This window comes from Carassius auratus, unplaced genomic scaffold (assembly GCF_003368295.1).
Source record: "Carassius auratus strain Wakin unplaced genomic scaffold, ASM336829v1 scaf_tig00007131, whole genome shotgun sequence".
Lineage (NCBI taxonomy): Eukaryota > Metazoa > Chordata > Actinopteri > Cypriniformes > Cyprinidae > Carassius > Carassius auratus.
In genome coordinates, this window is record NW_020523812.1 from 1 (window position 1) to 53,369 (window position 53,369).

Sequence of the window (53,369 nt, forward strand, 5' to 3'; positions counted from 1 at the left end):
AATTGATTAAAGTAAAATCATTTGAATCCAACTTTAATTCACAAATTTCTCAAAGTGAATTGTCAAAATGTATAATATTTGGTACATTGTTTTTGCATGTCACCATGACCTGTGACAGGCACGGAAAATCAACACTGCTCCCAAAAATAGGTGAAATAATAACTTTGATAAATTAACTTTTATTTATTTTCATCCTCTTTTGTCCCTATCCTAATTTGTCTCAGAACTCAAAGATCCTTGGTCATTAAGTCTTTTTAACAATAGTTTTAGGATATTTTGGTGGTAATGATGTTCCAGTTTTGTGACATTAGAATTTGGGCCTTTTAACAAAGCTTACTCTATACATGCATCAAACAAACACAATAAATAGTTCCCATAAGTGTTCCTTTATTGATCTCTTTTGCACAGACTGCATCATGACAGCAATGAGGAGCAAAGCTTAAGTGGCACAACTGTGCCGCTCACAGTCTGCTTGAGTTCTTCCTCTCACTCTTCTTTCAAATCGATGGCACGCAGAAAGAAGAAAATGCTGTTAACATCTACCAAATGCACCAGACGTTCAGCCTGTGCCGGGCTTGCTGGTATCGAAATGAAGGGGTGGAGGTGAGGAAGAGGTGGAGGAGGAAGAGTAGGAGGTGGGGGAGGGAAGAAGGGAGCTGGGCGGGCTGCCATCACTGCTGAACCCGGCGGAGGGACTGCACCTGGAAGGTCTGAGCGTGGGAGCCCCACTCCCTGTAGTGTTTGTACTTGCCACCATGGTGGTCACACTCCATGATGTACTGGTAACCACGGTAACCGGGGTACTGGTAACAAACCCAGCTACATGAAGTTAGAAAAAACATGACAAATGCAAACTGAGACCCGAGTATTCCAAGCATCTCAAATGTTACAACACCTTAATCTAATGGTGTTATTGCAGGGGTGTCCCTAAATTAAAAAAATTAATTAAAAAAAATATTTAGGATATATTAGTAATCTAATAGATTGCATTAGTAACTATAAATGTCATCATGTAATTTGTAATCAGTCCAGACTATAATTTGTAAGTAATCTTCCCAGCACAAGTATGAATATTGGTAAAGTTAATCTTAATATGGTCATGTAAGCTAAAGCTTCAGTTGTGTTGTTTTACTGCCATTGACAAATCCTCTCCTATGGCCTCATGGGATAGCAATGTGTCCATCAAAGGTGCACTTCAGAATCTCTTGGGAAACAGTAGGTCATCCAGGTACTTTTCACCTACTATTTTCTGAATACTGTATAATCAGACATCCTTTTTTTTTTTTTTTTTTGTGCATATTATAGAGTAGAGAAGTATTAGATTTTTTAGTGCAATACTTGTAATGGTTTGTTTGTGTTTAATTAGGGTCGTAGCTTAACTCTGCAGGACAGTGGCTATCCAGGAACAGGATTGGACAAGCCTGGTGTAGAGAGAGAGACAAGTATGGTACTCACGCCCCACTTTGCACCTGCATTGATCCGATCTCGTTGGAGGGCCAGCCCATGGACTGGAGAGAGGGGTAGTCATCGGTTATCTCCCACTGGTGTCCAATAAAGTTCTCCTGCTCAAAGACGGTAATCTTGACTCCTTGTGGTTCTGCACAGATCATAACAACGGGAGAGTTTGTATTTTATTTGGAGTGACTGCTAAACTGTTTCACCACTGATCAGTTGACATGGTTTCAGACTCACAGCAGAGCAGATTGGCCGGAAGGACGTTAGCCTCTCAATGTGGTAGGCATTGCTGCCGCTCCAAGACTCCCAGCGAGGGTAGTCACCTTTTTCCAAGACGAACTGCTGCCCACAGAAACTGGAGTGTTCATAGCCCACCCAGCTGTTTAAATATAGACACATGCACACATACAATTGGCATAATACAACAACAACATGGGTTCTTTTAAATGTGTGTGTCTGTGAGTGCATGACTTACGCGCCACACTCCACCTTCAGAGAGCGGATATTGTCCATGCCACATTCCATGATGTTCTGACAGGCTGAGGTGAACTCCATGCGCTTGCCTTGGAAGTTCTCTTGGTCATAGACAGTGAGCTATACACATATTCATAGACATAACAAAGATGGGATTCAAAGCATTCTATAGCATCATTTATCATGATTTCATAGCCATCAATTGTTTACTTGCCTTCCATGGCCCAAGTGGAATAGGGTTAGTCAGAGCCATCCTTGAAGTTATCTCAATGCTGATAGACCTGAAGAACAGAGATATGCAAAAAAAAAAAAAAAAAAAAATGTGTGGGTTCTATATCATATGTGACATCTGTACAAATAGCCTGGGGATAATGAACAAGAAAGTTATGGCAGCCAAATGCCTTTGTTGCTCCAACAAGTTAGACCTAACAAAATAAATCACACGCTGATTTAGATGATATATTCCAAACATAACAGAATAAAACCACAGTTTACTGAAATAGAAAAGACAGGTTTATGGCCAAAACATGAGGCCTTAAAAAAAGTATACACAAACTTAAAAACTGCATAAATTATATCAGATTTAGCCAAAAGCATTAGTAAAAAAAAAAAAAAAAAGAAATTGTCAAAGCATAGAATGCTTAATCTTTTTTTTATTTTAAATACATTTTAACATTTTCTGAAATGCAAATAAGTCATTTTATTTTTTCTGGAATGCCAATAATAATCATTTTAATGTAATTTAATAATTTAATTGATTTATTTTAATTCTAATTTAATATTTTGTTTTACATAAAATTTTCTGAAATGCCAATATGTCAAAAACATATCCAAAAAATGTGTCCATACATGTTTTGTGAAAACCGCCCACATATATGCTTGCTATGTTTGAGTTTTTTAATTGTGTATGCATGATAGTGCAACCCTCGTTTGAGTTTGCAAATTATGCTAAAAGATGACCACATTGGCTGAAAGGACAACCATGAAGGGCTTACCTGACCTACCCAACAAATAGCTGCAAGCGCTCAGGAGTTCCACACAACGGTCTCCAGACCACCAACTAAGGGCTCTATTTATATGTAGCATGACAGAAAGGGAAGATTGGCCACAGGGCAAGCAGGAGTCAGCACTTTGCCCCATGCCTCATTGTTTTTGACTGAGCCTTTGGCTTTACCCAGCTCACAATGCCATCTGCCGTAGCCAGGGAGACATCGTGCCTACTGGCATCTGGTACAGGAGAGGATGCCAGCCACAATGATTCCATGGCATGTTTTTACATATGACCGGAGCATACAGCACAACACACATGCTTGGATAAATACAAGCAAGCTGTTTCGACTTAAGATTGTTCTACCAAAGACAACAGAAACAGTGACTTCCAGGTTTTCGAAAATAGTTGGTAAAAGCATCACAACCACCAGTAAAGCTTAAAGATAGACAAAGAATGGTGGTTTTTAAGTGTTATCTGTCATTAAAAGTCCATTTTTATCCTGCATTGAGACTCGTCTACTCTCTTTTCACCCCAGTAACAGGCACAGAGTGATTCAGAGACCCAATTCCACCTGCCTTTACATACTCGCACACATATGCATACATACACAATAGGCCCTTACAAGCACATCCATTCAACATCCATGTCCTGCCCACCTCTTTGACTTTATGCCAAAGCAGGCTGCATGGATGGGGCCCAGTGTCGCACTAGGAAGTGCATGACTAAGTAAAATGAAGAGTGTGAATGATGGCATTCAAGTAAATAAGAAGATTAATAATTTCAGTGTCAATGTGGTTCTTCAATGAGACAAAGGTTTTATTGTCAAATGCTTTTGACTGTGTGAGTGATTACATGCATCACTATTTATAATTGTTTAATATTTAATAGTCTGGCATATGTTGTGCATCTGTTTTTTACTCCTAACTTAATTGCCAAATCATTGACATATTAAAATTTAACTGTAACCACCAAATAAAACTGCTGAAACGTCGCACAACCACAACAAGTCCTCTTTATCTCAGTGGAGAGGTCTGTGGCCAGTCTACTGAGGTCAGCACATTGCTTGCTATACTGTAGAGAGTGAATGAGTGCATGTTTGAGAGAGAGAGTTGAAGAGATAGGGGTTGTGGAGAGCCACACTTTCTGCTGATGAAGGTAGACATCAGACATCCAGCCACGGCCTGAAACAAAGCAATGAGCAGAGTCAGCAGGGTCACAGAGATGAGCCTGCACTACAAACCCCTCCAAACACCCATCACTTTTAGCCAATAGCCTGGTCTCATTCTGCTCTAGACGTACTGCTGGCATATATGTATATAAAACCCTTTCGAAGCCTGGATCCCTTTTACATTCGGGCCTTGGCATCCTTTCCTCTGCCAGCACTCCTATTGCATTCCATTGCTCTGTGCCTGACTGCAAAATTTTGGTGAGATTTGATTGGGGAGGTGGACATTTGAGAATGGCCACACTTTAAATAAGCTTGCTGTGACTGGAAAATGTATAGCGATATATGTTTTTGACTGATTTGAGTACAAAGATTACTAGGTATTGGGATAACTTCTGAAGGAACATGTTACACTGAGGACAGCAGTAATAGCTGCTTTGCCATCAAGAATAAAGAGTTTTAAAAATATATTTTTAAATAGAAAATTGTAATAACATTTCAAAAAAGTTGTAATCTATTAAATAAGCTTGTTGTGAATGTATAGAGATAGATTTTTTTTTATTGATTTGACTGATTTGAGTACAAAGATAAGATATTAGAATAAATTCTAATAAATAATACTGTAGACTACTGCAATGACAATTTTGCCATCAGGAATAAATTATAACTGAAAATATATAAAAATCGAAAACTCTTTTTTTACTGTAATACATTTCACAGTATTACAGTTTTTATTTTATTTCCTTAAATCAAATTTAATAAGAAACCAATTTTTGTTATTTCAGAGTGGCTGTCCTTTAAATAAGCTTGTTTGGGGAACATAAAGATATAGATATAGATTTAGATGTTTTTGCCTGATTTGAGTAAAGATTATTTAGATATTAAAATAATATCTGAAGGACCATGTGACACTGCAGTTTGAGGTAATGGCTGTAGTAATTTGTAGTAAATGGAGTAATTTGGAGTAATGCCATCAAAATAATACATTTTTATATATATATATATATATTAAGATAGTAAACAGTTATTTTAAATTTTAATAACATTTCACAGTATAGTTTTGCTGCCCTTTAAATAAACTTCTTGTGATTTCACTGATTTGAGTAAGAAAGATTCAAACTTATTGCTTTATATAAAAGACCATTTTTAAAAAATTACATAACTGATTTCCCAACACTGATGATGATTGTCTATATAGTGTGTGATTACAACAAATTATTAATCTTGAATCAATCTTTTATTTAAGCTTAACTTCAATAACTCTTCTGTTATTAACAGCTTCAGCCATGTCACACACTGCTGTACAAGGAAGTATGGGTAGTCGCTATGCCACAGGAAAGAGCTCCCACAGAGTAAGTCCAATCTGCCCGATAACATGTTCTTACTAGATTCTCACTTTTTCATCTAATATTGCCATTAAATGTGGGATGTCAAAGATGAATTATTTGTCTTAACTGTGTGTTCTCTAAACAGATATATCTGTTTGAGTATGAGAATTTCCAAGGGCGCATGATGGAGCTGAGTGGAGAGTGTCGTAACATCTGTGACAAGGGTTTCAATCGTGTTGGCTCCATCAGAGTGGAGTGTGGGCCGTGAGTACCCATCTGACAATTCATATGCATGACATTAATAATGATAATCATAAGATGAAAGAAAAAGAAAAATATATGGGGGTGGTGATGATGATGGTGATTATTATTATTATTACTATTATTATTATTATTATTACACAAAAAAAATTATGTACACTACCATTCAGATGTTTTGGATACAATTATTTTAAGAAATAAATACTTTTATTTTTAAGAGATTTGTTAAAACTGATCAAAAGTGACTGTAAAGTTTTCTGTAAAGTTGCTTTGCAATGATTGTATCGTAAAAAGCACTATACAAATAAAGTTGAAGTGAATTGAATTTAATATTACAGTTTCCATAAAAACATTAAGCAGTAGAATTGCTTTCAACACTAATAATTATAAGAAGAAATCTTTCTTAAAAACTAATCAGCATATTAGAATGATTCTGAATTAGAAAATAATGCCAAATTAAATGATTAAAAAAAAGTTACATTTTAAAATTTTAAATCCTGGTAATATTAATGGCTATTCATCTTTCATTTATTCATCTGAATTAGAATACTATTTCATACTATTACAGTTGTATTATTTATTTATTTGTTGGTTAATTTATTTTCTTTCGTTTGAATAAATAAGCTGCACTTAGCATAATAGAAAAACATTTTAAAAAACCATAACCCAAAATTTTTAATGGTAATGTTATAAAGGAGAATTCCTTTTTATTTGTTAACTCCACATCTAATCAATCGCACAAAACCAATGTTAACTACTGTTTATCATAAAATCTATTTCATAAAAACACAATTTTCTCCATAGTGTAAATGCATGAGATGTAAACAGAGCATTTACAGTACATGTGCCTTTTACTATCTTGCAGATGGGTAGGTTTTGAACAACAGGATATGACCGGTGAGATGTTCATGCTTGAGAGGGGCGAATACCCACGCTGGGACACTTGGTCCAACAGCTACCGTTGTGATCGTCTCATGTCTGTCCGGCCCGTTAGAATGGTGGGTGACCGTTACATCACTCCATTTCCCACTTCATCCCCAACCAATCAACACAGGAACACAGTAACACACTAATGGCCTTTTTACATGCAGGACCCACAGGACCATAGGATCTGCCTGTATGAATGCATGAACTTTGATGGTCGTAAGATGGAGGTTTCTGATGAGGACATCCCAAGTTTGTGGTGCTACGGCTTCCAGGACAGAGTCGCCAGCATTCAAGTAAATGGTGGAACGTAAGTGATTTAGCATCTCTTATATATTACAAAAAGATGATTACCTACAGTAGCTATTTGATGTCATCTTATCAATTAAAATATGCTATGACCTATGACCTACTTTAGGTGGGTTGGATATCAGTATCCAGGCTACCGTGGATATCAGTACCTGTTTGAATTTGGATCCTACAAACACTGGAATGAATGGGGCGCACATCACCCCCAGATCCAGTCTGTGCGAAGAGTAAGGGACATGCACACGCATCCCAGAGGCTGCTTCGAGATGGCATAAGGAACGACAAACAGCATGGACAGGTGGACACAATAAAACCTGAAGCTAATCAGAATCAATTTCTAATTAAGCTGCTAAACCCTGCAGGGAATAGTCTTTGAACCAGAAATAGGTGTAATTCAGCACTTCAGCATACTCAACCTTCTCCTGCATCATCACAGCACATCTTCTAGAATCTAGAAGCTCAACCAGTATCGTGACCATCAGGGTTCTCAACATGGCAGGCTGGATGGGAAGAGGAGAACTGCTTTTTTTCTTGTTGTTCCCAGTACAGATTTCAGTCATCCTTTATTTATGAAATAGAGGAGATCCTGCAACACTTTATCTTTCTCAGGGATGCTGGCATCTAAAAACACATTTACTTGAAAATAAATAAACAAAAATAAACTATGTTAAAGGTGTCATACAGTATGATGCAATTTCAAGTTTTCCTTTCTCTTAGAAACGTTACAAGCTCTTGGTGCATAGAAGATCTGTAAAGTTGCGAAGACTAAAGTCTCTAATCCAAAGAGATATTCTTTATCAAAGTTGAGTCAACCACGCCCTCCTAAAACGGCTTGATCTAACATGCCCCACATGTGTTGTGGGAAGATTTGCAAAACGCTGCCCAAATGTTCAAGCAAAGAAAGAAGGTGTAACTTTTATTATTACTGTTGCCATATCCTGGAGAAGCTGTGTTTTTCATTGTAAAAGCGAAACTACTTTGTTAACTTTCCGTCACACGCTTGAGGCATTCAGCCAATCACAACACACTGGATAGCTGGCCAATCAGAGCACACCTCGCTTTTCAGACCAATTTGCTATGTAAAAAACGACATGTTTCAGAAAGGTGGGTCATTGAGAAGAAAAAAAGAATGTACAGTATGTGGAAAATAATGTGTTTTTTTTACCTTAGACCGCATAAACACTATAACATTACACCAAATACACAAAATAATGCTATTTTTAGCAACATCATATAACCTCTTTAAAGCACAATTATTGTACAGTGTCCTTAATTCATTTTTCTGCTCTCATACTAACAGTGTTTAGACTTGAGAACGCATTAGATGAATACATTATTTATATCATTCATCATGCATAATAAATGAGGTAACAAGAAAAATGTAAACAACTGATACACACTAGTTTGTAGTGGATGGTTGATATGTGAAAAAAAATCCTTTATGGAAAATTAACTATGGTTTTATTATAGTAAAACTGTAATAGTAACCATGTTTTTTTTTTGTTGTATTGATTACGATTTGTATAACCAGTTTTACTACAAATACCATGGTTAAACTATAGTTCACGAGCTTGCCTGCCTATCCATTCCTGATTGTTAATAATAAACAAACATGGCTTGCCGTACTTAATGGAAGCTCGAACCTGAGGCTCAGCTTCATTTAGTGTTGCAAAACCATGGTTAATTTGTGGTTACCATGGTTTAACTATAGGGCCATGTTGGGGAGGAGCCTGCATGGCCCCAGGGCGTCAATTCTTCCGGCATCCCTCCACCTCCCCATCTCCTCCTCTATTTTTGTTTTTCAGGTAGTACCGCAGTGGGGGTTGAACTTGAGCTGAAGCCTCAGGTTCGAGCCTCCATTAAAGACAGCAAGCCAAGTTTGTTTACCATTAACCATCAAAAGTGGACTGTGTGGGCACACAAACTCATGAATAGTAGTAAAACCAAAATTCATTTTCATAAGGGTTAACTTAGATAGATAGATAGATAGATAGATAGATAGATAGATAGATAGATAGATAGATAGATAGATAGATAGATAGATAGATAGATAATTTCTCTGTGTGTGTGTGTGTTTGATATTTAAAAAAGAAACAGCAAACACTAGGCTACTTTATAACAGAAGTGACTTTCGAACCGTCTACCCACTTCCTTCCGCTAGTTAATTATACTGTTCATCTCTCTCGGGTTTTGCTCGCTTACATGAAGTGGTTGCTTTAATACCTTCAGCAGCAGACAGACAGGCAGATTACAGAGCGAGAGCCACTCGCCCTATAGGAAAGAAGGAGTAAAATATCTCAATATATTTCGAAGACTAACTGGCTGGGGGAGGTGAATGCGCTATTCTTGTATCATTAAAAGCCTGCGTTAAATAACGACAACGAATAACCCAGCAGAGGTGAAGCAAGCAAACAAACGGCCCTTGCCAGAGAGGTTTGCTGCGAAGACTGCAAGTCGTGCACGAACAGCAGCATCGTATCGCAGAGATGAAAGTCAAGCAAGGCTGCGACGCGGGTGTCCCGTGTACGACTGAAGAGGTTTTGTTAAAAACACAGAAATAACGCCGGAGGATGTACTCGGGCTGCAAAAGATCACCGACAGTAAGTTCAGTAACATCAGTATCACTCTCTAACAGGAAGCTTCCGCTCACAAGCTGCTCTGCTAACTTACTGCACATTTACCAGTGCTAAATTTCAGGTTTCGCTCCTGCATGTTTAGTCTCGCGGTTTGTGTTTTATTCAGAATCGCGCTGTGACATTCTAAGTACGGAACGTCATTTAAAATGGGAAGTTTTCATTCAGAATGTGACTTCGATGTAACGATTTCATTTAGCGTCTGCATCTTTGTATGGTCTTCATTTTGGCCGAGCCAACCCAGTGATATGGTTTATTCGGCTCTTCCTTGGCAAATAAACAACACTGTGGACATTTCCATGTAACCTACTGACTGAGAGTGACGACGTATGTTATTACGTTAACTGATGAATGGGCTGAGAATTCAGAAATATATCCATTATGTATGGTCAAAGCGACGGAACACCGTGGTAAAATACTCGCAGAGTGATTCCTTCATCATGACTGTTCATCAGCGTTGCGAATGAATGACTCTTTTGAGCCGGTTCTTTTTAGTGAATCAAAACACGTAATCACTGTGTATTAATCTGACGTAGGCTAGTTAATGAATGGCTGTTCATATGAAAACATCTAGTCAAAGATATCACTTTTGAGTTGTAATCAGTGGCATTTCATAAAGTAGTCTGAAAGAAAAAAGAAAGAAAGAAAAAAGGTATGAAATATAGGCTAGTTATTTTTTGTTTTAATCAACAACACATATGGCAAAATTTAAAAGACCTCTAAAAAGTCTGTAAAAAAAAAAAGTAATTAAATACAAAAGTTACATAGTCCTATCCGTTAACTGAGATAGCCTAACTGTTTTTCATGTGTGATTGTTTTGCAAAAATCAAATTTTCCAGAATCTAAATATAGCCTATCTTATATGATTAGGGGATCATGTGCATCCATTATTTATTTTTAATGAAGGTTTTTATGTCCATGTGAGATTACAGAGTTATTACTCTTGCTGAAGCTCATACTGTCTGGGAAGGTTTCCTTAAAACAGGCTTCAGTATTTACTTGAATTGCTGTTTAAGTACTGTAATCACTGTAGTAAACACTTAAACATGTGGTAGGGTTATTACAGTTAACTCAAATTCCATTACAGTATTACTTGAAATAAATCTATAATAGCTAAAAATATCAAATAAAAACTTTATTTCAGCTAGTTAATCTGATCCTGATTTGATGGTGATTCATAATGCAGAGTGTTTGAATTTGATTTGAGAATTTGATCTGACGAATGATATTCTGATTTACTCATTCAGGGACTGCTTCTTCTTCACTAGTTAGCTTACCGTTAAATTACAATTAAAAAGGACCTTGTTGGTCCTGTATATTATAATTTTTGAATGTATCACTTCACCAGGAACTCAGATGCTAAGCTTTAGTATGGCTGGTTGACTCATTTTTGCTTTGAGCTGTTCTCTGGCTGTTCTTGCTCATTGCTCCAACATGCAAGCAACTCTATCTGGCACTTAAACAAAGATAACTGAGTGAAGACCAGATATGTTAAATGTAAATGCTCAGTTTCTACAGATTTCAGATCATTAACAGTTTTTACAGCACTGGCACCGTCCCAACTTAAGACATTTGCATTACTGTTACCCTTATCTCATGACATCTCACAGCCCATAAAGAATATTTCACGTGGAAATAATAGCTACTCTGTCTTATCTTTGTCATCAATTGTTGTCAGTCATTAGCTCTGAAATGTGAAGGGGTTTGTGGTTGACAAAATAAACAGTGTATTCTTATCCTGAGCTTTGAAACATCTATTTGAATAAATATATGCACAAATGCGTGGAAGAGGAGTGCTGAGAAATCACTCTCTTTTATATAAAAAAAAAAAAAACAATGTCTGGCTAATCACTTGGCTTAGCGCTTTAAAAATAAAAGCTGCTCTTGATTAAGGATACAGGCTGTTCTTAGGAAAGTGGAGATTTCAACTCATGTTACTGTTATAAACAAGAATGCAGAGTATATTTAAGTGATAAAATTGTATAAATGTAAGTTAAGTTTAATAAATGTTGCAATTTCATTAGGGAAATGGGTTGACATTTTAGCAAATGGCTACATCCTTCTATCTTTGGTTTAATTGCTCCGATTGGCACTTTTCTTAGAGTGTTTAGAAACTTAATAAAGGATGCATTATATGGTGTTTAGATACGCACATTATGCCTCATAAATCTAAATGAACCTGTGTGGTCTTGTAAATGAACGCTTGATCGAACATAATTTGTGTTTGTTATATGCAGCCGTTCCTTTTGTTTACCCCAAAATAACAGGTGGTAGTTATCCTGGATTGGATTCAGAAGATATGTTGCTAGGTGACAGCATTAGAAGCAGTGAAGCGAGGCTCCTTGGTGGCTTGGAAAGAAAGATACACTTGACTGCCACATTGCTCTGAATATTTCTATCTTGATAATGATTTGCACACATTTGACGTTTTGTCACAGAATCTAACAATCACACAGATACAGCTTTATATAAATGAATTGACTTGGCTATGTTAGGTTACAGAAGCAAATAAATCTTTAAGGAACGAGCAGAAATAACTAAAGTAACAATAGCACATTTTCACTTTTTTATAGTTCACAAATAAAGCAGATGCTTTATAAACAAACCAGGAGCTTTGCCCACTTGATGTGAGGTTTTTCAGGCAAATGTCCTGATATTGGACCACTGGGCTTTAAAATCAAAAAAATTTACACTAATAATGAGGCCTCCATCATGAAAACTAAGTTATGAAAACTAGATATTTATTCTAAAAATGTATCAGCCAAACATATTTATGATTGACTACACTTATAATCATGCATTCACCATAAAAATATTATATTATTTTGTTGTTATATTAATATTTTACCTTATCAATATTAAAAAATAATTGACTACACTTATGACGCCTGCAGCATGAAAATGTTGTTATAGAACTATATAACTAGATAACAGTATTTTTTTGTTTATTTGTTTGTTTTATCAGCTAATTTAATGTTAAAAATACTGCGTTGTGTCCAGATTATCTTTTTGATTTTAAAGCATACAACTCACTAAATAAAGTTAAAATTATAGAGATTTACACTTAAAAGTATGCACTCTTATTTATGTTGACATGAACTGTGATCATCTGTAGTAACTCTTTAGTTCTTCACTGACTATTTGTATTTTTGCACTCACACACAGCAGTGTTAGCACATGTACAGTAGATTGGTCCCAACGTGTGCCAATTCATGAGGTGAAGTAAACATAGCAAAACATTTCCCTGAACCATTTATTGAGTGCTATAAAATTGTTGATATAACAAGCAAGTTTTGTGGTATAAGCAAGTGCAGTAAAAAAACGGAGAAATATGCAAAGTATCTGTTTCTTGTCTATTCAAGTTTCAGTGATCCGCTCTGAATCGGCTCTTGTGCGAATGTGTCAATCTCATCGGGACATATTTGAAAACGACTAATTCCATCTGCATATTTATTTTCATGCTTGTATGAAATGGTTATTTCATTGATAAACCACAACATAAAGCTGTTTAAAAACAGCCTGAACAGATGTAAGTATTTTGCCTTCACTTTCTCAGCTTGGCAGACTTCTGAAACAGACGAGCTATAAATATCTCAAGTGATTGGTTAAATCCAGTGTTGCCCATCTGTTAACTAACAGGAAGCTTGGGTAAAGGATAGGTGGGACGTCTGCACTGTCCCACGGGAAGGAAGTGATATACTCAGCCTGTAGTGTGGAGCTCATTTCAGTGTCATCCTAGCAGAGATGGACCTCTCAAAAGTTATCCCCTTAGCATCTCCCAATCTGTGCCATGTGATGGTGAACAATGTAAGCTTCTTAAGTATAATCCATCCTAGGGAGAAGAGGGCTGACACAGCTGCTCCTCGCACCTCATGTGCCTCCTCTGGGAGTCTGGCATGAGGAAAGAGGGACTCATGATAAGACTGGACTGACCCTAGTCATTAACTGCAGGCCACAAATAAATCACCACATATAGTATTTGGACAGTTAAGCTGCACTGTCATTGCATTAGATTTTTAAACTGGGGTCCAGGGAGGAATGCTATGCTCATGGGTTGCCATAAAATTTTAATCTAAAGACTCAAAATCAGTTGACATTTATACTATAGACAGGTGTGCTCAGCCCTCCAGTACTAATTCCAAAACATCACTTTAGAACTAGTAACAAAGGAACATTGAGTTGCTTCATTGAAAGCTGTTTTAAAAGCTCACTATGTATGAGTATGATGAGAGATGGACTAAGCAAGTGTGCATCTGATACATCATTCATTCTTCAGCTCAATCTCATATTCACAATAAAACATTAGTTTGAACGTCCACTGAGGAAAGCGGTATCTTTGTTGTACTATCCTTTCATCTTTTAATGATTTCCGATGACAGCATTGCTCCGTGCATTTGTTGGCCGCATCTTAAAATGTGTTGTCGAAAGTAAAAATATTATCTTGTTTCCACCCCTGTTTCAGTTTCTTTAAATATAAATGTCTTTACTGCTGACTCACTCATAAAACAGTCACTTGTCTCCATCTAATGGCAGAATAATGTAACTAAAATCACTGTCACAAACACATACACACTGTTTCCCAATACAAAATAATATCATTAAATAATTACTACTGTTACATAAAATATTACTTAGTATATAATAATAATTAATAAACATGAACAGCCATTATAAAAGTCAAAAGTACAAAGGCAGCCCTCTGATATACATATAAATGAATACACACTACTATATTATTGTCATTATAATACAGCACATTATTACTAAAGCAAACCACAAACCATCTGCCATTTTTTACATAAAACAGCACAATCATACTGTTAAAGACAGCTTCAATTTTGAATCAATAGGCATATGTTTATTAATGTTTGTCTGTCAGTATATCTCTTTTCCTGTTGTTCTGACAGTATTTCCAAACAGTATCAGTCCCTGCAGGCAGGTAATGAATCGAGAAGGTGTATGGTCGTCATCAATGTCATTTCCACACAACATCAGAGAGAACAGAAATAGCTCTTTTTGTCCCTGCAGTGTGTCACTCAAGGGTACGGCTCTCAGCCCTGAGGCATGTCTTTGATGCATGTGACCTATGTCACACACACATAACCAGTGTTAAAAGTGATTGGCTTTATATTTTGAAATGTTACGACAAGTCTGGAGAGACTCACATTGTGTTAATGATCCCTTCCTATTTCATTATCTTACAAATGATGACCTAATGAGAGTCAGAACTAACGGCACATCCTGGTTTGTTTTTGTTCCCACAGATTACCTCTGTGGTCCAGAGCAGAACATACACAAGATCGACTTCACCAGGTTCAAAATCCGAGACATGGAGACAGGCACGGTTCTTTTTGAGATCACCAAACCCCCTACAACAGGTAGGCAAGGAGCCAGCAGACCTCTCAAATTCACTTCCTCACTCCACCTACACAGACTGCACATTTAAATCCTAGGCTCTTTTAGATTTTTTTTTCCTATAAAGCCCTGATTTCCATTTAGATGCAATACGCTGCACAAGAGCCCTTCAAAGGCTTGTTCGGTAATGCCAACCCCTTTCTGATTCACAGATAGTGGGGAGGGCAGGACGGACTTTGACCAGAATGCCGGGCGCTTTGTGCGTTACCAGTTCACCCCCGCTTTTCTCCGACTACGCCAGGTTGGCGCCACGTAAGTGTAATCAGTGTCAGGATTACACTTGATCTTAATTGCAACCTAAAATTAGCCTGAAATCACAGTTGAATCTGTTTGACTTAACCTTTAAAGGGGTCATATTATGATGTATCAACTTTTTCTTGATATGAGATAAATGGGTTATACTTTAAAAAACATACAGGTTACTGTACTGTAACATGTGAACCATCTTCAAAGGCAGTAATGAGAAGAAAATATGATAACATTAGTCCTACACACAAGAATAATCAAAGATAACTAATGATAAGAGTAAAATGTATTAAAAAATTGATTAGTTTAGTAAGGAAATTGTGAGATAAAGATATTAAAATATTAAGCAGCACAACTGTTTTCACCATTGATAATAATAAGAAAAATCTTCATGTCCCCTTAAATGTGTCCTTTCCCACCTCCACAGGGTGGAGTTCACTGTAGGCGATGTTCCCATCAACAACTTCCGAATGATCGAGAGGCACTATTTCCGTGGGCAGCTGCTGAAAAGCTTTGACTTTGAGTTTGGTTTCTGCATCCCGAGCAGTAAGAACACCTGTGAACACATCTATGAGTTCCCACCACTGTCTGAAGATATAAGTAAGCTCTAAATATTTTTATCAACTGTTTGCTGTTAATCAGTTTGTGATCTTTTGGCTGGACCTAATCTGTGGCACTGTGTTTTTGGATCCCTCCATAGTGCGTGAAATGATCCTTCACCCTTATGAGACGCAATCTGACAGCTTTTACTTTGTGGACAACAAGCTTGTGATGCACAGTAAGGCAGATTATTCTTACAACGGCGGACCGTAGGAAGTCATTCTCACCTTTTGCACTGATTTGCAGTGGACCGGCAGAGGAACATCTACTGAAAGTGGCATCTAATCTTATATGTGATGATGCATTCGGTTAAAACAAACAAAAAAACACCCCAATCTCAGGATATGTATGTATGTGTGTGTGTGAGAAAGAAAGAATGTTGCTCAAAATGGGCCAGTACTACTTTGTACTACCAATTTCCTTAGAATCATGTAAATGTGAAAACTGTCTCTTCGAGGATATGAGTGTGCCTGTGCACATGTGCATTCGTTGCAAGCTCTGTTTTTTATGTTTTTCAAAGCCCAAAGCCAAATAATTTTAAACAACTGTTTATACAGTGATTTCGCTCAAGGCTCTAAAGCATAAAAAGAGCATCACGTTGATTTGGTTAAAGATACAGTGGCCAATGCAGTGTATAAAGAAAGGGATTCCTTTTGGTATCTACAAATAGGCCTGGTTTTGCTTTATTTTTCTCACTTTAATTTTTGAATCTTCATAATTTGGGCGATGATGTAAATCTATGTTATTTATATTAATATGCTCTTATTTATATTGATATATATGTTGTCACACATATTTTTAATAGCAAATTTTGTCAAATAATAGTGATAGATATCTGTTTCATGTGATTTAACAAAAAAAAGAGAGAAATAAAAAAAGTTCTTTAAATTATGATAAGTTTGATTTAATTCATTTTTTTTTACACATAAAACTCCTCCATAGTGGTTTCGTTCATATAAAACAATATTTAACTACACTATCATCCGAAGGTTTGAGACTGGTAAGAATATTTAATAATAAATCCCTTATGCTGTCCAAGGCTGCATTTTTTTTCACAATTATAGTAAAAACAGTAATATTGTGAAATATTATTTCTATTTGAATACATTTTAAAATGTAATTTTGCCCAAGAAACATTTATTATTATTTACACTGACAAAACGTTTTTTTTTATAAATTGATAAAGATAAATTGAAAAAAATTATTATTTGAAATACATTTTTCGTAACCATGTAAAAGGTTTTGATCAATAAAATAAAAATTCTTGCTGAATAAAAACTTTGATTTATTAAAAAAAAAAAACTGACTGACTGACTGCAAACTTAAAAAGAGTAATATATGATACAACCAAGGGCAAAAAATAATAATAATTTACAGTAATACACATTGCTATATGCTACATGTTCAAATCCGTTCCAATACAGCAAAATGCATTGATCTGCTGTATAAAGTCTATTATTATAACACAAATGCCTTGATCGTTTATGCATCAGATTAAAGATTATGTTATGGTAGTGCAATAGATCAGATGAGCCCACCTCAGGTGTATTATGAAACTTTTAAAGAATTTTGACAAACAAAAATAACTGTGACCTATGCTTAGTAAAATCCTGCAATTCAGGAGATCTGATTTACTTTGTTATAGTGCTTTCAGTGTGTGTTGCTATGGAAAGTATAAAAGAGGCAACCACATCCCCCAGTGGATGCCATGGCAAATGCAACAATCAATACTAATTATATAAGTCTAGAACACCTTATTAAAATATTACTAATTCAAACACTTTTACACTTAAAAACACACAAAAGCAACTAAATATTAATATATTGTTGAATTTCCACAAACAATATAAGACGATTTTATTTAGGCCACATTCAAGTGATTTTGAGCATTAAATGCTTACAGAACTTTTTGGAATTTCCAAAAATACCAATGGAATTATTTTAGAGCCCACTAAGGGGGACTCCACAAACTTATAAGGGAACCTCAGAATGATTTAAGATTAACACAAGCATTAAAATAAGCTAACACAACAACAAATAAAATATATATTTCTTATTTTAATTCAACGTCCCAAAACACAAAAATTATGTGAATTAATGAAATCTTATAACTTCATGGGAATTCGTTTTTTTTTTTTTTAGTTATGCCAAGGTCTAGAATATTTGATCAGGTAGAAATTGTGAGTAAAAAATACTTATCTTTAACCATTGTCTAGTATATCAGGATAAGCCGTAGCATCTTAAAATATTCTTCTAGATAATGGGGGTCTCTGAGTCAAAAAGGTTGTAACTAAAATAAAGATTACTGGAGTATGTTAGTTTTTCTACTAAATTGTTACCTGCTTTGTCGCTAACTAATTGTGAAATGTCCTAGCAATTTCGAAGTAAAAATAATTTCTAGACTGAATTTTTCAGTGTAGAAAAACTGGTTTAGTGGGATTTGACATTTATACTGCATTTAAGCAATAAAAACATTCAAATTAACATCATTTGTATAACTCAAACACACCATTTAGCACAGAAATCATACTTTTAGGCATTCAAAAATATAAACTTTTTTTCTATTTTGAACAGCAAAGATGACGCCGGGTTTATTTGTTTTTAGTTTTTCTCATAGCAGAGGAATAGGGGTTGTGTAGAGCCCGCTGAGATAAAGCTCAGAAACACTGCCTTGCATCCCAGCATCAGTCTCTGCTAAACCCCCACAGACCCCCACACTATCCCGGTTTTGATTAAGACCGTCCATGACTACCAGTGAATCCGGAGCGAGGCTGTCGTTCCTTAGCTCCTCCCAAAGATTCCCTTTAAACAAAGACAGACAACAAGTCGTGAACAACGAAGCAGCTCGACCTCTGCAAACGTGCCCAATGTTTCAAACCCGATCTTACCATGTATTTGTAGATCTGTGAGGCTGGGATTTAATGCATCGACATCATTACTGGTTTCTCCATCCAGCAGAAGCTCCTGCATGCTTGCTGTAGCGCTGTGACCAGCCTGCAGGGCGGTGCTGTAGCTCGGTGGGGTGTGTGCTGGTAAGGGGGAATCCATGCAGCCTGTCCTGGGACTGGAGGGATGTCCGGCACTGGGCTGATGGGTGACAGGGGGGTAGTATGAGAAAGATAAAGGACCAGGGGATAAGTAGGGGGGAGGTGGGATGACAGTTTGAGAGGGTAAAAGGTTGTAGAGAGACTGCTGATGCGGGAAGCTTGTGTCATGGACAGGTTGGTGGCTGTAAGCTGGATGCATGGCAACTCTTAAAGGTTGAGAATGTGTATGGCTGCTTGGTAGACTAAAGTGAGCTCCAAGAGACTTCAATTTTTCAGGTCTCTCCCCAAGAAGACGTTCCAGTTCCTCTAAAACAATGAGCATAAATAAATATTTTTAATATACATTATATAAATATATATTTTACCATATAAACAAGCAATATTGTGTAATATCTAAAACATCTGGGGTCCGTAAGTTTTTTTTTTTATTTATTAATATTTTTATTCAGCAAGGATGCATTAAATTGATAAAAAATGACATAATGTTACGAAGATTTATGATTCAAATAAATGTTGTTCTATTGAACTGAATATCAAATGTAACTGAATGCATCACAGTTTCCCCAAAAATGTTAAGCTGCACAACATGTTTCAACATTAATCATAAAAAAATATTTCTTGAGCACCAAATCAGCATTTTAGAATGATTTCTGAAGGAGCATGTGACACTGAAGACTGGAGAAATGCCTGCTGAAAATTCACCTTTGCCTTTACAGAAATAAATTCCATTATAAAATATATTGAAATAGTAAACAGTCAATTTAAATTGTTACTTTACATTATCAATGTTTTTACTTTATTTTTCAATCAAATAAATGCAGTCTTTGTGAGCATGTATAATAACACTTTAACATTTAAAAAACATACAACACACACACACACATATATATATATATATATTAGTGCTGTCAAAATTAGCGCGTTAACGCATTCGATTAATTTGAAATACTTAACGCGTAAAAAAAATATAACGCAATTAACGCGGTTGCAGTTTTTTTTATTTCCAGTTGTGGTCTATGTGTGTTCAACGTGCAAAGAAATATGGATAAGACCAAGGAAGGACTTTTAGACGGAAAGTTTCAGTTTAAAATTCTGCCGGATTACTCTTCAGTCTGCCACAAGAAACATTACTCTTCATTTAGTCTGCCACAAGAAACAGCAACATTAAAATCATGAACTCAAATGTCATTGTTTTAAAAAAACCAAAAAACAATGACTGTAACAGTGCGTAAATCAGACCTTTCTGTAACGCTAACGTTAATAAGCTTAAACGAAAATAAAGAAATAATTGTGTAGCGGAGTATTTTTTGTACACAGTGCCGCGAACTGTCAATCAGCTCCTGTACGCGTGCATCACTGTCCTCCTCAGCTGCAGCAACTTGCGCTCTCTCTCTTCATCAAGCTTTAAAACAAAAAGGGAACAAAAAGATCATATTGTCTTTGTGCATAGGCTATAGATTAATTAGATAAATTAATATCTAAATTTGTGCCTTGCCGTCTACAGTATTTGTTTAGAACTTAGAAAAAAGATGCTGCAGCCAATGAACAGCCAGCGGGGGCTGCAGGACGACTCAACCTCCGCAGACAGTTTTTAATGTTTATCAGACAATAAATACTCAAGATTTTGCTTTAGTATAACTCACAACGAGTTTCACACACCTTCTCCGGCCACGTTGAGTTGTTGACACTTAACAGTGGGAAAAGCGACACATGCGCTATTCACTTGTATAACTTAAGGGTGAATGGGTAATGTAGTTTCTGCTCTGGGTGGGATGAATTAGGAAGCTTGCATTGTGAAGGGCGCTCTGAAAATCGGCAGTGCAGGTAAAAGATTAAAACCTCTATTAAAACAGATGTCCAAATGAGCGTACCGGTACGCTAAAAGCACGTTCTGGGCGCATGGAGAGGTGGTGGTACTCAAGAGCTATATTTGGAAGTGGCAGTACTGAGTACAGGTGCGTACTGGCCCACTTAAAGCACTGGCAATGACTATACTTTGGATTTTTTTTGCAGTCCACTTAGAATTCAACATGGAAATCATTTTTGTTTTTTATTGGCATTGATTGTTTTGAAATTCAAATGGTACTTACATGCCTGTGTTTTTATTTCTGTAATAAATATGGCTTTCAAGCCAACAGTTAATTTGGAGGATATTGATGGTTTATTGCAGGAATGTTGTTTACATGAGAAAATCTGTGTTACAAGTTAAACAAAATTTCCAATAAACAATCATATTTTGAATTTAAATAGTTTCTTTGTCTTGAGTTTACATTAATTATTTATATTTTACATTTACATATCCAAAAAGTTTCAGTCTTTTAATTGCGATTAATCGCAATTAATCGTGATTAATTTTTAAAAATTGTGCGATTAATTAGTAAATTTTTTTTAATCGATTGACAGCACTAATATATATATATATATATATATATATATATATATATATATATATATATATATATATATATATATATTATTTAACCATCAGTAAGGATGCATAAGGGAATCGACATACTTCTGTCTATAGAAAACCTACTGATCGAAATACTATTCTATGGAGAAAGTTTCTTAATTAGACAGTTTCAATAAATTGAATGCTCTCTCGTATCCTGGTCTTAATGAAGATATAGATTTTTCTCAATTTCTGTAATTATTAGTTTTGCTTTGATGTGCTTTTTATTTTTATTTGTTCAACAGTGATATTTTTACATAGCTTTTAAAAAATATACCTCTGCATACTTAAAAAAAAAAACAATTATTTTTATATTTTGGATTGTTTGAATAATTCATGAACTCCCAAGAGACATCTAATGGCTTTTTACTTTGCTTACTATGCAAGTACCTGGATGTGGATCTCTTTGTATTTTGCTAAAGGAAATATATTTAATACTTTGTCTTTCTTTGTCTATTCTGAACATTTGTAAACATTTTAGCATTAAAATATATATATTTTTTTTTTTTTATAAAAGGATAGGAGCACACGCATTTAAAATAATCATCATGCATAGGTGAATTTGGGTAATCTGGGAAATTGATTGCACATTTAATGTTCAGACCAACAAATATGACCTTGAATATGACAGTATTTGCCTATTGGCATCTGACCCCTTTGCGCACCTGGTCGGGCCATGCTCCTCCGGACAGTCAGGGGATCTTTACGTCTCCACTTGTGAAGTTCCTCCTGCATCTTTTCTACCTTCGCTGGGTTCAGAGCCCACAGGCAGCCCTTTCGAGAAGAGTTCCCATTCTTGTTCTCTACTTTCTCAAAGCATTTGTTCAAAGAGAGGTTGTGTCTGACAGAATTCTTCCATCCATCAGGTGCTGTCTGAGGAATAACAAATGAAATAGTGGTTCATTATGGCATTGTGAAGAGGTTGTCAAGTTGGTTTCTAGAATATTCTAAGGTGTTCACAGAAACCCCATCATCTTTATAACTTACAGCCCTTCCCTCAGTGAAATTAACATTGGATCTGCATGTTTACCTAATGATGAGCCAAAATAATGTCACACTGTAAATCCCTTTACCAGCACAGCTTCAAGAGGAGGGTGAACCAAACCATCAGGTAAATAAAGATCATGCCACAACAGGCATTTTCCACAAAGCCTGAGGAAATTACTCCTGGTAAATAACTCTGATTGCATTCTGTATTTGTTACATTAATCATGCACAGGCTTCTGTCGGGATCCAAGGTATCACTGTAGATCAAAGTATATTAGATGTAAAAATTATTCTGAGATGCAGTAGTGCAGTTTACCTTAAAGTAGGGGAAATGCTCTGTCATGAAGCTGTAGATCTCACTTACTGGTAGACTGCCTGTTTTGCTATTCCTCAGAGCCAGGAAGATGAGAATACTGAAAAGAAATGTTCAACAATGAACATTACCAATCAAACTGTGATGCATTGGTTTATTTTGATTTGTTTGGATGTGGTGTAAGTTACATTTTTATGCATCTGGCGGGCAATTTTATCCAAAATGACAGTACATTCACATGAATAATGATAGGAATCAAATCGTTTTATTACAGACTGCTGGTTACATAGTTTCGCTGTCTGCAATTTAGTTTTTAAAAAGAATAGTAAAATAATTTTAAATAGAATGGCAGTTAGGTTGTACTGTAAATGTTTTGTTCCTGAATGGAATTTAAATTAAAATTTAAATTAATTCAGTGACTTACTCATTGTACTGTCACTTATCACCACCTACTGTATAACTATATGTAACCTACAGAAAGAATCACTGAAAAATCTCCATTACTAATGCACAGACTAACAGTCTGACTAAAACAAACTTGTATAATATGTTGGGCCCTGAGACTATTTAGAGCTAACAGGTTTCAGATGACAGTGAACAGATGTTTTAGAGAAAGAGCTGCTTTGAAAAGATGCCTGCGTTTACCAGGATAGAAGAGTTGAAGTGCGCAGACGTACCTGTAAGAGTAGACAGGTTTAGGGAAGAGTGTCTGGACAGAATTTTCTTGAGATGTTTTTGATGAGAGGCTTTGGTTATAGTAGTGTGAAACAGTGTCTATTCCTCTTGAAGAGTAAAACTAGAGACAGACATACACATATAAAAAACAATAGTGTGGTTATTAGTAGTAAAAAAAAAAAAAAATTCATACTACACCCATATTGAACAAGAGTGAGTCTTTGTTATTTGTCAGTCTAAAGATGTAGCAGAATTCCCTGCCAATGTTTTGACTGTGAACATGCATCCAAAACCATTTGATCATTTCTACCTTACACATGCCAAGGCTAATACAGCAGTCATACTGACTTCCTTATAATTTATAAATAGTCATACATTACAGTTTAAAAGTGCAGGATGCGTTTTTAAATTGTTTTCATCAAGAATGATGCATTAAAATGATCAAAAGTGACACTAAAGATTTCATAATGTTACCAAGAAATGTATTTCAAATTAAAATTAATTTATTTCTAAAAAAAAAACATGAAATAACACCATGGTTTCCACAAAGATTTAATGCAACAGCTTTCAATATTGTTAATAAGAAATGTTTCTTAAGCATCAATTAAACATTATTTCTAAAGGATCATGTGACACTCATGACTGGAATAATGGGTGCTGAAAATCCAGCTTTGCCATTGCAAGAATAAATTACATTTTAAAATATTTCTAAATAGAAAACACATGATAATATTTCACAATCTTACAGTTTTTACTGTACGGTATTTTTGATTTGGTGAGATATGAGATTTCTCATAAAGATAGAAAATTCTATTAACCCAAAACCTTTGAATGTTAGTTTAAATAACCAGTATATCACACATTCTTTCACTCTGTCACTATCAGGTGTACCTGATGTTGTTGAGGACTGACGGGACTGTATGTCTGATGGTTCACTGACGTGTAGCTGGGAGGTTCTTCAGAGCTCATCTGAGGCTCATTGTAGGGTTGTTGAGTTCCCTGCCCCAAGAAAAGACCAGGATCTACTTAATGCTGACATATCATATATTAATGTGTTTTTAGAAAGTGTAATAAGGACATCTGCTTGCACATCTGCCTGGCTTTTCTCCTTTCCATGTCTTTTGCCCCTGGCAAGAATTTAAAAGAGCTTTCATGCCATGTAGGTTATCTTGACTTTAGTAGGACTGTCAGTTTAAAACATTAACTTAGTTATCAAAAAAATAACGCAATTAAAATACTTAAACACAGTTAATTCACTGGCCCTGCCCCCAAATATGTACGTCATCTTACATTTCACACAGTTGACTTTTGACCAATCTGATGCAGGGTCATAGCAGAATTGTTTCGCATCTCCAAGTACCACAGCGTTGTTTAGTTTCTATATCAATCTGCGTTTTGAACGAATCATGTGAATCAATGAATCAAAGGCCTGAATGAATAAGATGTTCGAATGAATGACTCATAAAGACATTTACCGCCACCTGCTGGCAGATTTAGTTTCTTATTTAGAGCATCATTTAATAAAATAAATAAAAATAATAATAATAATAATAAAAAATTAAAAATCATTTACTCAAACCTGAATGATTTACTTTCTTTTGTGGAACATGAAAGAAGGTATTTTGAAGACTGTTGGTAACAAGGCTGTTTTGTTACCAATGACTTTCATTGTATGAACAAAAAATACTGAGATGTTTCGCAAATCATTTTTATGTTTCATAGTTTATGTTAGGCCATTGTAGCCTAAATGTTAATGTGTAATAACTTTTATGTTGAATCAAATCAAATAATTCTAAAGCTACAATTTACAGTCTACTTAATTTCTCATTTAACATGAAAATGGCTTAAAATAATATTTTGTGGAAAAATCATATTTTTTTCACCTGAACAAGAAATCTTAATTTTTTTGTGTTAAAAAGTCCCTCATTCTCACCATGACACTGGTGGTCTCCACATCAGTGTTCAGTGGAGTCCAAGAGGATTGTTCTTCAATTCCATCAGTTGTGGTGAGTTTTCCAACCAATCCAGCTCTTCTAAAACAACTGAAGGTTTGAACCTCACTGATGGCTCCTTCGCTGCACTGACGCCTGTATGGATGGTAGTGATTGTTCTCCATTAGGCCAGATTCTTGTCCAACAGGGCTTCCATCTACACTGTGTCTACGACAGCGCTCAGCACTCTTCTGCCTGTAGGGAACACTTTCTCTTTGGGAGTACAGTGCAAACCCTTCTCCAACATTGCTCTGGTGACACTATAGATTAAACAACAAAATCATGTAAAAACCTCTATCAAACCTGCATCAATAAGACATTTCATACAACCTAAAATTTTATGGTATCAATATATGTGAAACATATTCTGTGTAAAGCCGCACTGCAGTTTCATTTCTAATTAATGCACTCTAACATCAAGCAGTTTTCCAAGAGGAAATGCAGTAGCACGTAAAGATCTTTCATCTGCTAAAGAGTCCATAAAAGCATTTAATGTGACATACTGCCTTCCCTGGGGGCCATAATTAATTAATATTAAATCAAAAGGATTTGACGAAAAGGCAGGATGAAATACTTCTATTTCTGCCCTGGGGACTTGTGTCCTTGAATAGTGCCTTGTGAAGTGGTTCATGTCCTCATCAAACCATAATAATTATGACACAGTGTCATAATCAGAGCAGCTGGTGAGCAGCAGTTTTTAAAAAGCGGCAACTACAGAACAGTCTGGACTTATCAGACAGTTTCATCTGGATTCACATACAGAAGATAGATTACCTTATATGTCATTTTCTATTTATCTATCTATCTATCTATCTATCTATCTATCTATCTATCTATCTATCTATCTATCTACTTTGTATTACGATGTAAGTAGAAAGATAAAACATCTTATTTATTCATTCATAGTCTGTCTATTGCCTACCTGTTTATTGACTGCTTGATAGTTCTGTAAAAAGAATTAAAAAAAACAAGTCTATAAAATGACATAATTCAAACCAAAGTAATACAAAATTGATTGAAAAATGAAAACAAATCCCAAAATGCAATGATTAATACCTGTGATTCTGGCATCTGAATGCAGGGCAACCCTAGATGGTCGAAGGACTGAGGGTCGCCTGGAGAAGGAATCGGTGAGCTGCTGCTGCTGCTGCTGCTTACATATGGGAAATGCAGGCCCTGGGACTCAGAGGACATCGTCCCTACAACCTGCTTTTCAAAATACCACAAGTATACATTGATAATTAGCCCAAATAGAGAAACTGTAATATGCAAATATGCCCCCCCCCCCAAAAAAAAAAAAAAAAAAACCTGCAGCAATGTAGGCTACCCTCAAACATTTTCACACCCATGTGTCAGGGTCTGTGGTGTTAGACAGAGGAATGCTGTCATGCTTGTTGGCTTGACCCTTGCTTAATTGGGGGCACACATGGTCCTATTTTCAAGCACATTTCACAACATAGGAATATATACCCAGTTACACATTAATGCAAATACATCCAGTTAATGCAAAATCATCTTACTGTGAATATTTGCACATTATTTATTACCGCAACAATCAACCTTAAGTCATTTTTTCCTAAGGCATTTTTCATGTCTCCAAACAATCTGTCTCCCTAGCTATTTGGCCTTTGGGCAAACCTACAGTTTTACGTGCCATACCTGTGTAACTGCTTGTAATGAAAATCCCTTTTCAACTGTCTACAAATGCTTTTTCTACAACAGCGCTGGTCTATGTTCACTTTTGCAGTGAAAGAGGCCCGATTTGCTGTATTTCACTGCCCTGGCTGCTATCTGATCATAAACAGGTAAAACATAAGGCCACATAAGTATCCGGTATTCCGGGAAATTCAGGCCGCTCTCACTTTCTGTCAGCAGACTGTGCTGTTTGAGCCAAAAACTCATTAAAATGATCAACAAACCATGAAAGAGAAGCAGAAGTGTGTTAGTGACATGAAATGGAGATGGGGGAGTTTTGCTCCATCTGAAACATAGAGTGTAATTCGGTATTGGAGAGGAAGTTGAGCTGGCCTTTATGGTCCATCACTGTGACTTTTAAACTGATCATTTGACCTGTGATGGTTGAGATACAAGTTATTTCTTGAGAGAAAACAGCTGAATATGCAAAAAGGTCATGGGGTGCTTGTGTGTGTTTTTAAAAGAGAATTGGGCAAGCAAATAGGGCAGGATAACCATATTTTATGCTATATACATTTTTAAAGTGTGTGTTTTATAAGTCTTTTACTGTAAATAATCAAATAACTGAAATGTATAAATTAAGTATTTAATAAAAGTAAATTTACACAGCTCTATGCTTCTGACTGGACATTTACGGCCATCACCGTCTTGGCTCAAGCAGATAATTTGTATCATTGTCATATTGTTGGGATGCTTGTTTTATCACTGGACTGATGGTTTTGTATGTGGACTATTTTCTTTCTTAGCAGAATCCTAAGATAATATACAAGTAAAAAAAAAAAAAAAAAAGAAACCTGTGCAATAAAATGTACTTTATGTAGGTATATTTTCCTTCCCTTTACCTTATATATAATAAATTACAAATATATTACAAAATTATACAATATATTCTGAATAAAGGATAAAAATAAATAAAATGCTAATGCATAAATGTAAATTCTTAATGGAGTGTGCAAATGACATATATCTGGGTAAAACAGTAATATTGTGGTTTCTAAAAGCTACAACTGATATAGTTTATCATATTTAGTCTAATGTAGGTGTTCAGCCAATAGGAAGTTACTGCATGATTAGATTTAAGTTCAGTTAATCACTGCTTTGAGGTCAGTTTAATCAAGTCTAACTTCAAATGAAACCAAATAAGATTTAGCTCATGTTAATATGTCCACTGGGATTAAGTAAAATTTTTCTTGATTTATTAAAGAAGGATAAATTCAGTTATTCCTTTATGGAACCTGAACTCATAAAGAGCTTTACTACTACTTTTGGCCCAACTCAAGTACAACTCAAAACATGCTACAAAATTAAAAGTGGGTTCTTATTTAATATCAATTGATCGGGTTGTGCTTGAATGAATTTTTTATTGAAATGTATTTGATTTGGCACACTGAGAAGTGTTTTTTTAGATTATTATATTTATATTTTTATTATATTTTTCCATCAGCATCAAGCAAAGGTCAGAAAGCTGAATGAGGTCAGTAAGCCATGCTATATAATCATCTAATATAAGTGTGTGTGTGTGCGCGCGCGCGTGTGTGTGTGTGTGTGAAGATCATCTGGAGTGAGTAAGAATAAAAGTGCTGAAACAGTTATATTCTAAAAGGATTTCATTTTAACACTGCTTCCTCTCTCAATATGATCACATTTATCTCACTTTGATCTGGTCCGTTGCATGTCCATACAGCCCCACCCCTGCACTAAAACTGCTTTCATCACATTTGAGTGGCATTTCAAATGGACTGTGCATCTTCCTTTACACCGTCATCCATCAAGTAATTGCTAGGATTTCTTCCCGTATGTCTACAACAGCACTTTCACTCCACTTCACTGGAAATACAAGGGTTTTTTTTTTTAAACCTTAGATGTAGTACTTCCTACTTCCCCATATGTAGTCAAATTGCAGAATCTTCACTTAAGGGACAGTTCATCCAAAAATGAATAATCTGTCATCATTTACTCACCCTCATGTCGCTCCAATCCTGTATATATATTTTTTCCGGAGAAAATTCAGCGGAGTGTTGATGCTGCTGTTTTACATACAGTGAAAGTAAATGGTGACAAGCAGCTGCTAAATGCTAGTGTTTATTGGTAAAATTAAATTAAGAGATGTTGTTAGTAATGTGCTCATCTTACAGCTCAGGGAGCAAATACTGTAGAAACAACCAAACCCTGCACCTGATAGAAATGTCAGTAGCCTTCCAGCATAATCAAATAAATAAGACAGATATGAAAATGTGTAGAAGATATGTTTACATAATATGTGTGGCTGTACTGTGTATATTTATTATGTATATACAAATAGCACATGCATGTATATATTTAACACACACTATGTGACCATGGACCACAAAACATAAGTCATAAGGGTAAATTTTTTCGAAATTAAGATTTACACATCATCTGAAAGCTGAATAAATAAGCTTTCAATTATTGTATGGTTATTGTATGGTTATTTGTTAGGATAGAACAATATTTGGCTGAGATACAACTATTTGAAAATCTAGAATCTGAGCGTGCAAAAAAAAAATCTAAATATTAAGAAAATCGCCTTTAAATTTGTCCAACTGAAGTTCTTAGCAATGCATAATACTAAATTTAAAAATTACGTTTTAATGTATTTACAGTAGGAAATTTGCAAAATAACTTCATGAAACATGATCTTTATTTAATATCCTATTGATTTTTGGCGTAAAATAAAATCAATAATTTTGACTCATACAATGTATTTGGCTATTGCTATAAATATACCCCAGCGACTTAAGACTGGTTTTGTGGTCCAAAGTCATATATATATATATATATATTTTTTTATATATATATATGCATGCATGTATTTATATATACATAATAAATATACACAGTACACACACATATAGTATGTAAACTCAAACTTTTATTTTGGATGTGATGGCGATGTTTGACAGCTCTATTATTTTGATGGCATCAGTAATAAGAAATGATCAGTTAACACTCTAACAATATGACAAGGTTTTTAGATCTCAGTTGCCATATCTGTGATCACATTTTTGTAACATTACTCATCAAATAATGAATTGCATTAATCTTATAACAAATACCTTATAAAATAAATCTCAGCTCTGAGCTTCTAACTGGGAAATTGTAAAAGGCTCAGTCCATTTGGCCCCTAGCCAACCTGTGGGAGCCACAAACCCACAGGGGATAGACCTGCTGCAACAGGTTTTCCCATACACACATACACATGTGCACACACGTGTGCGCGCAGCTACACACACTTGGGTCACTGGCAGCTGGGAGCCTCTCTCAGAGCTAATGAGAACATATTTTAAATGTTATATCAGACACATCCATAATCATGTCCTGGAGAAAATGGGCACTCTGCCGAACTTCAGCAGCCATAGGAAGACGACCCGATAGAATCTGACTGCACCTGCCTTGCCTTGCCCTCTCTCTCTCTCTCTCTCCCCTGTATACCTCTCTTCTGTTTTCTAGATGAACTTCAGCGGAGATTTCATCCAGGTGGAGACAAGCCTAACAAGAACCCCGAGGGACATTTCTTGATGCCTTATTTATTGGTGCCAAACGGGATATGTTACAATAGTATCTGTGTAAGTGAAAAGTAAATCCCACAGATGTTTACACTGCATACCCCTTTCCTTTGGACTTCTTAGCTTAGATTGATCTCTTCTAGAATGTTATTTGTACCACAGTGTTGATCCTATTATGGACTGAATGGAGAAAAATGATGACTGTAGTGCATACTAAGAGCAAAATTGTTCACTTACCGTTGTGTGTGTGGTGCTTCCAGGCCCAGGTTGTGAATCTAAGACAGTCCGAGTCCACACAGATACCTGCAAACCAGCTGCGGATCTCCTCAAAATTCCCTCTCTGAGTTGTCACTGCTTTTATAATGACTGACTGCTGACAAGAAAAACAACTGAGAGGGATATCTATAGAGAGAGCGAGAGAGAAAGAGCAAGAGGGAGGGAGGGAAAAATAAATGTCTGTACAGGTGAGTTCTTTTCCTACCCTCCTTGTGAACCTGGGAGGCAGAACCTCAGCTGCTGTATTAAAATCATATTTTAATGTGAATGGGAGAGGGTTGGGATGGAGAGAAGCAAAAATATTGATAGTCAAAAGGAATCACTTACTAAAGGGCTTATGCATCGCTGCTGCTCGGGGTTTGTTCATGTAAGGCAATCAAAACTAGAAGGAATTAGACAGAATGACAGAATGTAGAAATTGTCATTATTAGTTTTTCCTAATGTGGTTTTACTTTAACATTTTAAATTAAGTGTTTATTTATTTCTGAGATATGATCTGTTTTAGATTGTTTTACAAAAAATACTATTTCAGTCTTTCTTCTTCAAAACTTCATGCTTAATTCAATGGCACTTACCATTTATTTTAATTATTATAATAACTAATTGAGAAATGTTTTTTTTTTTAAGTGTAAATGGGTGGTTTTGTTTTTTTATATCAATACTATTAACAAAATATTTTTGGCTGAATCTGGCACATTTATATTACATAATATTATATTATAAATTGTCCCAGTAAAAATATTTGAAAAATAAAATAAACAATACCTTTATACAAATACATTCACATGTGCTATATTATATTATATTATATTATATTATATTATATTATATTATATTATATTATATTATATTATATTATATTATATTATATTATATTATATTATATTATATTATATTATATACAGGAATGGATGGATGGATGGATGGATGGATGGATGGATGGATGGATAGATAGATAGATAGATAGATAGATAGATAGATAGATAGATAGATAGATAGATAGATAGATAGATAGATAGATAGATAGATAGATAGATAGATAGATAGATAGATAGATAGATAGATAGATAGATAGATATAAGATAGATGTGAATTGAATTGAATTGATCTGAACTGAATAGATGGCCAACAGAAATAGCAGAAATGTTGAATTCCTTTAACATGTTGCAATAAATCCAAGACATGTTTCAGCAGTTATTCAAAACAATACATTACATTTCTATATTATATTTCAAGTTATCCTTCTTTGATTAGTCTTGATTCTGTATGCTCTGCAAATAAATCCTTGAAAAAACATGCCTTAAGCCCTGTGCTGTGTAACTGATCATGGTGAATAGTTTGGCACCAGGATATGGCACGACAAAGCATACTTGACAGAGACATTTCTGCTAGTCTTTTCCTGCTCCCTGGTTTGGCATCTCAACTCATGCAAAGTCAACAAACAAAAATAATACCTTTTTAAAATAATTCCTCCAGTAGTATGCTGGAAATCAGAAAGTATTTATGTAGATCAAGAAAATGTTTATCTTAAATGACTGTATGACAGTAAATCTGGAAGATTACATTCCTGAATACTGGTTCTCTGCTGCTGTGTTTCTCCGAAAAATGAACAGATGGAATATATGAAATATCAAACGTGCTTAACTATTAGCTCTCATAAATATTAGCTTTCATTTTATCTCTCATGACTGAAATATTCTGCAGTTTTGTTAAGGGTGACAGCAAGATGTTTAATGAGCTCAAAAAAAAAAAAAGAATCTTGCAGCACCTGGATTTATGAAGCTGGGTGTTCACATTTGGCTTAACTTGATGGCCATAAACTTTTGTATGTATTTATGAGCATACCTGAGCTGCAATTTTGCCTGAGACATGCAGATGAGGTCAGGTTTTTCTCTTAAAAGTGCTGCAGTCAATATAATTCTTGTGAAAATACATTTTGCTAACTCAAAGAACAGGAACTGAAAAAAAGATTTATGTTTACACCAAGAATGAAAATGATAACTAGATTAGCTTTAACACCAATAGCTGATGGCTAGCTTTCTGTTTATTATAAGCATCTCTGTTTTTCCTGTTAGTTTAATTCTGATTGGCTGTCAATGTTTTTATTGTTTATCAGACGGGAAAAATCATTCTGAAAGTGATTCCAACTATACTATACATTTTCTCTTTATCGTCAAAATAGCTATGCTGTGAAGTTCATTAATTTCCTAGAATCAGAATGGTAACAGAGTTATTACTTAAATATATAAGTATATAAAGGCAAAAATACCCCCCCCCCCCATCCCCAAAATTAAAATCTTTAAAATAAATAAATAAAATAAAAGCTTCAGAATTCATGGTTTCGAGTTACCTGAGTGCTTATCACAGATTATTTACTAGTGGATCCAGGGGTTAACAGTGCTTATAGTCCACCTCCACCGTGCACAGCTTATCGAATCTCATCCTTGCACTACACTCATCCACTCAAATTCTAATTTAAATATCATTGCATGAAAGGATTTGCCTTCTGTCCTCTCCACTTGGTCCACATCAGACATCAGTAGAGGTCACTGAAGCTGGAAAAGGATGCATGACCAGCAAGAGTGTCCATGTTTGCTCAGTTTTACTGTTAGTCTACCCATCCATCCATCCATCCATCCATCTATCCATCCATCCATCCATCCATCCATCCATCCATCCATCCATCCATCCATCCATCCATCCATCCATCCATCCATCCATCCATCCATCTATCTATCTATCTATCTATCTATCTATCTATCTATCTATCTATCTATCTATCTATCTTTATCTCTCTCAAATGATTATTTTTTATGTGGATTATGTTTTACCTTGTTTTGATAGATTGTTTTGCTGCAGTTTTGATTGATTTTAGTTAAGCAAAACAATGAAACAAAAGCAAAAAAATCCAACAAAAAATCCAACAGCTAAACAAAACTGTTTTTTTATTGATCTCTTTGACAATACCTGCAATATTTATATTAACCTGTGTATGCCATGTTTATAGTTTTTGCTTTAGTTTTTATTTTATTTTTATTTGCTTTTTTAATTGGTTTTTAATTTGTTTGTTTTTTATTGATCTCTTTGACAATAACTCCAAGATTTCTAGTAAGCCGTAGGCCATTTAGAAGATCTGCACCGTTCTGAGTTGGCTGGCGGCCATTACAAAGAAACGTCTGTATGACATCAAACTGAGCTCCATCATATTAGACATAATACTCAGCTTAATAAACTCTGCTGAAATTACAGCCTGTCAAGGTGCTATATACCATATATATTTCTTTATGAACAGAGATGTGAAGACACGTTTGATTCCTAATGTAGTTCTCACTCATCAATCGGGCCCTTGGGGTTTGTGATGGTGAGGGCAGTTGTACCATCAGTGCTGGCAGCATATCACACGTTCAGGCTCATCCCAACAGAAAGCCGCAGGGACTGCAGGTATAGAACCCTTCCTTACCTTCCCATATCACATATGTTCCACACGTAAGTCACCAAACTGAGGTGAGAAATAGTGTGAGAAGGTGTATAACAGGAATGACCAAAGTCACCTTAGGTTAAAAATTCAATGATGTTTCCTGTCAACGGGTGCAAAAATGAGTGACATTGACACAAACAAACACTTTAGACCGGAGGCTATACCATAAACAGTAACAGTTTAACAATATATTAGAAGTAAAACACACAGGGCTTCAAATTTAAAGTGATTGAAAACATACTTAACAAACTACATCTTGCACATGAAGAGGAAATTACTCAAAAATTCAAAATTCAAGTCAAACACCACAAATCTTTTGTTATAACAATGCTTACATTTATAAAGGTAAAAGGATGAAAGACAGCAGCTAAAATGAAAAGGCCTCTGGCAAACCTGCAGTGCTCTTTTCCCACTGTGTGACAAACTGACAGCATGGGTGGAGCAAAGGAATAAATGAGGGAGAGACAAACTATTGATTCCACAGTTTGAGACAAAGACATGAATTAATGGTAAATAAACACTGAGCTATTCAAATTGTGTTTATTTTATTATGAGATCAAGGGCTTTTAGTAAAGGTTATTCAAGTTATTCAGTCAAAGGGACATTCAAAAAAAGAATATCTTCATCTCTACGTTAATGGTGGTTTAGGAACATGATTATCAAATTTTCAAAGATTTGATTAATTTACCCAAATGTTGAAAGATGAACCTGGTACAGCATGTAAGGCAGGTAAATTTACTAGAAATTTTTAATTGAGGTAAATTCTACACCAATGTGTGTGTGTGTGTGTGTGTGTGTATGCTCTTGTTTTTGTGACATATCAGGACACAACTCTGTATAATGACATGCGTATGACACTAACCCATGTCCCCATTTTTCAGTTTTTTTTTGATAAAGTAAAAATGCTCAAAGTTTCCTGTGAGGGTTAGGGTTAGGCGTAGGGGTTGGTGTAAGGGGATAGAATATACAGTTTGTACAGTATAAAAACCATTACACCTATGGGATGTCCCCACTTTTCACAAAAACAAGCGTGTGTGTGTGTTACTGATTGATAAACTGTGTAATATAACAATAAAATATCTTGTCTGAAATACTCATGACAACACAGAATCATGTCATGTTCCTTGAGAACATGAAGAATGTTATTGGAAAACCATTCATAAAGGTCAAGTGTTTGTATCTGTCAGTGTAATCTATCTTTAATGAGGAGCTGTCATTACCTTGGTCTCATCAAATGACAAAGTGCACTTAAAAGAGGTATAGTCATCTCTCTGTCTTTCTCTCTGTCGCTGCAACATGATCTCATAGATATTATCAGAGGAGCTGAAGGTCCCACACAAAAAAAAAAAGGAAAAGGGAAAAAAAAAAACGTTTTTCTCATGGCACTCCCATGTGAGGACAGTGTGACATAAATTTTATTGCTAACATTTTAATGACTCGACACCGCAGGTTATTTTGAAAGCACTTTCTAAGTATAATGTCACTGAGGTACACTAATGTTCAATTTACTAGATTTCACCTCTCTTTATCTTTGATATTCTCAACTTACAAAATTGTTGAAAATAAATTATTTTCATTTTTAGTATAAAGTCAAATTTCCCAAGAATTTCAAACTGTTAGCAGTTGATAAAAAATAAAGCCACTACCATTCCATAAAACATTTCAGAGAATCAAAAACAAATTATTTATTCTATACAGTTAAATACACATATAAATAAATAAATAAGTTATCTTAATCATTATTGTACACAAAGTAAATTACTTATTCATATCAAGTAGTGGATTAGTTTGAAATTGGATTTCACAAAGAGAGTAATTTATCTTGAGCAAGTGAAATCGATATATCGGCCTGCGGAGAAAAAATAAATCCCATTTGATAGGTTAAACCAAGTGCATTCCTTTTCAAAATCCTGTTATTACTTGAATCATGATCTGGCATGAATGTAATTAAATAAATGAATAATATTTCTACTATTTGCTGCTTCACATTGATTACAGAATTGGTTCACTAATCCCAATAGGTTTGTGCTTTATCTGATACGAAATGCTTGTAGAAAATTCAGGTATTTACTGTTATTTGAAATATAATAAACAACAAATACTATAAAAATGATTTACAAAATAAATGGCAAAAGATTTTGTTTAATCTATGGATGTAGGCTATTATTACGCTGTTGTATTTACCAAGAGTCTTTTCCAACGAGTATCAGAAGGGGGCGACAGCAGCACAGCAAACTGCATGGAAACACAGCAGCTTCCGTTCTGTAACAGTCACTGTCAGCAGTTTGCAATAACTGTTTGTTCAGATTGGTTATGTCAACACTGTTTTGTCGTGGTCAGTGTGATTGAGACATTGGGACTCTAAACGCTTTGAATCATGGATGATTCAGACACAGTCGCTATTATTGCGGAGGACCTGGAGTCGAGTGACTCCAGCAAAGTCTGTTTTTGTTTTAAGGTGCCACAAAACAAACGTTCACCGCCGTGTTCGTGTCCGTTTTCTGTGACCGTGGAGCCCGTTATGTTCCTGTCCACGTTCTCCATAGCTCTCCAGATGCCTCTGTACACGCAGTACCTGTGGGATCGTATCAGTGAAGATGTGGGATATAATGGAACAAAGGGAGGGGGATGTAATGCATCTACAGTCCAAGATCCTCTGCAGAAGGTAACAGATATTTGACACTTTATCTGGGTCTTGAACCCAGAGCGGGGTTTTTTTTTTTTTCAGAAATCTGCCGCTTCAGCACTTTTGTTATAAAGTTATTTTCCAGTATACCAATCGTATGCTACGCGTTACCAGTTCGATTCCTGAAACGAATCACACTTCTGTTCTGAGCAACAAAAAAATTAGGGATTCGAAAACATGCAATGAATCCCACCTAGTGTAGTCCTATTCCTGAATAAATTATTATCATGAGCCGCTTTTTCTTCGGTCAATTAAAAATGTAGCTCTACTGTGTTGTTAGATTCCCGACCGAGTGACTTTTCTGAGCCGCTCTGTTCAAAGAATGAAAATATACAGCGCTACCAGTGTAGCTAGTTCGATTCCCGAACGAATGGTTGACTTGTGAGTCGGTTCTTTTTAGTGAATCAAAACATATAGTAGGCTATGCCCTACCAATGAAGTCTGATTCCCAAAGGAATTAACGTTGTGAGACTTTTGTTTTTTATTCAGTAAATCACAAATTTATAGTGCAACCTGTCTAGTACATTATTGAACAAATGGTACTTATGAATCTGTCCTTTTTTAGTGAATCACAACAATGGACTAAAACAAATTGGAGCACCATTTAAGTCTGATTCTTAAACAAATTATACATGAACCAGTTAATTTTCCTAGTGAATTAAAAATTTGTGACTCATTTTACCAAAATATTTAGCCAAAAACCCTCTCACAAAAGGAGGCTGCTGCGTCAAGTAGCCTGCTAAAAAGACTACAGTAAATGTTTCCAAAAAGTAAACTCTAACAAACACTAAAGTGTCATAAAAGATGATTTAATATGTCTTTTGTTTCCGTCATCTAGGAAGTGGAGACTCTGACTGCACACTGGAGCCTGTACATCAATCTGGGTGGATTTGTAGTAGGGTTGATCATGGTGACCCTGCTGGGCTCCTGGAGCGACCATGCAGGTCGGCGTCTCGTTCTGATCATCCCTTCCCTTGGCCTGGCTGTTCAGGCGACCGTGTATTTGATTGTAATGTACCTGAAGCTGCCTGTGTTCTGGTTCCTCATTGGGAGAATCTGCAGCGGCCTGTCTGGGGACTTCAATGCCATTTTGGCCGGTTGCTTTGCATATGTGGCTGACACAAGTGCCAGGGGTTCTCGTACCTTTCGTGTGGCGATACTAGAGGCTTGTCTGGGATTGGCTGGTATGTTTGCGAGCATCATCGGAGGACAGTGGCGAAGGGCACAAGGGTATTTATCAATGTTTCATACATAACATTTCATAGATAAAAAAAAAAAAAATGTAAACAATGTTGTTTGTTACCCTCTAGGTATATCAACCCATTCTGGCTGGTATTGGCCACAAATCTTGCAACGGCCCTTTACGCATACCTTTTTGTGCCTGAAACGGTCACCCCTGACCCAGAGGCAAAGCTCCTCTCCACCAGGCACCACCAGGCCGTCTACCGCCTCTATGCATCTGAGGCACCGCAGGGGCGCAGAACTAAACTCTGGTTGTACACTCTCTGCTTCTTTTTGGTGGTGTCTGTACATTTCGGCTGCAGTGACCTCTATGTGCTGTATGAGTTGAGCGCGCCACTCTGCTGGGGTCCAGAGCTGATCGGTTATGGCTCTGCGGCCAAGCATCTGGCCTACCTCACTAGCCTAATGGGGCTGAGGGCCATGCAGTGCTGTCTGGAGGACTCCTGGGTGGCTTTGGTCGGCCTTACCTCTAATATAGTTGGCTTGATTGTGTTTTCGGTTGCTAACACTACAACTCTGATGTTTACAGGTAAGATCTCTTATTAATATATATATATATATATATATATATATATATATATATATATATATATATATATATATATATATATATATATATATATATAAGCCTCTTAAGTGCCAAATTTTCTTCTTAAATGAGCATTGTTGTCAGGCTTCAGTTATTTCACTTTAATGGCAATGACTAGGTTCCTTTCATTGCAATTAAAATGAATTAACTTAACATAAACAGCCTGAGAAAAATTATAATTTTAGAAGAACATTTCAGACAGGCTTTTGCATCTGAACTCTTAATTTATATATATATATATATATATATATATATATATATATATATATATATATATATATATATATATATATATATATATATATATATATATATAATATGTTTATATGGGTGTTTTTGAAATAAGTCTCTTATGCACTTGCACAGCAAAGTATAGTTTATTTAATCAAAAATACTGTAAAAACATTCATATTGTAAAATATTATTGCACATTTAAATAATTTTGGGGTATTTTAATGCATTTAAATGCATTAATTCTTGTCGTGACAGCTGAAATTTCAGCAGCCATTCATGTGACACTGAAGAGTTCTGTCTTCAGTGTCACATGATCCTTCAGAAATCAGTTTAAAATGCTGATTTGGTGTTTAAGAAACACGAAACATTTCCTGTTATTGTTGAAAACACTTGTGCTGCTGAATAATTTTGTAGAAACTGGGATACATTTTGTCAGGATTTGTATTAAATATAGAGTTCAAAAGAACAGTGCTTATTTGAAATTGATTATTTTTGCAACTGTATAAAAGTCTTTATTGTCATAAAAGTATTTAATTAAAAAACATAATGACCTAAAACCTTTGAATATGTCTATACAATATGTATATTTGTGGTTGTATATAAGCATATTATATTTTAAAATATTAAAATTTATATAATGTAAAAAAATATTTTTTTATTCATATTTATTAATTGATTATGCTAGTATATACTGATTGCACTAGTTTTATAATGTATTATTTACTGGTTAACAAAATCTTAAATATGCATTTAAGATATTAAGTTAATGTTCTTCTATTTATATACTGTATAGTCCTACATTACAGGATAAAGGTCAAGGTGTTGTCTCAAGACATTTCGAAATATATGGAGTGCACTGTCCTCCAGTGGCTGCATTATGTAAATGTGCATAAAAGAAATGAACATGCAGAAATGACAGAAACTGCTTATCTATCTGTTTTTGTCAGGATATGGGTTGTGCTTCCTTTTTATGGCCTCTACCCCAGTTCTGAGATCTAAACTGTCCAAGCTGGTGGACCCTTCAGAACAAGGTGAACTAGAACAGCCTTGCATCACAAAGAATAGTGTTGAATGACACAGAATGTTTTATTTATTATTAATTAATTATTATTTTTCTATAACTTCATCCTAGGTGCTCTGTTTGCTTCAGTGGCGTGTGTGGAAGGTCTGTGTTCACTAGTATCTAATGGGGTCTTTAACTCTCTTTACCCTGCCACCCTACACTTCATGAAAGGATTCCCCTTTATCTTTGGGGCCGTCATCCTCTTTATCCCAGCTGGCATTATCGGGTAAACCCTCGTTGGTCATTAATTATGCTTTTAGTTTGTAAAGTTAATTCAGGACAATTTACCCAGATTCACCCCGCCTAAATTAACCATTTAAAAAATATGTTAAAGTTTAAATTGGATTTAGATTTAAGCAGAATTATTTATGTCAGGGCTATATATTAATCTAAATATTTTTTCTATTTGATTTGTGCAGGGGCTTGGGTTGCCAGGAGAAGAAAGAGAGCAGAGAAAACAGAGAAGGCTCTGGAATATCCTGACACTGACATTTGATGATTTTAGGTCTTTTTTAATTTTAATTTTAATTTTTTTAAAGAAATTATTTTATTGAGTAAGGGCAGCCTTGCCATCACATAAATGACATTCTATTTTTAAAGTTAAAAATAGAAAGCACTTATTTTATAATAGTATTTTACAATACATATACTGTATTTTTGATCAAATTAATTCAGTCTTAATTCATAACAGGCTTTTTTTTTTTTATGAACCTCATCCGATTCCAGCATCAGCAGTTTTGGACATCAGCCATTTACAGTGAAAGTAAGCCACTGGTAGATAGATATAGCCAAAAAGTGTTAACACTGTGACTCTGTGGTGCTATCAAAACAGTTTCTGACCGGCCAGACACTAGCTTAACCAATAGCGTGAGTTTGGGTCGGCTGAGTTTAGGAAGCTGTTTTTGTAATTCTGTTTTATGAAAATGAAACATTTAAAACTGTGGGTATTAATATTTGAGTAAAAGCCATACTACGAATTCAGGACACACGATCACAGCTTTAACCCACACAGCTACTATCACAGTGATGTTCCTCCTTTTGCTAACAAGCTTGTCAGTTGTGTTCTAGATATTTCAAATCCGTGAAGCAGGTGATAATAATGTGGATGTGAGACTCTTGAATTATGGCTGTGTGGTTTGCCAATATGCTAACAGGAAGTGAAAATGTGTAAAAGATCTTTGTGTTTTGTGTATGTCTAAATTTGTTAAAGCCAGTCATCTCAGCAGTTTAATACAAGAAAATACACTGCAAAAAAAATGTAAGAGAATAACGTTTTTGAATGTTTTCCAAAACAAGCCTTATTGCTGTTTATTTCTGGAAAAAGAACATTTCATTATTTAATTGTACATATTTTAAAGGCTGCATTTCACCTGAAAGACATTAGGATAAACACCATAAGGCAACAACAGGGAGCTTGAGGTGTTAAGAAGCTGTTAGTAAATGTTCATCTGCATTTTCACAGTGACTGAAAATGCATCATTGACTTAAAGTTGCTGCATAATATTCTCGGAAATTCTAAGAATGCCTCTACACTAGTCTTTTGAGTCCTGAAACTGTTGTTTCAGGGTTTGTTTCTAATACTGCGTGAAATGATTAATGACTATAATGATTAATATTGAGCTTTATGAACTGTTGTGAAATATTCTTAGAGGTGAAAAATGTGTCATTTGCCTTTTGAATGATGCACTGTACATGATATCAGAACTTGCTTAACAGCCTGCACAAACCTGTAGTAAGAAAACAAATTATTGACTATTTTTGGATTAATTAACTGAACTAGAATAAACTGAGGTTTTAACATTTCATAAGGCTTTCTTTCAAAAGTCTACTGACAATACTATAACGCAAGATTATCTAGTACTACCTGGCTATGGATTGACTATGCTTAGATTTATGCTGATATCATAAATACAAATCGTAATGCAGAAATCGGTTCAGCTGCCTGAGTTACAGAAATGTATGACACAATTCTTGGAGCACAGTCAGTACAGTTTGATTACTAATGCACAATTTAAGGAGTGTTCGGTGTCATTTAGAGCCACAAATGCTGTCAACAGACATAAAGCTGTAAATAATATTTAAGGAGCGGTGACATTTACTTTAGCGAATTTTGCAGAAAAATTCCCCATGGAGATTTCACACCGGGTTCAGGTTAGTCACACAAACTCACCACATCGACCAACAGACAGCTACTCGGTTTGAAATTGAAGATACTTCATATATTGCTACACCATTGATGAGATGGACTGTTATTCCCCTGTAAAATACTGCCAAAACTTTGCTAATGTGAGTGCACCTTGTAAATTCCATTGTATCTTTGGATAGGTTACACTTATGTATCTATCTAGACCGGCTACATGCATACAACCAAAGGAAACACTGGCCTCTGAGGGGTAAGCAGGTGTGTTCTGATTACGCAGTGGTCATTATTGGAAACACCTACTTATTAGGCATAATAAAGGGGGTTTTATTGGTCAGATGTATGTATTATTTCTTTTGTGGCTCTTTTTTGTCTGTTTTGGTTCCGTCTGGTTGCTCTTGGCTTGGGCATCCCTTGAGGAATCGTAGAATCTTTTCAATAGTGGCATCTTGATACTCATGGGACCACCTGTGACATTGAGAAGAGATTTACGTTAATTCTTTGTACAATTCGATTATTTTAGATTCGTCTCTACATTAAAAGCTTTTATTGATCTGGTGGCCAATTTTAACAACTACGAGTTACTGAGCAGTGGAAAGCGTACTGTATATCATAGAATTACTAAACATGTTTAGTCAGGCAGAGTGTTGACTCACTTAATGCCATTAAATTTGAGAATGCTACTCATGTCCTCTGGCAGAGAGGCCGGATCAGGCCACACAAAGTTATCAGTGACAGGAACAATGTTCTTCTTCCCACTCAGGGCGGTGACAATCTCCTGTGGATAATATAAATCAAAATGTTTAACCTTACAGCTGACTGACAATATTAATACACCTAATTACATATTTCAAGGTGTTGGCAGAAGGACGTTTTGGCATCTTTTGAGAACAGATTTAAGGATCCTCAAATAGAGATTATAATTGGGATAATGACTGAAGCTTTCAGGAGTGTATTTTCAGTCCAGTTTCAGCATGTGGCCTGAACTATGAGTAAATATGGCTTTATATTAGTGCAGGGCAACGATTTATCGCATCCAAAATAAAGGTTTTTGTTTATATATTATATGTGTGTACTGTATATATTTATTATGTATATATAAAAACACATACAGTAAATATTTAAAAAATATTTACATGTATATATTTATATTCTTGAAATTGATATTATATATATTTAAACATGACATATTCTTCTTAAATATATACATGCATGTGTGTGTTTTTATATATACCTAATATATATACAGCACACATATTATGTACACAAAAATATTTATTTTGGATGCGATTAAATCGCAATTAGTTGCTGCCCAGCACTACATTATTTATAAGTACAGTTAGATCAAAGAAGGGTTTCTGCTTCTAACCTTATGAACCCAGTCTTTCATAGCCACGTCGCCCATGCATTTGTCCAGCGCGTTGGCTGACAGCACCAAAATGAAGTTGCGTGCTCGCTGTACACTCGTGATCAGTTTCTCCTCAAACCTGCCAGCTTCCAGTTTCTCCACGTCGATGAAGACGCTGAAACCACGCAATTGTAGATGCACCTTCAGTAGGCTGCAGAGAAAGATAAGAACAGGAGACGTAGGGTTTATTTCAACCAATAACTGGCCAATATTCAAATTCTATACTACTTTGTGTAACTAAATAAATGAAAAGCAAAATACCAGAAACAATGATTTCAAATAATTCTATATTTGAACTTAGAGATCACTATATCATAATGAAAAATAGTACATCCATTCTTCAAACAACAGTAGGAAACAAGTATATTTCATTCGAGATCTGCAAGAGAACATTAAATATTACATTGAACGGTGTTATTAAAACTATAAAGCAATTTTAAATATGAACTTTAAGTGAGTTACATGATTGCAGATGTAACCTAAATGTAAAAAGTTAAAATAAAATAGGATAAATGTGCATGTGTAATCAATATGTACAGATATATTTTGCATACATTAACTCTCATTCAAATAGAACCTGGGTAACTAAATAGGTGCCATTACTGTAAAGAGACTTAAGAGCTGTTTCATTTGAGCTCTGACCTGGCAAGCTGTGAACCTGTAGTGCGACGGTAGCTGATGAACACATCAGGGCCCGCAGGTTGGGAATCGGTTAAGCAGGGTTTAGCGGGGCGGCGGACAGAAGAAAGGATCTTTGCACGGTGGATTCCATTCTCTACATTGCAGTCAGACAGCAACTGTTGCTCTGTAATGTGGATTATATTGTTCCGATCGACTCCTGACTGAACCAAGCCATAGGTGTACTGACGGAATCGTGGGTCTATATCAGCTAGCCAGTCTGCCAGGTTATTGGGGTCACATGTGGAGTAGTTTGCATAGGTTTTCAGAACACGCAGATCTCGAAGAAACCTGTACAGAAGTTATCAGAGAACTGCTATTGGTTATGATAATACAATAAAAATGCTTCTACTTCACTTATTTAAAATAGCACTTGCCTCTTGCGAGTGAGCCCAGAAGTCATGCCCAGATCCTGGATCAGATCCTGTTCTGTGATATTGAGCAGTAGATCTCCATCCACCTGCAGTTCCTGAAAGATATGGTACTGATCAAAACAGCAACAAACAACTTCAAGATATCATCATATCCTCCAGCTTTATCTGAGGTTAAGGCCCAATCCCAATTCTACCCCTTAGCCCTTCCCCTTTCTCGATTCTCTTTTGGTTGGAGGGGAAAGGGGAAGGACCAGATAGCCCTTCAAAGGAAGATTTTTCAGGACCACACTTCAAACGAAGGGGTATGAATTATCTCGGAAACATGGCTGCTACAGCGAACAAAAAAAGACACATAAATATTTTTTGGCATAAATAAAGATTTTAACGAAAGGATTCATTTGTTTTATGTTACATTCATTTGTGAGTTCATATTAGTGGTCATGTTACTCAAAGAAATCTTTGCAAAAAAACGCTAATATTTGCTAACGTCATATCATTACAGACTGCATGATAGTACCACAGCATATGTCTGATCAGGGCGATAACTGCCGTAGACATTGATGGGGGCTAACCCCCCTAATAATAAGAAATCACTAAACCATTTTCTCAAATATTGCCTATTCGAGAGAGAGAGAGAGAGAGAGAGAGAAATGAAAGTTGCATGTATTCGCGTCTGTGCGATTATCTTTTTAGATTGAGTTTACTTACAAAACAGCGATGTAATGGATGTAATGTAGCGATTCAGTATTTAAACTGTATTTAATAAAAGTTGTGGGGCAGCGTTGACAAATTTATTTTCTCCTGGATGTGTGAGCTGCGCGATTTCCGATATGTGTCATGTCATATGTGCAGTAAGCACCTCATTAATTCAGAACAATAATTAAAGGCTCTAATGCACACCAGCACACCAGTATGTGTGTGTGTTGTAAGAGCTAGACGACGAATGATGGCGTGTGACGTCATGGTAGTGGTGTCCCAATCCTTAGGGGAATATTTTCTCCCCTAGGGGTATAAAATAGAATTGGGATTGGGCCTAAATACACAGGAAATGGGAGCTGTGTACAAACCTGAAACCGTTCAATGAATGTACTGAAGCCAATCTGCTGCAGCCAGGTCTGTACCTCTCCGCTCTTCCAGTTGGGTACAGATGAAAGGATACGCCTCGGGACGTCCTCGCTCATCATTGTTAAGGCCCTCTTAGCCAGAGAGCAGACGGTTCCATTACTGGAGTACATGACAATTCTCTTCAGGCTCTGAACAGCTCCAATCTCCTGAAATATCTGAGTAGAAAGATCCAGGGGAAAAAAAGTACAATTTAATGTAGGAATATTTTAAATATTACAGCGCCCTGCATTATACTGACTGAATGAAATACTTGTTTTTAACTCATTTTGGAGTGATGATTTAAAAAAATAGTATCTGTTTTGCTCTAGCACACTTTCTCACAATATATGATGTGCATTTCATACTATTTTTGCTTTTCGATAACCATTTGTAAGGTGAAGACGTCTGATATTATCCCATAATCACAAATCAGAAAAAAATCAGTATTAAATCAGAATCAGAAAAAAACGTGACAAAGACATGATTCCTATCTTCATCTCCGCCAGAGATGAAGATCTCCTCATGCATAATCCTGACTTCCACTCCTTTGCAGATTGTAAGCTAAATGATAAATTCTGAAAACTTGATATTTGCCTGTTATTAATATATTAATAAGTACAGTAAATATTTATATTTTAAATAAAAGTTTTTATTGATATTTTGGATAAATTAAATACAAATCAGCAGTATTTTTTAAAGACAAAGTGCTGTTATTTATGCTTCTGTCTTCGAATAAGATAAATTATATAAACATATTATATATATGTAAGTTACTTTATATCAAATATTATATAAATATATGTTTAGCCATTCCATGATATATATTATTTATACTAAGTGTCTAAGTACATAAACCTGTAAATCTGCAGTATTAAAATTATATGTATATATAAAATCGATCTAAAGTCTCCAGAATTTATTAGTCATTCTCAGTAGAAAGTGCCCAAGCAACAATGCTCAAAAACGTTGCCCAGCAAAATTGCTTAAAACGTCGGCCTGTGTATCATCAGCCTAAGAGAATCTCACTCATCAGTAACACAGTGTGAAAGCATATAAAACTGAATATAGTGTCTGCCTGACCTTGGTATTACGTTGACGGGACTTGATACTAGTCTCCACACACAGATAGAACGCAGCGATGCATTTCCCCTCCAGACGTGTGCCATCCAGCAGGGGCAGTAAGTGCTGCAGGTCTGCAGCCGTACGGCCCTGCATGCTGTCTGCGCTGTCCGACAAGTTGCGTGCAAACTCTTCAGGGTCCAACGAGGCAATGAATGGCTCCACCAGCTCCAGAGTACCAGACTTGACCACTTCTTTCTCTATCTCCCTATTAGCCGCCAGCACAGCCACGGCCAGGCATGCATGAAACCGGATCAGCTCATCTTCTTTGGAGAACGCCAGTGGGAACAGCCATTCTGCTGCCTGTTTTTCGATCATCAGCTTCTGGCAGCGGTGCCCACCGTACATGGCACAATTTGCCAGGGCAACGGCGCAGTGCCGAAGTACAGTTGGGTCTGTTCCACGGCACCAGTACAGGAGGCTGTCCAGTGCTCCGTTAGTGATGAGCTGCGCAGATGTCTCCTCTGTGTGTTTAAACATGTGCTCAAGGATGCCCGACACGCTCCTTGCCAGCTGGGCATCCTCCTGCTCACGGGTCAGGTTCAGGATGACCCCAAGCCCCATACGTGCCACATAGTCCCTGCAGAAAAATACAAAAACAAGCATTTAAAAGAATTTGGATGCATATATGCCTTTTATCCAACAAATATGCTATATACTAATATTAAATATATTATTACATAATATCAAACCAAATGGCACCTGCAAATAAATCACACAAGACACTTACTCCCAATATGATTTTTAGTGGCTTTAGGAACAATTTATACACCTGTGGTATGACTATGGTGAATATATTACCTTGTCAGATGAAAACAAAACAATGTTGATGTAGCTTTTCAGTCACTTTGAACTTCTTTTTGTCCTGTTTTTGGTATCTATCTATCTATCTATCTATATATCTATTTATTACTTTTTGTACAAATGCAGGACAGGACTGGAATTAAAAATTCAGCCCTGACTATGACAATATTAGTTAACTGTTAAGCACTGATTTTGAGTTAGAATGCAAAGAAGTAAATTTTATAAATATCTTCGTGAAACATTATCTTTATAATGATTTTTTGGGATAAAAATAAAAAAAAATCGATATATTTGACTCATACAATGTATTTTTGTCTATTGCTACAAATATAACCATGCTACGTAAGATGGGTTTTCTGGTCCAGACTCACATATGATATCTCAGAACAGTTATTTTAAGTATATTATTCAGAGAGTATGATTATTTTCATTACATTACATGCTTAATGGATTATAGCACCTTTACTTTTATATTTCTTTTACGAAAAAACATATTCTTAAGAAAAAAACTTATTTTTGAACAGTATATCTCATTTTTATTCATTTTAAACCAAATAAACTGTATGCAAAATTATTGTGCCACTTTGTTTGATATTATGACTAATACAACACCATTCATTCATTTTAAATGTGACTTGCTTCCAAATACTTTTAGGCCCTACAAACAACACAATTTATCAAAAATGTTCCTTACCTGTTTTCTGAGACCAAAATCTGCTCTAGGAGCTTGGCAGACTCGTATGTGATTTCTTCAGGCGGTGTCTGCAGCAGCAGCAACAGCAGCTCCAGACCCCCATCCAGCCGGATCCTGTTGCAGATCTCCTCCGCTACCTGTCGGCCCACTGTGGGCAGGACCCAGGCCTCCTTGACGAGCTGGAAAGTCTCAGCAATGGCCAGACGGGTCTCCTCCAAATCTCCAGTGTCTTTTGAAGACTTGAGTGTTTGGATGGCGGAGCGCAGCGCGGGAAGAGAGCTGTCCAACACGGCCTGGACGTCGGTGCTGATCCCCGGAGACACAGCCCTAGGGCCGGAGCTCGTCCTCCGCTTGTGTAGCCGATTACTGACATATTCAGGAACCGTGAGTCTGTCAGTGCTAAACATGGAGAAATAACGGCAAAACTTGCTGATATAAACGACAAGAGACAAAAACATCTAGTTGCCAGCTGTTTCTCTGTTATAACAACAGTTCTGATGCTTCTTGTCTTTCAGGCGTGACAAAGAAATTATCGCGTCGCTGTCATTCCGAAGCAAATCATTAATGTGTAATGCGTGGGAAACAGTTTAGTTCATTATCCTGCGGATGTCAGAGAAAAATAATAAACACAAATGAAGTCAGAGCAATTGTTTCGTTTTAAGAATCCACTGTTAGAAATGACCCAAAAAAAAAACATCAAATAACAAGATAACGCTGTCAGAATGGCTTGATGTTAAAACGACAGTGCGTTAGCTGGTTGGTATCGCTGTATACTGGCAATTGGTTGAGTTTTGTCAGACAAAGACGACTATTTCCAATGTCCTTTTTCCACCCTCGGACAGATTCCTCTGAAACCCAGTTGTAGCGTTGCTTATACATTAAAATAAAACACCGTGATGTCGTTATATCTGTAAAAAGTCAAGATCGTTGATAATGAATCCTCAAGCATCCTCAGCGTCTGTTTATAGACCCGCCCAGTGTATCAAGCCAGAAGCGGAAATCAACCTCAGCACCACAGTCACACTTTAGTTCAATGCCCCCTGGTGGACAAAGACTGTATGGAACGTAAGCTTTTATTTTTATTGTATATTTCTGCCTAAATACCACATCCGCAATATATTTTTAATAATAATTTTTAAATTTTATGTGTTTGCAGTACACAAGCCAGCTAAGACAGCTCACTCCCACTGTGTGACCCTGTCTGTCTCTCGCTGACAGACTAGTGTGCACACATACACACAGGACGTGCAAAAGTCTGCATTTGAACAGTCAATAGCAAATACTTTAACTAATAACAAAACATAGACTACTTACAATAGGTGATTCAGAAGCACCAGATTGTTGTAGCAAAGCCAGAATTACCTCCTCTCCAAGGTTCATGTAAATGTCATCCATAAAATGCGTTGCTGCTCTGTTGTAAGTAATCTTAAAGATTCCTAAATGCATCTATTTTCAGAAAGCCAAATGAAGTGATTTTGCTTTCACCTAGATACACACAGCATCTCCCTGACATGGCCGCTTCAACACTAACTGCAGTTACTGAAACCACACCTTCATCTTTGCGTAAACATTTGGGCGGCATTACACAAATATTTCCACATAGTGACGTAGATATATGGGGCGTGTTTGAATGAGCCATTTTTAGGGGGGCGTGGCAGAGTCTTAACTTCGATAAAGAATATCTCTTTGGTTTTGATACTTCAGTCTTGGCAACTTCAGGGATCTTATCTATGCACAATCAGCTTGTAACATTCCAAAGAGAAAGGAAAACTTGAAATCGCATCATTTGACCCCTTTAAGACAAGTCATGTCACTCTGTGGCCATCTTTGAAACCCCTCTCGGGCATGCAAGTACAACTCCTATCTCTTTGAATGGAGAAACATCAAATTCTACAAAACTATTCACTTTAGCTTATGATTACAATTCATATTTGAAAGGTAGCTGCAGTGAAGCACTGACTTTACAAATTAAGGCGGGCGTACACGGTGCGATTTTTGCTGTCGTACGAGTTCGCATGCGATTTTTTTCAATCGTGTGGAAATCGCGTATTCTCGTATGGTCGCTGCTCGTATCATTTGCGATGAATTACGAGCCGAGCAGAGTGGCTTACGAGCACTTCCCGACCTCCCGATCATTTTTAAACATGTCTAAAAAGTTCGTGAGTTATCGGTTTGAATTCGTGCCATTTGTGCGGTTGAACGAGCCGATTTGTTGATTTATCTGAAGTTGACCAATCACGGAACTAGGAAAACCACAGAAGAAGAAAGACGAAGACCGCAGCTGAAGTGCTGTCAGGAACAGCGAGCGCTGTATGATGTTTCTAGCAACGTATTCCAATATCTTTTTAGTTCTCTCTCTCTCTCTTTCCTCTCCCTCTCTCGCTCACACACGCATATGTAGTTACAAGGGACTCTCCATAAACGTAACCGGTATTCTATACTGTATATCCCCATACACTACCTTTATCATCACGAAAAATGCATGTTTAAATTTCTATTAAACACCGTATAGTATTTTTTTTTAAAGCCATTTGGTTTACGAGGGCACAGTCCTCACAAACCATGTTTACATTTAATACCCATTTCAGATATTTATAAACCATATACAAGAACACACACACACACAGGGTAACCAAACGTCCCGGTTTCCTATTGCTGAAAAATAACCTGTACGTGTAGGAAACAGTCACGGCTCATATCAATATTTTATTTGCAGTTATGCAGAGGGAGACAGTTATATTAGGCGCGTCCCACTTGAAGCACCGCATGCACGCCCAGAATGATCACCTGTATACATCAAAGTACCGCGAGAACGATTCGAATGCATTGGATATGTGTGCTCTCATATCGCTCTCCGCGGTACTTTGATGTCATGCAGTGATCCTTCTGTGCGTGCAGCGCTGCTTCAAGTCGAACGCGTCCTATCAACTTCGTGCGATTGATTCTGGAATTCGCAGGTGGTAAAATCGGTAGTATATCATCTCGTCCGTACGATTTACAGATAAACTCACTCGTGCCGTGTGCGTGGACATACGATCTTCCGACCATCCGAATTCGCACCGTGTACGCCCGCCTTTAGCGATTGGTTCTTTCATTCAGAACGAGGGGCTTTCCTGCAATTGAGTGGCCATATTGAGCTTGCATTTTTTCCGAAATAAAAACTATATGAAGTGACACGTATTTGGTATTCTGTACTTAAGAATAGTTATATTCTAAACTATAGATTCTATACTATGGTATATTCTATACTATGGTATATTCTATAACTATTCTATAGAAATACCCAATATGTGTCACTGGTAATCCTGCGATTCTGACCCGGCCATATCAAAGACTAGAATCTATAGCATGCGTACTGGCTGATCTAGTCTTGAAAAATAAGCTTTTTACAAACGCTATTTGCGCAAAAGTGCAACATTTTATGACACAGTTGCTGTCAGATTTCTCTGGGTGATTGCAAATAGAATTAATCGTAAGCTTAGGTAACAAGTTTTGTAGTATTTGATGTTTCCCCATTCGAAGGTATAGGAGTAGCACTTGCATGCCCCGAGAGGGGTTTCAAAGATGGCCACTGAGTGACATGCCTTAAAGGACTTTGCTAGCAATAGAGCTCTGCCCAAATACAAAGAAAAATGTAATGGTTTCCAATGTCCATACCATTATAAACCATTAGTTTGTATGTGTGTGTGTGTTTTTTTTTTCTCTTTTTTTTTTCTTTTTTTTATTTATTTATGTATTAAACAATGGTTGGTAACCAGTTAATTTTTATTTATTTATTTATTTATTTTTTTTATATTTATATTTTTGGGCGGACATGCAGTAACTTACATGAACATGTACATTCAAATCAAACAACAAAGTGTTTTCCAGACGCTTAACTTGGTTATTTTAAAACATAAGTTACTTAAAACATAACTATATCGTGCATGAATAAATACATATTAAATATTTACAGAAGCATAAATATTATAAAAAACACTTCGGTAAAGACATTATGAATGAGATTGTTACAGTACTCTCAGTGACGTTACTGGAGAGCCGGAGTCAGGCCTTTGTCTTCTTCTTCAGGCAACATTGTCCCAGGTTGCTATGGTTATTCCAACCGCCACCAGAGCTGTGTACCTTAAAATAATTAAATTAAATTAAATTAAACTTAAAACAACCTTTTCATGTACTTTAAACAAATGTATTTTCGCAAAAGACGTTTATTTGTTAAGAAGTAAGGAGCCTTACCTGATAAAACGAACTTTACTGTCAGATGAAAAAAAGCCCTGAAAAAAAAGCGTTGTTACTGCTGTCAGACGACATTCTGTCAGGTTATAAGTAAACATTTCATTTTAAGTATTGAACAACAGTTGTGAAATTAAAACATGTCTCACTTCGAAGTGACGTTCGGTCCTCCTTTCAGACGCAGATGTGCTGTGCACGCGCTGTCCTAAACTTGAGCGCGCAGGTACATTCCCATACAGCACGGCGCTGTCTTCATTTAAGTATTAAATATTTATCTTGGGTATTTAAGTGACAGATTTTAGAAGTCCAAGACTAAAAACGTTTAAATATATATATATTTAACATTATATAAAAATATTAAATAATAAGCTGCATGTAATCAATAATATGAATCTTAATTTTATTGGTAATATATAGATCACAAAAAAAAATAAAGGAATAATCCGAATAAAGGAATTATCCAAAGGTAAATTTACACGGCCTCATGAGAGAATAAGACAGCGTTTTTATTATTATTCAACGCTTTACACGACGACACAGGCAAGTAGGCTACAATCAGGTTTTTTTTTTTTTTTTTTTTGCGTTGTTTTTTTTTTTTTTTTTGCGTGTTCGAAAGAAACAAGTAAGCAAGAAATAGCTGTTGCAAATATATAACGCTGAACTAGGATTTACAAATTTACATTTTGAAATCTCCCAGCTGACTTATTCATGTAGCTACAACGAATGTTTGTAAGCAGTTGTAAAGTGTTGTCTATGTGTGGA

General features: G+C 36.0%; 4 protein-coding genes and 2 pseudogenes across 6 annotated transcripts; 3 read left to right on the plus strand and 3 right to left on the minus strand.

Moving 5' to 3' along the window:
* Positions 1-367: 367 nt before the first annotated feature.
* On the minus strand, positions 368-2,204 carry LOC113071331 (beta-crystallin A1-like; annotated as a pseudogene).
* Positions 2,205-4,185: 1,981 nt separating this feature from the next.
* LOC113071332 (beta-crystallin B1-like) lies at positions 4,186-7,572 on the plus strand. Its single transcript, XM_026244695.1, has 6 exons — positions 4,186-4,346; positions 5,364-5,437; positions 5,559-5,677; positions 6,540-6,672; positions 6,766-6,908; positions 7,017-7,572. The coding sequence occupies exons 2-6, from the start codon at positions 5,372-5,374 to the stop codon at positions 7,180-7,182; spliced, it is 627 nt and encodes a 208-aa protein (XP_026100480.1). The 5' UTR covers positions 4,186-4,346; positions 5,364-5,371; the 3' UTR covers positions 7,183-7,572.
* A 1,497-nt stretch (positions 7,573-9,069) lies between these two features.
* On the plus strand, positions 9,070-16,593 carry LOC113071334 (protein unc-119 homolog A-like; annotated as a pseudogene).
* Positions 16,594-18,028: 1,435 nt separating this feature from the next.
* On the minus strand, positions 18,029-26,523 carry LOC113071333 (forkhead box protein N1). The gene is made up of 8 exons (XM_026244696.1): positions 26,323-26,523; positions 25,209-25,526; positions 24,167-24,274; positions 23,278-23,396; positions 22,604-22,700; positions 21,966-22,173; positions 18,690-19,154; positions 18,029-18,603 (listed from the first exon to the last, which is right to left on the minus strand). Exons 1-8 carry the CDS (start codon positions 26,458-26,460, stop codon positions 18,413-18,415), a joined length of 1,644 nt encoding a protein of 547 aa, XP_026100481.1. The 5' UTR covers positions 26,461-26,523; the 3' UTR covers positions 18,029-18,412.
* Positions 26,524-36,460: 9,937 nt separating this feature from the next.
* LOC113071336 (proton-coupled folate transporter) lies at positions 36,461-41,348 on the plus strand. Of its 3 annotated transcripts, none has more exons than XM_026244700.1 (7): positions 36,461-36,907; positions 37,767-38,158; positions 38,239-38,699; positions 39,941-40,024; positions 40,126-40,282; positions 40,476-40,561; positions 40,748-41,348. In XM_026244700.1, exons 1-6 carry the CDS (start codon positions 36,620-36,622, stop codon positions 40,537-40,539), a joined length of 1,446 nt encoding a protein of 481 aa, XP_026100485.1. In that variant the 5' UTR covers positions 36,461-36,619; the 3' UTR covers positions 40,540-40,561; positions 40,748-41,348. The 3 variants fall into 3 exon arrangements, with proteins under 3 accessions (XP_026100485.1, XP_026100486.1, XP_026100484.1); XM_026244701.1 differs by having other exon boundaries at positions 40,783-41,348; XM_026244699.1 differs by having other exon boundaries at positions 40,476-41,348.
* Positions 41,349-41,811: 463 nt separating this feature from the next.
* On the minus strand, positions 41,812-48,875 carry LOC113071335 (sterile alpha and TIR motif-containing protein 1-like). The gene is made up of 8 exons (XM_026244698.1): positions 48,378-48,875; positions 46,841-47,459; positions 45,724-45,936; positions 44,660-44,751; positions 44,247-44,573; positions 43,566-43,755; positions 42,853-42,974; positions 41,812-42,664 (listed from the first exon to the last, which is right to left on the minus strand). Exons 1-8 carry the CDS (start codon positions 48,833-48,835, stop codon positions 42,544-42,546), a joined length of 2,142 nt encoding a protein of 713 aa, XP_026100483.1. The 5' UTR covers positions 48,836-48,875; the 3' UTR covers positions 41,812-42,543.
* Positions 48,876-53,369: the final 4,494 nt, after the last annotated feature.

Coding starts and splice junctions, on each gene's coding strand:
- LOC113071336 (XM_026244699.1), top strand. CDS start 36,620: ATGGATGATTCAGACACAGTCGCTATTATTGCGGAGGACCTGGAGTCG. Junction 36,908..37,766: donor TCCAAGATCCTCTGCAGAAG/GTAACAGATATT, acceptor TCCGTCATCTAG/GAAGTGGAGACTCTGACTGC. Junction 38,700..39,940: donor TACAACTCTGATGTTTACAG/GTAAGATCTCTT, acceptor TGTTTTTGTCAG/GATATGGGTTGTGCTTCCTT.
- LOC113071335 (XM_026244698.1), bottom strand. CDS start 48,835: ATGTTTTTGTCTCTTGTCGTTTATATCAGCAAGTTTTGCCGTTATTTC. Junction 44,752..45,723: donor CATTCATTGAACGGTTTCAG/GTTTGTACACAG, acceptor CATATCTTTCAG/GAACTGCAGGTGGATGGAGA. Junction 44,574..44,659: donor TCTGGGCTCACTCGCAAGAG/GCAAGTGCTATT, acceptor ACTTCTGTACAG/GTTTCTTCGAGATCTGCGTG.
- LOC113071332 (XM_026244695.1), top strand. CDS start 5,372: ATGTCACACACTGCTGTACAAGGAAGTATGGGTAGTCGCTATGCCACA. Junction 6,673..6,765: donor CTGTCCGGCCCGTTAGAATG/GTGGGTGACCGT, acceptor TTTTACATGCAG/GACCCACAGGACCATAGGAT. Junction 6,909..7,016: donor ATTCAAGTAAATGGTGGAAC/GTAAGTGATTTA, acceptor GACCTACTTTAG/GTGGGTTGGATATCAGTATC.
- LOC113071333 (XM_026244696.1), bottom strand. CDS start 26,460: ATGTCCTCTGAGTCCCAGGGCCTGCATTTCCCATATGTAAGCAGCAGC. Junction 25,527..26,322: donor TTCAGATGCCAGAATCACAG/GTATTAATCATT, acceptor TTTAATCTATAG/TGTCACCAGAGCAATGTTGG. Junction 24,275..25,208: donor TGGAGACCACCAGTGTCATG/GTGAGAATGAGG, acceptor TTCTTGGGGCAG/GGAACTCAACAACCCTACAA.